At 48.6% G+C, this 70,872-nt stretch overlaps 2 protein-coding genes across 5 annotated transcripts; one reads left to right on the top strand and one right to left on the bottom strand.

The window, feature by feature from the left end:
• Positions 1–20,569: 20,569 nt before the first annotated feature.
• MAU2 (MAU2 sister chromatid cohesion factor) lies at positions 20,570–42,263 on the bottom strand (the record flags this gene model as incomplete). 4 transcript variants are annotated; one of them, XM_084250594.1, is made up of 19 exons in its annotated part: positions 20,570–20,644; positions 20,932–21,059; positions 21,673–21,763; positions 22,374–22,485; positions 22,613–22,690; positions 22,850–22,899; positions 23,982–24,068; positions 26,184–26,249; positions 26,562–26,639; positions 27,157–27,260; positions 28,557–28,647; positions 28,726–28,872; positions 29,862–30,017; positions 30,227–30,254; positions 32,064–32,158; positions 32,656–32,751; positions 33,361–33,426; positions 33,831–33,848; positions 41,954–42,263. In XM_084250594.1, 19 exons carry the CDS (start codon positions 42,224–42,226, stop codon positions 20,570–20,572), a joined length of 1,839 nt encoding a protein of 612 aa, XP_084106720.1. The 4 variants fall into 4 exon arrangements, with proteins under 4 accessions (XP_084106720.1, XP_084106719.1, XP_084106721.1 ...); XM_084250593.1 differs by having other exon boundaries at positions 32,064–32,181; positions 32,652–32,751; positions 41,954–42,226; XM_084250595.1 differs by lacking the exons at positions 30,227–30,254; positions 32,064–32,158; positions 32,656–32,751; ... (1 more) ...; positions 33,831–33,848; positions 41,954–42,263 and having other exon boundaries at positions 23,985–24,068; positions 29,862–30,008.
• A 266-nt stretch (positions 42,264–42,529) lies between these two features.
• Positions 42,530–67,890, top strand: SUGP1 (SURP and G-patch domain containing 1; the record flags this gene model as incomplete). Its single annotated transcript, XM_084248750.1, is given in 15 exon segments — positions 42,530–42,544; positions 42,546–42,615; positions 44,184–44,355; positions 48,471–48,571; positions 48,884–49,084; positions 51,082–51,205; positions 51,526–51,626; positions 52,480–52,603; positions 58,316–58,677; positions 64,858–64,964; positions 65,655–65,832; positions 66,191–66,297; positions 67,039–67,184; positions 67,499–67,628; positions 67,864–67,890. Coding segments are annotated over 15 exon segments (1,965 nt in total).
• Between the last annotated feature and the right edge of the window lie 2,982 nt (positions 67,891–70,872).

Raw genomic sequence — 70,872 nt, 5'->3', positions numbered from 1 at the left:
AGCTCTTCTTTAGAAAGAATTGTGGGAATTTGGGCCCCTCCCCTAGTTCTAATTTGGGCCCCTCCCCTAGTTCTAATGAGAAATTGGGGGACTCAGAGCCCCCTGCTTTTCCTGAGGAGAATTTGGGGAACATGCTCTGACCACTTGTCTGAGGGAAAGTGAGAGAGTGCTTGCCCCTGGCCTTCATTTTTGAAGATAACTTGTGAAATTCCTGTCTTGTATGACCCTTCCCCCACAACCAGAGGGGAAATTTGGGACTTCAAGCACCTCTTCTTTCTCCTGAAAGGAATAGCAGGATAGTGCCTTCTCCCCCCTTTTATTAAAATGGAGAAGAATTGTGCTCCCTGTGCATTTTCTGAGCATTGTCTGAGTGTTACAGGAAAGATTCCCCTTTCCCTAAGAACGGTGACCACTTGCCTCCTCACCCCTAGAAAATTGTGGATAGTTATATTTCCTTTTTGGAAAAACTACTCATTTAGCTGTCCTCTCCCCCTCTTTTTTTAAGGAGAGTTTTTTCATGCAGTTGTCCACTCTCCCAAGGGCCCAATGTATGGCCCTTCTAACTACCATCTTGTGGGCTTTTATTTATTTTTTTTTTTGGAATTTTTTTATTATTTATTTATTTATTTGTTTATTTGTTTGTTTATTTATTTATTTATACAAGCACTGGGTACAGTCTGAAGCGCAGGAAGGTGAAAGAATTCACCAGAGCCAGAGCGGGGGAAACGGAACAGGCAGACGAAGTACACTGCTGAAGGGAGCAGCGGGCGTGGCAGGGATGGAACCGGCGCTGCATAGGCTGCAGGCAGCTTCGCAGCAGCCCAGCGCTCAACCGCTGCGCCACCAGGGAAGGCCCCATCTTGTGGGCTTTTAGCTAGGTGGGACCCTTCCAAGAATCATTCCTGCTTCCCACTCACCCCCAGACAAACTAATCAGTCATCCACTCTTCAAATACTGTTTGCTTCTGGCATACCATGCCCTGTCAGATGTCAGGGGCCTTCACCTATGTCTACCCCCAGGTGGCCTAAACCCTGCTGATTACTCTCTCCCCAAGAAAACCCAGGTTTGCCCTTAGGGGGGAACCAAATGTCCATTGAAGTAAAGGGATGAAGAAGGCAACAAGGAGACCCACAACACTATGAGGATTCAGCATGGCAAACATCACTTCTACTTTGTGTGCAGAAGTGTGCAAGAGACTGAGATGTGAATTATAGGATGAGACTTGTGAGCCAAGGTGATCACAATGAAGGGAAATTGGCTGTAAAGCAAGGCAGAATGTTATACTAAAGAGATAAAATGTTGAAAGAATGTAGAGGAGGAAGTGATTAAATAAGATAATGGATGTGAACGTGTTTTGTAAACCATGAAGCAATGTAACCCTGTGGAAAGGATTATTGTCATTGTTACAAGTGAGCTGATAATTATTAGAAGAAAAGTAAAAAATAAATTCCCAAAGTCACAGTGATAAGAGGGTGGCAGGGAGCCTCTGTGGGGACTGACTGAAAAAGCTGAGACCCCAGTGACAAGACTAAGAGAGTCCTTGGTTAGGGAAGGAAGCTACTGGAAACATTAAGACAAAGTGTTCCCAGAGCACCTTGTTTGCACCTTTGTTGATGTAGCACTTTCAACCACATTCTGCTATTATCTGAGGCAGTCTGGGTGGACAATAAACAGGAATGTGCAAGATGTTGCGATAACTCAACATCACAAAATGAACAGAATAAAGAGAAATTGGTCTGTTAGGCAGGGCAGTATGTTATAGGAAAGAGATAACAAGACTTTGGACTTTGGTGTCTGACAGAGCTGGGGTAGAACCCACATCTGCCACTCCCTAGCTACACCAATTGCTTTCCTCAACCATATCAGAAATAAGAACACTGGTCTCTAAAGGTTACACTGAGGACTGTGAGCTCAACGTGTCTTGTACTAAGCTCCATACACGGTAGGACTTGAGCTTTTCAATTAGTCTAGTCACTAACCAGGGTGCTTTCTGAGAGCAGGAATCCAGCCTTAATCGTTTTTAAGTAATCCCTCAGTGCTTTAATAGTTGCTGAATTGAACTAGGATCAAAGAGCAGCTCATTGTCCTACCCCTTCATTTTATACATGAGAAACTGAGAGGCCCAGCGGGCAATTGTAACTTGTTCACATCCCACTGCTACTTTATGGCTAAATCATAAGCTTGCATTGTCTTAATCTCACTTTGGGCCTACCGGCCCCTGAGTCCTTGTGCAAAGTCGGCTCACATTAACTTACAAACTCCCTGAAACTTTCTCCCTCTTAAGCAAACTGTGGGAAGGTTCTGGATGTAGGTCTAATAGAGTCCCCAAATTCAGGAGCAAAGGGCAAGTGGGGCCCTGACTAGGGTCAAGACCTCCTAAACTAACATTGCCAAAGATTGTAAATGAAGTGAGGTTATTTCAGGGGTACCCTGTATCATTTCCAGACTGATCCTGGAAATATCAGAATCTGTAATTACATATCACCTTTTTATTTTAAGAATGCACAGGACTTGGGGCCTCCCTGGTGGTGCAAGGGGTTAAAACGCAACCTATGAAGCTGTGTGCAGCCTCTGCAGCATGAGTTCAATGCCCAGCTGTCCTGGGAGCCACCACATGGCTCAGGAGACCTCTCCTGACTCGCCCGCTGCTCCCCTCAGCAGTGTATTTCAGTCAATCTGCTTGTACTGTTCCCTGCTCTGTCTCTGGTGAATACTTTCACCCCCCACAGTTTTGGCCTATACCCCAGTTCTTGTATGCATAAATACATAAGTCCTTTAAAAAAAAAAAAAAGAATTCACAGGATTTTTTTTTCTTTTTTTAAGAAAAGATCTATGTATTTATGCATACAAGAGTGTGGGGGTGGTGGTGACAGGATTCACCAGAGACAGAGGGGGGAGCAGAATAGGCGGATCTACTGAAATACACTGCTGAGGAGAGCAGTGGCGAGAGAGGAGAGGTCTACTGCACCATGTGGGTAGCTCCTTGCCTGTGGATAGCTTCATAGAGCTGAGACTTAACCCCTTGCGCCACCAGGGAGGCCCTCTTTCTTTCTTTGTTAAGCACAAAATTTCTTTAATTCTCTGGAAAGAGGTATTGACTGAAAGCACAGATATTGGATTAAGTAACGCCCTTCAAGACTGGAATCCTAAAATCCTAAGAATAAACAAGAGTGCCATTTGACTGGAAAATTGTATCCTCAAAGACTCCAAGGCAAATGACCACTTATCAGAAGGAGTGAAATGCCCCACTCAAATGGTTATGTTGGGCCTTCCTTGTGATACGAGGGGTTAAGTTTCAGCAGTATCAAGCTCTCACCAACCACCGCAGCATGAGTTTGCTCCTCGGCTGGCCAGGGAGCAATCCACATGGCACAGCAGACCTCTCCTGTCTCGCCTGCTGATCCCCTCAGCAGTATATTTAAGTAGATCTGCCTGTTCTGCTTCCCACTCTGTCTCTGGTAAATCCTCTCACCGACCCCCCCCCCCACACACACACACACAGACCTCTGACCTACACCCCAGCTCTTGTATGCATCAATGAATAAAATAAATCTTTAAAAACAAAACAAAATAGATAGCTTGACACACATACACACGAAAAGAAGGGCACAAGACCCAAGGATGGGTTTTACTTTCCACAGTGGTAACAAAACGATTGCATCTCTCTGCATAAAGGCGTGTCCTTTCCTGGGTCTGGGAAATCATGTGGGCAAACTGGCTAAGTGACATTCACATCCAAATAGAGAAATGGGAACTGAGCCAGGTGACTCCCCAGGCAGTTGGGAAGGCAGGGCCTCCATGGTAGTTAGAAAATGAAGGTCTGGTGGGTGCAGCCTACCGAGACCTATAGAAGATTCTAATGAACTGGGAAGCAGTGCCCACTGGCAGCAAAGATTGACAGTAGTTAATACCAGTAGGAAGGGTTTTAAGAGCAAAAGTAAAACCCTCCAGTGTGATTCTATGACAGTGGGAGTTCAGGGGCACACAGCAAAGTGCCCCTCCATCATTGCCTCCTAAGAGGCATACTTGTTGGACGGCATACTCCATTCTGGTTTCCCAAGCACTTTGATGGTCACATATGTGACTTGTAAATCTACCGAAACCTGCATCTGCAACCTTTGGCAGGTTTGGAATTGACCTTGGTGCTCCCAGGGAAAGGGTGTTTTAAAAAATCTCCTGAGAGAAATAGACACCACCAAATCAAGAGGTTGGCCTAAGTCTCTACTTCTCCCAAGAGAAAATCAGGCAGCACCTGAATTCTCCAGGGGTGGGGAACAGTGTGACTTTATTGGTTTGGGTTGGCTAGAAAATCTGGAATCAAATCCAGATGGAGCCTAGGAACCCTTTTTTCAATCAGAATGTTTTAGATCTTGAGGTCAGAAACCTAGACTCTAGTAGCAAGTTTTACCTGGTTCTACTGACATAATTAAGTGATAACCCCTTTCTGAGGCAAAAAGTATCATCTGCACCTACCTGCCTACAGTCCAGAAGACTTCTAAATCAAAATAGTGACTTCCCCAAGCAGGAAGGAAAGGATTTCAGAACAGGAGGGAGTTCTTAGACACAAATGGCCACTTTGTGTGCAGAAGGGAGGAACCAGCCTCAGTGTGAGACAGTGAGAAAGAAACATGTTCTCTTGCTCATGCAGAATTCACCTTGAGTTCTGTAGGATCTGAAGGCTTTGGCATCCTAGAGATGCATATACATCTGAGCCTAAAACCCAGGTTTGGGCTTTCTTTCATCAGGTGTTTCAGACCCTTCTCAGGGCGGGCCTCTCCGCCTGAAAACTCGGCCCTGGGACCTGGCTCTGGACTTGTTAGGGGGAAAGGATGTCCGACTGACTGCTTCATTGCCTCCCAGTGACTTGTGTGTCCTGCCTGTGGTCCAAGTCCTCTGCTTTCATTCCCTCCCCATTCCTTCCTCCTGGTCAATCTGGCAGCTAATCCTGACACTAAAATATCTCTCTCAAATTATTGAGAACTCAAAGCTTCACTTCAAGGAATGCTTCTCCTACTTCTAGCATGTACACTCCCCCCTCCTTGAAATGTCTTCCTCTCTCTTTTTGTCTCTCATTCACTCTGTCCAGCTCCTACCAGAAAATTCTGTAAGACTGCTCATCACTTGCAACTTTTTGCTCTCTACATTTTTCAGAGACCAAACTCCTTCAAGGAGTGGGGCTCTATAAAAATTCCCAGATCAGTACTTCCAGTTCACCTGAGTTCCTGTCCAGAGTCTCCTTCCCCGCTAGGCAGTTTGAATCACATATAAAATACACATGGACATTTAAGTTTAAACAAATGCCTGGGGTTGTCCACCTTTTCTGAATGATTGCCCATTTTCCTCCTCCTGTCTCTACTTAAGGTAGATAATCCCCATGTCAGGGAATGTCAGAGCCAAGAGAAAGTTAAGAAATCAGCCAGTCATTTTTAACATTTCCCAAATGAGGAGTGCCTTAGAGAGAGAGCAAAGCTGGTTTATTTGTCCTGAGTCTCAGAGGCTAGAGATTCATTGTACCTTCCTGGTTGCTGAATTCAGTGGCAAACCCACAGGGTGAGGGTGAGTGTTTGTTCTCCCATCTAGGGAGGAATTCAGGAGTCTCCAAAGAGCCCCAGGCACTCAGGGGCCACACCCTGTGGGTCATACATGTGCCTTAGTGAGGGAAGTTTCCTTGTCACTGCTGTTGCTTCCCAGCCTCCATGTGCTGTGCTTTTGGCTTCCACCTAAAGGGGCCTTGTCCTTCCTCCTTATAAGAATTATTAAATTCATGGACGTTTGTCATAAATCTTCCTCAACTTCCATTTTTTAGAAAGCTTTTTTATATTGCTTTTGTAACCAGGAGAAGGGAGGAAAAGTTTTTTTTAAAGATCTCTCCCTCGGGTCTCCCTGGTGGTGCAAGAGATTAAGCACAGCACTATGAAGCAATCTGCTGCCTTTGCAGCACAAGTTCAATCCCCAGCCAGCCAGAGAGCTACCCACATGGCACAGCAGGCCTCTCCTGTCTCGCCTGCTGCTCCCCTCAGCAGTGTATTTCAGTCAGTCTGCTTGTTCTGTTTCCTACTCTGTCTCTGGTAAATCCTCTCAGCCCTCAAAACTTTGGCCTATACCCCCAACCCTTGTATACATAAATAAATAAATCTTTAAAAAAAATAAAGCTCTTTATCTCTATCACCAGTGGGACCTATCTGGTGGCCTAGGGATCAAGTCTTAGCACTATGCCCCCTGAGGCCTGAGTTCAATCCTGGCTAGGGAGGTAACCCACATATGGCACAGCAGACATCTCCTGTCTTGCCCACTGTTTCAGTAACTCTGCCTGTTCTGCTCCCACTCTGTCTCTATAGGCCGCTCCTCTGGCTTACACCCCAGTTCTTCTACGCAAAAAAGAAAAAAAATATCTTATTACCAAAGGGTAAAGCCTGAATCTCCATTTGGCATTCAAAGTCCCCACTGTGGCCATCCCTTTGCTCTATTATTTCTTTTTTTTTTTTTTTAAGATTTGTTTATCTGGGCCTCCCCTGGTGGCGCAACGGTTGAGCCCTAGGCTACGAAGCTGCCCGCAGCCTCTGCAGTGCCGGTTAGATTCCCAGCCGCCATCAAGGGTCCCACATGGTGCAGCAGACCTCTCCTGTCTCGGCCCGCTGCTCCCCTCAACAGTGTACTTCGTCAGTCTGCCTGTTCTTCTCCCCACTCTGGCTCTGGTGAATTCTCTCACCCTCCCGTGCTTCTGACTGTACCCAGTGTTTGTATAAATAAATAAATCTTTAAAAAAAAAAGATTTATTTATCTATGCATTCAAGAACTGGAGTACAGGACAGAGGATCACCAGAGACAGAGTGGGAAACAGAACAGGCAGATTGACTGAAATACACTGCTGAGGGGAGCAGCAGGAGAGTCAGGAGAAGTCTGCTGCGCCATGGGAATAGCATCCTGGTCGGGGATTAAACTCGTGCTGCAGTGGCTGCAAATATCTTCACAGGTTGTGTCTTAACCCCTAGAGCCACCAGGGAGCCCCCCCCCCCCGTTGCTCTATTATTTCATCCTGGGATGCTTTCTTCAGGAATGAGATCCTACTGTTCATCAACTCAGTTTCCCACACTCATCAGAATGCCTCAAGGTGTCCATGGATTCTGCGATGAATTTCCCAATTTAAAACAATTTTGTCCTGAATTGTGGCCAAAGCACAGAGTAGAAGGCAGGAAGACTTTCTTCCAGACACCCAGATATCTTCCTCCCTGAAAGTGGCCTGGAGGTGGACTGGATGGGAAGTCAGACAAGCCAAGAAACTGGCTTGGAAAGAGACAGGCACTCGGGCCTTCATTTTACCTTGAGTTGGCTCATTCTTTGGTCTATTAATTGGTTACACAAATATTTAGAGAGCCCCTAACTAACAAGGGCTGGCACCATTGAGTAGAGCTGGGGGCCAAAGCATCAAGGAGAGGCATCTATCTCTCACTTTGTCCCTCAAGAATTCTGACCCCTTACCACAGGCAGCCACTGTTACCTGTCTCTCACATGCCCCTCCAGAGTGGTTCTATTCTATGCACAGTCAAATGAGACCCCCTTTGATTTTGTGTGACACAGTGATGGAGTGAACTATTCTGTTCTTTCAAATTAAAAGCAAATGTCTAGTGGACAACACGTCTCACCACAGACGAAAGTCACAACCTCAATCAGTAACTCATGACTGTGCTTTAATGGGTTTGTTTCCAGCTTCTGGAATGTTCCTAAGAACTGAGTATGTTTAGCCCAAAACAGGCCAGCATAGAAGGTCCTGCATTGGTCCACTCCAAATCGGGAGGAAAAGACCCCAGAATCCATGGGATATTTCTACATGTCATGGTTGAGGAAAGGCTGAATCTAGAGATTAAGTTACCTTCCAACCAATGCAAGGTTTACTAAGAAATCTGGTTGGAAAACCTTCACTTGATCTCCTGGTAACACTCAGGGCCAGTGGGCCCCAGCATAGAGGGAGGTGGGGCTGTGGCAGAGTTTTAGTACAAGGCCTGGTTCCCTATTGGTGCTGTTACCAACACCTGGGGTCACCAATCTGGATGCCATGGTAAGCAAGTCAAGTGGGAGGCACATACCAACAAGAAAATGGACAAGTTGATTTCAAGTACTAATGATAATAATGGTGATGATGAAGAAGAAAAGTAACCAGAGGGCCTCCCTGGCAGCCTAGGGGTTAAGTCTCCCCACTATCACTATAACCTTAGTTTGATCCCTGGCCAGGAAGCTAACCCACATGACAAAGAAGGCCTCTCCTGTCTTACCCACTACTCCCCTTAGCAGTGTGTTTCAGTAAATCTGCCTGCTCTGCTCCCCACTCTGCCCCTGGTGAATCCTTTTACCCCCCTCATGTTTAGCCTATGCCCCTGTTCCTCTATGCAAAAATAAATTAAAAAAGAATTTTTTAAAAAAAGAGGGGCCTTTCTGGTGGCACAAGGGGTTAAGATGTAGCCTATGAAGCTATCCGCAGCCACAGAAGCATGAGTTTGATCCTCAGCCAGGGAGGAGACCCACATGGTGCAGCAGACCTCTCCTGCCTCACCCGCTGCTCCCTTCAGCAGTGTATTTCAGTCAATCTGCCTGTTGTGTTTCCCACTCTGTCTCTAGTGAATCCTCTCACCCCCCACACACCTCTGGCCTGTACCCCAGTTCTTGTACACATAAATAAATAAATCTTGAAAAAAAAAGAAAGAAAAGTAACCAGAGTATGACAGTGACTGGTAGGCTTCCATCAAAGGCAGGACAGACCTGATTGTTAGCAAGCACTCAGTCTGGGGCAAGTATTCTGGACAGAGGGGAGCAGCGGATATCAGTGTTCTGAGATGGCACTGAATAGGGCAGAGACTGGCTGGTGAGCTGGCGAGAAAGGACAAGATAGGAGAGGTCAGCTGATATGATAGGCCTGAAGGGAGGTAGGATTTTATTCTGGGGAAGAAGTCAAGTGCACAATACTGAGAAACTCTCTTTCCCACCAATAACATTCCTTGTTTGGACTCAGAGATCTTCCACCTCTCTGATTTCATTCCTGTGTTCTTTTACTCAAAGATGTTCTTCAGCTTGCAGGGCAGCCAGACATAACAAATTAAAACATAGAGTACCCAGTTAGATTTGAATTTCAGAACATGATGAACACTCCTATAAGTAAATCCAAGTGTTGGGGTATCTCCTATGTGTTAGCCTTGCTGGGATTCTGACAGGGTTTGAATAATCCACTTATAGGGTCCCTGGTCTGGTGCCTCTGCAGGTGTTGGTCATACATGAGGGCCAGTCTGGTGTGGATTGGGAGAGAGCAATAAACCAACTTCAAAAATCCAACTTGTGAGTCTCCCTTGTGGCACAGGGGTTAAAGACAGAGCTATTAAGCTGTCAAACTATCCTATCGCCAGCCACTGCAGCACAAGTTCGATTCCCAGCCAGCTAGGGAACAACCCACATGGCTCAGCAGACTTCTCTGTCTCACCCGCTGCTCCCCTCAGCAATGTATTTCAGTCAGTCTGCCTGTTCTGCTCCCCACTCTCTCTGGTGAATCCTCTCATTCCAGATCTTCTGGTCTACACCCCAGTTCTTGTGTGCATAAATAAATAAATCTTTGAAAAAAATCCAACTTGTAACCTGTACCACAGATTCCTTTGGGTTCCCCAATTCCTTTTTTTTTTTTTTTGCATAGAAGATCAGAAGTGTAGTCCAGCGGATTCGCCAGAGACAGAATGGGGAGCAGATGAATCTACTGATATACACTGCTTAGGGGAGCAGTGGGTGAGACAGGAGAGGTCTGCTGCACCATACGTGGGTTAGCTGGCCAGGGATTGAACTCAGGCTGTAGTGGTGACAGTGCCGAGACTTAACCCCTAGGCCACCAGGGAAGCCCAGGTTCTCCAGTTCTTGTTAGATACTCACATGCTGTTGATCAAAATACCTTTGGCATCTTCTGTGTCACAAACATACACCATGTTGTATGTTGATGTTTCTTTTTTTTTTAAGATATATTTATTCATACATACAAGAACCCGTGTACAGGCAGATGTGCGGGAGGGTGAGAGGATCCACCAGAGACAGAGCGGCAGATTGACTGAAATAACCTGCTGAGGGGAGCAGCAGGCGAGACAGGAGAAGTCTGCCGCGCCATGTGGGTATCTCCCGGCTGGCTGGGATTGAACCCGTCCTACAAAGGCTGCAGACAGCTTCACAGCACTGCGCTCAACCACCTGCACCACCAGGGAGGCACTGTATGTTTATGTTTCTTAAGAGTTGGACCAATGTTCTGGCCCTTTCCACAGGAACTAAGAAATTGTGGCCCTTTCCATGGAGTCAAGAAAAGGGCAGAGACCTTTTTGGCACTGGTCCTTATTGGCTGTGAGCACAGATCAAGTCTGAAGCCTGAAAGAATCAGGGTAACAGTGATGTGGCCTTGGACTGCTAGTCCTGTCATGTGGCTGAGTAAAAGCTGCTTGGGGTCTGCCTGTGTGCACAGCCTATATGGCCCTGCACTTGGTTCATGTGGGTGTTCCCATGACAAACAAGCCCGGGTATGGTCTGTGACCATTTCAGGACAGAACCAGGGAGGGGCAAATAACCCCTGAAAAATAATCTTTTAAATTGAAGTTTTGGGTCTGAGGAGAACTAAATGCTAAGAAAGAAACAAATTTCATGAAGGATTCGGGTGTGGTCCAACTGGGACTTCCTTCTGTGGCACAAGAGGAACTTTGTGGAGGCAGGAAGACCTACTCAGAGATGACCCCCTTTCCCGGGAAGGGGTGGTTTAGGAAGTAATGCTGGTGTAAGGGAAGGGTATTAAGGGTTCTGGGATTGGGAATTGGCTGTCAGGCATCTATCTGCCCAGGATGGTTGTGATAGAGGCCATGTTAAGCCTCTGACCCATCCAATGTCAGGAATACATCCAGTGATCAACTGCTGTTGGATTTCACATTATATGAGGGGACCCTATGTTTTTGTCAGTTACCATCTGACCCATGCTCCTGTCACACATTCAGCCCAAACCATGCCTACCTGTGAGATTGGTTCTAGGTCAAGGGACTGAGTATGACCTATACCCCTCCTCACCAGCCCCACATATATAAGATGGGGAATCTCAGCCACTGTCCCCATTCCTTGGATTCTCCTGGGGGACCTCACCATGCTCAGCATGGTGGCAGGGACATAGCTCTTCAGACATGTCTTGGTAGCCCTGTAGCAGAAGCTGGAAACGTCCAGCTTCACCTGGACCCTGTCCTACAGACAGCGCGATTTAGGCCTATTGTTAGGCACTTGGTAGAATGCCTACCACTCCTTGAGGACAAAAATCTTGTCCTATGTGGTTTCTGCAGTGCCCAGTAAATACGCAATAAATGTTTATTGAGTAAATGAGGCAATGGTGCAGCCTTGACACCTGAAGATCTCTGGGGATTGGCGACTGTGACCCCGAATGTTATAGGACAGAAACCGAGATGGCAACCATCCACATCCTAGCTGATGGAGACAGTCTGGCCACTGGGGTCTGGCAACGCCCAGCCCAAGCTCCATAGGCCCTACCTGGTGGGGATACTGAGTTGCCCACGCCCCCTGGTGGTTGATAGAGCATGCTGGGCCTGGGCAGCAACTGGTGATACAGAAAGAGAGTAGGAAATATACTTCCGGGTTAGGAGAGTACTTCTGAGCAGTTTGTGTTTAACCCTTTAGGGAAGGGCTTGTGTTCAGAAGATTGTTGTAGCGGGGCGTGGTCAGGGTCACACAGACACTCTCTCTGGACAGATGAAGCCTGAACTCAATGGGTGCACATGCACTAAGTCCACAGAGTTGGGATTAGAAACGACTGTCAGAACAAAACAAACACACTGACAACATGACCCATCTTGAGAGAGCCATGTTGCAGAGAGCTTTCCAGCACCCACCACAGGGATGGGGCAAAGGAGTACTGCTTTATCTCCCACAAACTCTTCATTTAATGTAAGAATGCTGCAATTTAGGGCCTCCCTGGTGGTGCAAGAGATTAAGCACAACACTGTGAAGCTATCCACAGCCTCTGCAGCATGAGTTGGATCCCCAGCCAGGGAGCTACCCACATGGCGCAACAGATCTCTCCTGTCTCGCCTGCTGCTCCCCTCAGCAGTATATTTCAGTAGACCTGCCTGTTTAGTTCTCTACTCTGTTTCTGGTGAACCCTCTCACCCCCAGCACCTCTGGCCTGTACCCCAGTTCTTGTATGCATAAATAAAAAAATCTAAATAAATAAATGCTGTGATTTAAACATGACATTTGTTGCAGCAGTGACAGTATGTCTGAAGTATTGTAGTTTTCATAAAGCATTGCAATGGTCCCTATAACCACGTTTTGGTCCTTTTTGGTCCTTGATATTAAAAATATCAAGTCTTAGGGCCTCCCAGGTGGTGCAAGGGTTATGTCTCAGTACTTTGAAGCCATTGGCAGCCACTGCAATAAGAGTTTGATCCCCGGCCAGGGAGCTAACCCACATGGCCCAGCAGACCTCTTCTGTCCCACCCACTGCTCCCCTCAGCAGTGTACTTCAATGGATCTGCCTGTCCTGTTCCCCACTCTCTCTCTGGTGAATCCTCTCACTCTGCCCTCCCCCCACACCTCTGGCCTACATCCTAGCTCTTGTATACTAAAATAAATCTTTTTTTTAAAAATCAAAAAGTTTTAAAGAAATGAAAATTTCCAGGCCTCCCTGGTGGCACAAGGGGTTAAGATGCAACCTATGAAGCTATCCACAGCCTCTGCAGCGTGAGTTTTATCCTCGGCCAGCCAGGGAGCTACCCACATGGCACAGCAGACCTCTCCTGACTCGCCAGCTGCTCCCCTCAGCAGTGTATATCAGTCAATCTGCCTGCTCTGCTCCCCACTGTCTCTGGTGAATCCTCTCACCCCCCACACTTCTGGCTTGTACCCCAGTTCTTGTATGCATAAATAAATCTTTTTTAAAAAATGAAAAATTCCCTTTCTTTCCTAGCCAATTGCTTTCCACCTTGCCATGTGAGTGTGAATTTGGGATGAAACGGACTGACTTTCAAGCAATCCCTCTTTCCTCAAATCCCTAGGGGAGAGCAGTCCTTCTGACAGTGGAGGATAGGGAGTGGTCTTCAGGCTCCAGCTGCCTCACTTACCAGATCTTCATCCCTCATCTCCAGTGGGCTGGATGCTCCACCTACCTCAGATCCTAGCCATACCACCTTCCTGGTTCAGCTGGCAGCTCTGAATGGACTGGGGGTATGGGGAGAGAAGCCATTTGATTCACATTGAGGAAGGAAGCAATGTCAAGTGCTGGACAGACTAGAACAAAGAGGAAGAACTGTCTACCTCCTTGAATAGCTTTCTCTGTGGGGAAATGTAAACGCAGGGCTCTCACCAAGGGCAAGGGGGAGAGCCAATACTCACAGGGAACATTTTAAATTCTCAGGTCCCCAGGGCCCATCTCTGGGGGGCAGGGAGGCCCAGACTATCCTGCAGGATGGCAGAGCCCTGTTAGTATTTCTGGGGGACATCTGGCACAGTGACTGGGATGCAGATACTTGCAGTTCAGGCAAATGGCCATGGTGGCATCTGCTGCACCTGCCTGGAATTGGGGGCTGTGGACTGGTTTTCTCAGCCCCCCCTCCATGGCCCATACGTGCCAGGCCTGGCCAGGCTGTCTCAGGTGATACTGGACTGATGAGCAGAGTAGTCCCAAGGTAAGTGTCTGGGAGACAGGTGGGAGAGGGCACAGAATGTCTGGGAGGGGGAAAAATGGCTAGGAAAGGGCAGAGTAGCAGGTAGGATTTGAGGATTAGGTGTGTCATGGACATTAATGACCCTGACCATCTCTGTGAGGCCCACTTCCGTCCTTTCTCCCACCCTGTGGTCAACCCCTGGCAAGTCCCTCAACCAGGAATACAGGATTGCATGTGGAGGAACAAAGACTGGCATTCAGCAGGTCCCCTGGTCCCAGGCTAAGGATTATGTCCTGCAATCCTGAGAGCTTTGCACTGTGTCTATTTGTACCAACCAGTCCTGCAGAAATGAAGCTTCTTCCAAATGGCTCACAAAATTCTGACCAAAGCAGCCATTCCTCCTTCATCATCTGGCATTCTATGGAAACTTCTCTGTGAACTCCATGATTTATTTCCCGTCTCCTCAACCAGGTGCTGTACTCCCTCCATGCCCTCCAGTCCAAACCACCCTGCCCACTGCACCACTACATATGGATCTCCTCCTTCTTCCATTTTCTGCAGCTCCTGCCTAAGGATCTCCCTGCCTGTCTTCCCAGGTGACTCCTGCCAGTGTCCCTCTCACAAGTCTCCCCTTGTGCATCTTCTCCCCTTGGTGACAGCATTGGGGGCTAAATATGCTGGCTCTCTTCAACGGGCTCATGATGTTTTTGAGACCTATACTAGGGGATGAGGGGTGGCCACTGGGAAAGTTTCAACTGGAACATTACTTCAGGTGCTGGGATCTGAAAACTGCACAGGACCACCAGGCCAGATGGCTATTGGGGAGTCCCTCACCAGTCCCTAACTCTAGAGGGGAGTCCCTCACTTCCTGGGGAAAGGTCTTAAGGTCCCAGGGAATCTGCAGGGGGCCCAGTGACTGCTTATGCCTTGGGCACTTACTGTGAAGCAGGGACCTTCTCACACATGTGCAGCTGGTCACATGTGACACTTATTCCCACCTGGGGCAATGCACCTGCTGGCAAGGGGCATGTCCCCAGCAGTGCTCTGGATGAGAAGCCAGCATGTGATTCCCAACGAAGGCTGTGAGGCTATAAATATAGGAGGGAGCAACTTCCAACCGTAAAGCTTGAATGGGTAAGGCTGATTGGCAGGAAAGGAGTGGAGGGAGCCAGACATAGTGGGGATGATGGGTCACCATACTGGGTGACTTTCTAGGCAGGGCTGTTGAATCACTCACATCTAATGATCAGTGGTTCCACAGTCCAAAGGCATCTTCACAATGCTCCCAGGGGATTGAGCAGTTGAGGTCACCTGGGAGCTACTTCAGGGTAGCCCAGCATAAGCTGAGATTGAGATTTTAACGTGTTCAAATATGCACTGCAGGGCCTCCCTGGTGGCGCAAGGGGTTAAGTCTCAGTACTATGAAGCTATTAGCAGCCACTGCAGCAGTGTTCAATCCCCAGCCAGGGAGCTGACCCACATGGTACAGCAGACCTCTCCAGTCTCACTGGAGAGACTAAACTACTCAGCAGTGTAGTTCAGTCAGTCTGTCTATTCTGCTCCCCACTCTGTTCTCTGGTGAATCTTCTCACCCCCACCCCCCGCATCTCTGGCCTCACTCAGCACCCCAGTTCTTGTATGCATAAATAAAATTAATCTTTTTTAATTTAAATTTTATTTTTATATTCCCCATACAATTGCAACCCCCTTATTTTGACCCCAATCCCTCCTTTCCCTGCCCCCCCCCAGAGTGTCTCTGGTTCATAGTTGTTTGTTGATTTTGATTTCTTCTTTTTTTTTTTTTTTAAACTTTTTTTTTTTTTTTATAGAGGCATGTTTATTTATTTATTTATTATATTTGTTTGTTTGTTTTGTTTATACATGCGCTGGGTATGGGTACAGTCAGAAGCGCGGGAGGGTGAGAGAATTCACCAGAGCCAGAGTGGGGAGCAGAGCAGGCAGAGGGACTGAGGTACACTGCTGAGGGGAGCAGCGGGTGGCAGGAGAGGTCTGCGCACCATGTGGGATCCTCCTCCGGTGGCCGGGGAGCAGCCGGGGATCGAACCGGCGCCGCAGAGGCCGCAGGCAGCTTCGCAACCCAGCGCTCAACCGCTGCGCCACCGGGGAGGCCCTGATTTCTTCTTATAGTTATTCTTTTTCCTGGTCCCTTATTTAAGTTTTCTAGATTCCTGCTATGAGTGAGACCATCCGGTATTTTTCTTTTTCTTTCTGGCTTATTTCACTGAGCATGATCCCTTCCAGCGCCATCCATGTTGCTGCAAATTGCATGTGTTTATCTTTTTTGAATGCTGAGTAATATTCCCTGGTGTATATGTACCACATCTTCTTGATCCAGTCATCTATTTTTGGGCATTTGGGTTGTTTCCAAAGTTTAGCTATTGTAAACAGCACTGCTATAAACATAGGGGTGCAGGTGCTCTTTGGAATTGATGTTTCTGTGTCCTTTGGGTAAATACCTAGGAGTGGAATTGCTGGATCATATGGAAGCTCTATGTTTAGTAGGTCCAGAAATCTCCACACAGCTCTCCATAGTGGTTGGACCAGTGTGCACTCCCACCAACAGTGCAGGAGAGTTCCTTTTTCTCCACAACCTCGCCAACATTTGTTGTTGCTAGTTTTTTAATATGTGCCATTCTCACTGGTGTGAGATGGTATCTCATGGTAGTTCTGATTTGCATTTCCCTGATTACAAGTGATGTTGAACATTTTTTCATATGCCTGTTGGCCATTTGCATTTCCTCTTCAGAGAAGTTTCTTTTTAGCTCTTCTGCCCATTTTTTGACTGGATTATTTTCTTTGTTTTTGTTGAGTCTCATCAGCTCTTTGTAGATTTTTGTGATCAGTCCTTTATTGCTTTGTTTTTTTTTTTTTAAATAGAGGCATGTTTTTATTTATTTGTTTGTTTGTTTGGTTTATACATGCACTGGTTTATACATGCACTGGGTACAGTCAGAAGTGCAGGAGGGTGAGAGAATTCACCAGAGCCAGAGCGGGGAGCAGAGCAGGCAGAAGGACCGAAGTACACTGCTGAGGGGAGCAGCGGGCGGCAGGAGAGGTCTGCACGCCATGTGGGACCCTCCTCCGAAGGCCGGGGAGCAGCCAGGGATCGAACCGGCGCTGCAGAGGCTGCGGTCAGCTTCGCAACCCAGCGCTCAACCACTGCGCCACCAGGGAGGCCCTGTGATCAGTCCTTTATCATTAGTGTTGTGTGCAAAAATGTTCTCCCAGTCGGTGGGGTTTCTCTTTGTTTTTGTTATTGTCTCTTTTGCTGTGCAGAAGCTCTTTAATTTGATGTAGTCCCAGCTGTTTATCTTTGCCTTCACTATCACTGCTTTGGGTGATGTGTCTGTAAAGATGTCTTTGATGTGCATATCATGTAGTGTTTTGCCTATATGTCCTTCTATGTATTAATAAAATTAATCTTTTTAAAAAACACAAATATGCACAAATATGCACTGCAAGTTCATAGCAGCAGTACTCCCAAAGACCACAAGGGGGAAGCAATCCAAACCATCAATTAAAGGGTCAATCCATAGGAGGTAATAGGTGTTCTGGAAAATGACAGACCACATAGACGATGGGTGGCCCATTAAGCTGTACCATCTAGCTGAATTATACTGACAGCCACACTATGAAGAAATTGCCTAAGGATGTATTTCTCAGAATGGGTCATAAAAAGGAGTGAAGCTGACATGCTACAAAAGTGTATGAACCTGAAAACATCATGCTGAAAGAAGCCAGACAGAAAGGGACTACTGTATGATTCCACTTATATGAAATGCCAGGACAGGCAAATCCACAGATGAAAGTAGACTGGTGAATGTCAGAGGCTGGGGGTGGGGGATGAGGAATGACTACTCATGGGATATTTCCTTTGGGATGTGGAATATTCTTGAGCAAGATAAAGGTGATAGTTGCGCGACATTATAAATATATAAGTGCCACTTAGTTGTACATGTAAGATGATTAATTTTATGTCACCTTCACAACAGGCCAAAAACCCTGCTAAACCAAACCCTAGGCACACAAAAGCTGTATGTTTCCTAAGAACAAAGGGGACAAGGTATGTGAGCAAGTCCATGGCATGTGTCAGGGAGAACAGGCAGGGATGCAAACCTGGGGTGCTGTGTATTGGGGCCCCCACCCTCCAAGTGGGACTGGGCTGGAGAAGCACAGTGAGCAGAAGGACGAAGACTGGTATTCAGCAGGTCCCCTGGTCCCAGGCAAGGGGTGCCACATGCTTGCTGCACTTGGCTGGGAGGGTAAGAGTCATTTCTGAAGTGGCGGATGAGAGGTGCAGACAATATGACAAAGATGCAGCGATGGCTCCTGTAAGTTTTATTTCAGATATATATATATATATATAGGAAATTCACAAACGGGAAGCTATTTTATATGGTTATATCTGTAACACAATATTTTATATTTACAAAATTTTTCTCCTGATTAAAAGCACCAGCTGAAGTTATAGGATGCTAAAACCATATTACAAACCCATAAAAATACATTATGCCAAACATACTTATTAAAAACCCTCAACAAAATAGAGACAATGCAACTGACAAATACCACATCACACCAGGCAGCCCTTGCCAGCTTTCCTTGCCTGTGTTCCCAGTAAGTGGGAAGGGAGTGCTCACCCCAGGGAGAAGACCTAGCCTTGCCTGCCTAATGGGCCACTGCAGGGACCAGTCCGGGGGCAGGCATGTGTCTTCGAGGAACCTTGTGCCTCCTGGTCCAGCCCCCACAATGGACAGACCTGGGGAGGGGAGTGTCTGGCCAGTTCTCAGTAATTTACTTTCAAAGAGGAATCTTCCTGCTACTCCTTTGTCCCCACACTGAAAGGTTTGGAGTTTCTTACTTTTTAATGCTTAGCTATATGGCCCTGTGTGTAATATCTCCTTGGGAGGGCTTGCTTGCTGCCTCTTAAATTCTTATGATTGAGAAACTGGGAGCCAGAGTCTGAACTCACAGGAAGAACTTATCAAAAGCTTCATGGATTGGAAGATGCTGCTGTAAAAGGGCTCAAAGCTTGCGCACATGCACAATCACACAGGGTTCGGTGTTCATAAAGCTAGAGTGGATATTAAATGTTGAGTACTGGATTTCTAACTGTAAACTCATCCTTAACTTTACACATAAAGAAGAGGTGGTCACTAAAAGCACTTGAACATCAGAACAGACGTTAAATTTTGAAGTTCTTATTTCAACTGCTCTACATACAAGAATGCCCTAGAAGCAAATAAAGGCTTAAATAAATATGCAGAGACAAAACATGATGCATGGCGTGATTTAAGAAACTCAGGTCTGGAGAGGCCAAGAGTGCTCCACGCCAGCAGGTGTGGCTCATGGGGAGACCAGGCTCCATCCCTTGGTGGAGGGAAGACAGGATGGGATGGCTTATGGTCAGGTATCACACTCTCCTCTGCAGGACTTAGGGGCCCAGGGGTTGGAGGTGTGAGCTGGGGTACAGCCCAGGGCAGGGTCAGGCTATCTTGGGTGACCCAGGATGATAATCAGTGGGTCTTCACAGGATATCCCCTGATGGCCCATCCCTCCGACTGCGGCTTACTTGCTCACCTATTGCTGGCCCCCAAGTGGGTAGCAGGGCTCTTGTGCCAGAAAGTTGGCTGACAGCCCTGCTGTGGCTAAGGCACACTCAGACCTCAAGGTCTGAGCAGCTAACAGACCTGAGCAATCCCACTCAATGCTCCTTCCATCACAGACACAATGCCTTCACAGTGCAAGGTAACAAGATGCAGACCAATGAATCAATCCACCACCCTGTGGTAGGACACACTGGAGGGGAAGACTGCCTCAATGGCTCTGCCAGGCATCTCCCAGACCAACAGAGGCCCAGGACTGGGCATGATGGGCTGGGATCAGCAGAGCCTTCTGGGGTTTACTTGGGAGAAGGCTCAATGCTGCCCCCAGAAGCCCATGGCAGTAAGTTCCCTCCTGCCTCCAGAGAGCTGAGCGGGGACAGGGTGTAGATGGCCTAGCAGCTGCCAGGAAGCAATCCCCTATCTTCCAGCACCCTGAGTTGGGCTGAGGAGGGCTTCTTACCCCTCCACTGCTTTCTGCCCCAGAGTGGGGACACTGAAACAGGGGTTGGTAGCTGGTGCCAACATAGGAGTCTTAGCTCCTGCTCTGTTCAGCTCTGTGTTGTGTGCCCACATGAGCACATGCACGCCCACTTCTACAAGTACATGTATCTTCACGGCCAGATGGTGCAGTCATTTCATAGGTTTGAAAGCTGACTTCCTGGATCCCCCAAGACCCTTGACCAGAGGCCCAACTGTCAGAAGGGTAGAGAATGGAGAGAAAGGCAAGCTGGGAAGCATGGTGAGACGTTTTGTTCCCAACATGTGTCATTTCTTCCTTCCAGTTTTGGGCATCTGGCCTCTGGAAGCTGCCACAACCGAGGAAAGGCTCCAGATGGAAGTGACGTGGCAATGACCCAGTGGTACAGCTCCCTACACTGCATCCTCTGCCTCTGGGGCAGGAACGATCAGGACCCAGTACCCTATTCCCCACCCAGACAAGAACCCCCTGCAGGCATGACTCAGATGTGTCCGAAGGACTGGCAGATCAAGTCCACTTAAAAGATGGCACTGGAAAGTTTGCTCCAACATCCCACCTAAAGTCTCATTTACCAGGTCCTAGCAAGGCAGGAACAGCTGGTTGGCCACTCTGGGGAGAATGGGAATTGATCCACATCCTCTCCAGGGACTTGGAAGCTCTGGACAATCAGGAAAGAAGCCTGAGATGCCCACGCCAGCACGTGTCCAAGGAAAGCTCAGTGCTGTTTGGGTGGAAGTCAGGAATACAATGGGCCCCTTGGATGCCTCCCAAAATCTGGGCAGTCCTCTCCAGGGGCCTCACAGGAGGCTGGCCAGGCTGGTATTGGGTCCATTCTGGGCTTGGAACTGCACTGGGGGAGGGCCATCAGTCCACTGTAGAGAGAAGACACAGGTGAGGTCCTTCCTGGGGTGAGTAACAGTCACATGTTTGTGCCTGAAATGCCACCCTCCTTGGCTGGCCACCCAGTCAGGATCCACCCCCTCCACACAGGGTTCATTAAGCCCTGGGAAGCAGCCTGCAACTGCTTTGTCTGAGGGGCGTCTGAGGCTGAGTTAGGTTTATAGGAGAGGAGAGGGAAGGTGACAGCCAGTGTGCTCTTCCCTTCCTAGGGAGGGTGCCCCAGGGCTAGGGGAGCTTTGCTCTGTCCCAACTGCCCTACCGTGATGAGGTTGTGCTCAGGGAGGCTGCAGGCTTCAATGTGGTCCTGGAGCAGCTGCTGGGAGAAGTTCTGGTGCATCTGGGCAGCCTCATGGGCATCCATGGTGTTCCCGCAGGCCTTGTTCAGGTCTGAGTAGGACATGAACATAGGGGTTGCCTGGCCCGCCCCTGCCTCACACCTTTCCCTGTGGTTGTGGGCAGAGTCCTAAGGTCAAACCTTGGCACCACCTGGCATATCACTGGTACCCTCCTGAGTCATGTGTCCTCAGAGGCAGATGAGCAGCAAGGAACACAGAACACAGATGGCTGTGGAGCAGTGGATACCTCTGGCCTTCCCGCACATGCTGAACCTCTAGGAGGTGGTTGGAGCAGGGCCCCAGTGCCCATTTCTGAGGCAAGAGGACCAGAGGGGCCCACCCAGTCTCCTCCCAGGGCCATGGTCAAGTCTTTGCACCCTCCATTTCACATTCTGTAAATGGGGAATACCAGTTATAACATAGACACCTGCTGGACACCTGTCTGCACCCAGGGTATCAGGGTTTATAGCTCAAGTCTACCACGCACTGAGAACAGCCTCTTGAGTTCAAGAATGAAATGGACCCTGCATCCTGCTGGCACTGTGAAGGAGCCCAGGGTCACTGCCCCTAGGCAGCCTCCTGAAGAGACTGAGAACATGTTGAACTGGGACCTTGGCTTCCAGAGGCCCAGCAGCCCCAATTACTGGGAAAGCACATGCACTCACCTCTCAGCAGGGCAGATGACCACAGCTGCACTGACATGTCGGGGATCTTGCTGGCCAGTTGCATGGCAGGAACCACCATGTTGTTACTCTCCTGTGACCAAGAAGAGTTGGGGGAAGGGGTGCTGGTATAGGCTCAAAATGTGCTCTCCAGTTGCTGGCAAACTTCTGATCCTTCTTCAGAGCTCATCTCCAACGGTCCTCTCTGAAGAAACTCCTCAACCAACTCAGGAAAAACCCACCCCTTAGTTATGCACCTGTTCCCTCACTGGGGCAGGGCTGGTCACGGGCAACTCTGTGCTTTTGCCTCTGTCTCTCTAACTAGAGAAAAAAAGCGCTGGTGGTAGTCAGCTCTGGACTCTCATCCAGAGCCCAATAGAAATGCATATTCAGGGGCCCTGGGGCCTGGGAGGAGGCAGCAGTTTGCCCCAGTGGGAGCAATGAGGGCTGAACAGGCAAAGGAAAGAGGCAGGGAGGATATTCTCTACTCGCCTGCTCTTGTGGGGCTGAGGGGCTATATTAACCCTTCAGTGTTCAATGCTCCCCCACCCCATACCTAGGCTGTTCAAGTGAGGGACTCTCTTCCTTGCTGAGTATCATGGAGCTGTATGTGGGAAGCATGCGACTGGAATAAGCTCATCAAGGGGCACGGGTGGTGCCCCCTGCACCACATGGGCCTCCTGCCTGTTGGCCCAGGCCCTTACCCTATGGTTCCCCAACACGTAGAAGATGTGGCCCAAGAGCACAAGGGAGCAGGCAGTCAGCCGGTTCAGGTCTTCCGCATTGGACATCTTCAGAGTCTCTCGCAGAAATCGCCTAGGCAAGGAGAAGATGCTGAATGCCATCAGGACATCTTCAGGGAGGGAAAACAAAGCACCAGCCTAATGGCCCTATAAGCAAAGCCCACTTGGGGAGGACAGAGGGCCAGACACTGGGTACTTACTTGGCCTCGTTGTAACGTCCCTGAAAGAAGGAGAAAAGCCCACGCACGTAAAAGGCTGCTGCTCGGAGACAGTGGGAGCTGCGAGAAAGAGCAGAGATCTGTGAGAGGTTTATGAAAGCAGATTTACAAAAGGTGAGGGCAAGGGGTCACCAAGTATCAGGGCATAAGAGTGCTCACATTACCTTCAAAGCAGAGACAGAAGAGAATTGTCAGGTGGGACTGGGTGCAGATGCCTACCTGACAGGAAAGCTGTGGTCTGGGTTGATCCTCTCCAGCAGGCTGTAGAGCTGTGGGGAAATGCCAGTCAGCATCTTTCTGCCTCTTTGACCACGAGTGTGGCCACAACTGACAGCTGGTACCCTCACCCAATCCCATATCTAAGCAACTTTTCTTGCCCCCCCAGGGAAACTTGGTCTTCAGTGGAAGGGTCTGGTGGGGGCCCTCCCAGTGTAGGTGAGGGAGTATAGGGGTATTGGGCAGTGTTCTGTCCTTGCCTTTCTATAATCAGAAGGTCTGGAGTGAGAAGGCAAGGCAGGAGGGTTGGCCCAGGGGTTTATCTAGAGCTGCGGGTACTTCAGGAAGCCCCGACAGGAAGTGTGACTAACACTTTAGCATCATCACTCTGGCTGCCATGTGGAGCTGGTATTAAGGGATGAGGGTATGAGTGGGCTGAGGTATCTCCTGATGTCTCCACAGCCCCTCCAGCAGGCAGACATGGGATGCAGGGGCAAACACAAAGGGGAGCTGAGCTCTTTTGTGACCCACCAAACCTGGCCCTGCCCATTACTTCCTGAGTACCAAAACAACTGGATGGGCTTTCTGCTTTCTGCTCCTGGCTGCCAAGCATCTGACCCACTCACAGTATGGGAAACAGCTAACTTCTTTGTAGACAAGAGATGACGGTGGCCTGGACCACAGCAAAGGCCATGGGGGCAGAGAAAAGTGGTTGAATCTGAAGGCAGGAATGCAGGAGCAGAGCCCAGACTGGCGGTTGTGGCTCCCAGGGAAACCTGGTATGAGGGCACCGCCCCAACCTCAGAAGATGGGATCAGGACAACTGAGGAGCTGAGCCCAGCCCTTCTCTCTGTGACCTGCTCCTCAGAACTGGGTCATGAGGCCTCACTGACCCGGAACACACACTCGTGGTAGAAGAGTTTATTTTTCTGTGGGATTCAATATAGCCTGGTTCATTTTCAACAGGGAGAAGTGTTATCTGGCTATAGAACATTTCTCTCCAGACTCAGTCTCCCAGCCCAGGCCCTGTTGGAGGCAGATATTCTGGGCCTGCTGAGGTCTGGTACCCCGGACAACTCCCACCCTAAATAAAAAGTTGAGAGAAAGGATACCAAACATGAAGCATGTCACCTACTACCTCTTGGTGTCTATTTCCTTCCCGTATATACACACTCGCCAGGTTGGTCACAATGAAGGCCCACAGCTCCTGATGGTTGGTGAGCTGGAATAAGAGACATGGGGTAAAGGGTCAGATCAGGAACAGCCACATCACACTACATTATATAGGACCATTCAAGCTCCAAACATTCCACAGCTGCTACTTTGGAATCTATTCTTTTTGTTTTAGATGCATTCCTTTCTTTGCCTCCTAAAACCCAAGGACAGGTTTTTTTTTTTTTTTTTTTAAGATTTATTTATTTATGTATACAAGAACTGGGGTGTAGGCCAGAGGTGTGGGGGATGAGGATTCACCAGAGACAGAGCGGAGGGCAGAACAGGCGGATCTACTGAATACACTGCTGAGGGGAGCAATGGGTGAGTCAGAAGAGGTCTGCAGCACCATGTGGGTTAGCTACTTGACTGGGATTGAACTCATGTTGCAGGGGTTGGCAATAGCTTGATAGCGTCGTGTCTTTAATCCCTGCACCACCAGCGAGGCCCAGGACAGTTCTTCTTGTTACAAAAGACACCCACATTGTGAAAACTTTAGTAGACAGAAGCACCACAATGCCCGATCCTGCCCTTAGAACACATGGCAGTTTAATCTATTTTCTGCTTGTCTCTCAGAACTGAGACCTGCATGGCCCCTCCCTCACACAGCAGTTGGTGACCGTGGGGCTCTGGTCTGCATGTTCTCAGTATCCCACCCAAAGGGTGGCTGGAGGCAGCAGGAAACTAGAGATGCCACCAATGGTTGGTGATGGACAGACAGTTGTCCCCAGCTCTTGGAAAGTAGGAAAAACCAAGAGGGACTAAGCTGAGTGGCCCGGACCTTGGTCAAGGGAACTTAGAAGTGCAGAACCTGCCTGGAGGGTCTAGCACCTGCTTAGGAGGCCCAAGGGTCTTCAACTGCAAGTCTGTCCTGGGACTACTAAAAAGAGTTGGTGGTTAGGAGCTGGGTCTGCATCTTAGCTGCACCACTTCCCATGTGGCCTGGTGAAGTGCTACTCCATCTCAGCAGGGGGCAAGATACTACATGGCACACATCCTTAGGAATTTTTGGAATTTTGATGTCAAACCAAATCAGTAGTAGCCTGTGAGAAGTGAGACAGGATTGAAAGGGGTTTGGAGACCTTAGGGGCCACACAGTTAACAGCAGGCAAAGTAGGGTGAGTGTGGGGGTTCCAGCACCACTGCAGTGGGTTGTGAGAATCAACTGGGCCAGGAGGAACACACGTGGGAAGGGCCTAGAAGGGAGTGGGAGTAGGTGCCTTACCACTTAGCACACTAGCATGTTGCCAATAGGCCAGGGCTCCTATGCATCTCTTGAGGCCAGGGGCAGGGGCGTAGTACTCACACTATGGAGAGCAATGATGCCACCTTGGCTCAACCCAGGGAGTAAAGAGGTCTGAAGACTCTCTCGAGGGTGAGACAGGAGTACCTCATTTAACAAGGCACAAATCACCCCAAGCAATCTTGTATGACTCCTAGTCTTCCCAGGACCACTGAAAGGAAGGCGGCCAGCCTTCTCTCCCATGAGGATGATGAAGACAAGGTCGGGATGTTGGTCTGGTCCCAGCGTGAGGCATGCAAAGCTGGATCTGCTCTGGAATTGGAGGTCACCTGGGTTGGGTTACGCTGTGACAAAGAGGCACAAGCCTTATCCCAAGGTAATCCTGAGGCGAAGGCACCCCATAGCACTCTTTCCTGACCTGGCAGGACAAGTGTCCTCTAACTTCAGAGCACCAGTCGGGGTGGTGCAGGGTTAAGGTAGTCACATGCCGGGATCAAGTGCCAGCTCTGTCACCCATCATGGGACAGTTCTGGAGAAGCTGTGAATTCCACAAAGTGACTAGGTATCTTCAGCTGTGACAAGAGTCAAGACCAGCCTAGTGGTTTGTGGAGAGAGCTGGAAATCAGGAGTGAAACTGGATGAACAAGCATCCAGCCCATGTAGTGTTCGCATGGCTGTCCCTGGGTTGGCTCCCTGCCCTTAGCTATCCTGTCACGCTGGGCTGCCAGCACTGGCCTTGTCCCCATATGAGTAGCATAAGACCTACCATGGAAAGCGCTGGATAAAGGGTGAGTCACAGTCATGATCAGCATCATGCAAACTTCTTACTGACTTCTCACTGAGACCACCACCCACCCCTCAGAGTGCAGGCTGGTACTTTACCCGCAGGGCTGTGGTGAACTGGGCTTCTGCGTTGTCCATGCAGTTGACCGAGACACAATATAGGCCCTGGAGGAAGAAGGTGCTGAGGGTTTAGGGCCATACAGCTCACCCGCGCATTGGGGGCTTGGCTTGGCCACATGGCTGCACCTGGATGAACCTGAGAAGCAATTACTAAGCCAGGTACATCTGAGCTTTATCCTAATCAAGAAGCAAAAAGACAATACACAAATACTGCCACCTCCTGGGTCCTCTGTCTACTTATACTCAAGATGCTTGTCAGAACAAAGCTCACTGGGAATGTTCCAGATTTGCCTGGTGTGGCAGTCCCAGGGCTACTCCCGGGCTTGGAATGGCCCAGGCAGGTGGTCCCACACTCACCAGCAGTGTGTGCAGCTGTGCAGCATGGTTGGAGAAGAGCCGGGGAGACTGCTGGCATAGTTGGCAGACCTGGGAGATCTGCCAGAGAGAGCATATCAAGTTGATCTGTGACCAAGTGGTGTTGACAGTACTAGGTAGAGACCCTATGTTTGAGGGATGTGCCCATGTCCTGCCCTCCCCATCTTGGGCACAAAGTCCTAGTAGATGTGCTATTGTCCCTGATAACAGTGCTCTTTGTTTGCCACCATCCTCCTCCTTTCTTACCAACATGGGTCTTGTCATATAGCACCTTTGCCTGCTCAAGATGGCAGGCATTGGAAGTGACAGACCCTGGGGCAGGAGAGGAGGCTAGATTCCCAGACACCACATACTTTGGGCATATGAACTTCCAAGGGAAGGTCTGTTTGGTTTTTGTACAGATTATCTGAGCACTTATGAATACTCTATTACAGCATGGTGACTTAATGACAGATGATGACCTGAGGGCCACCTGCCCTGTGAAGAGTCATATCTGTCTGTGGCCTCTGTGATCCAGTGACCTGCTCCTCAGGTCCCTCTCCCCAACTCCTACCATGTGCACCCTCTGTGGCATTACCTCCTGTAGTGCAGTGGCTTTGTGACCTGTGACAAGCCTGCACATGATGATGTGTTCCAGCAGGATCACTTGGAAGGATGACAGGATGGGGCTGCAGTCCAGCACTGGGGACAAGAGGTAGGGTGAGCATTTGGGTGAGGCACTAGAAGCCGCTGCCCCACCCACTTTCCTTGAGCACCTGGCTCCCACCTGCCTCTACCACACCATCCACTCAGCTACTTGCTCTTTGGCAACAACTCAGCATCCAGTCCATTCAGTCCTATCAGTTCCTACTGCACCCTCCAGTGAGATCATGTCTATACTCATCACCTCTCAGTGCCCACTGTGCCCTCCCTGTCCAAATGGGAAAGCTGGATCACAGCCAGGTTTTGGCAACCAGAACATTGTATCAGAGAGATCTGTCTGCCATCCTTACCCCATCCAACCTAGTCAGACAACACAGATTCTAAAAAAGCAGAAGCTGCCAAGAGTGAGATCACGCGACAAGTCTCAGCAGCAGTGGGGACCTCAGTTGCTGGCCACCCTGAGTGGCTGTCTTCATGCTAGAACCAGACAGCAAGCACAGCAACCCTTTCCCAAGTTGCCAGGGAAAAGATCCATGATCTCAAAAAGATTTGGTTGCGTGATTTCATTTCTGTCCCCCACCTCTCCCAGGCAGTGTGACAGCACAGATGACAAAGTCAGGGAGATGTCCCTGGTAGCATAGGACCGATCAGGTGCACATCTAGGGAGAACCCATAACCCCTAGACAAGTTGTGTTAGTCAGCAAGAACTAAGTTGCATGGGCCTCCCCGGTGGCGCAGCGGTTGAGTGCTGGGTTGCGAAGCTGCCTGCAGCCTCTGCAGTGCCGGTTCAATCCCCGGCTCCTCCCCGGCCACCAGAGGAGGGTCCCACATGGCGCACAGACCTCTCCTGCAGCCCGCTGCTCCCCTCAGCAATGTACTTCCATACTTCTGCCTGCTCTGCTCCCTGCTCTGGCTCTGGTGAATTCTCTCACCCTCCCGCACTTCTGACTGTACCCAGTGCTTGTATGTATGTATGTATGTACGTACGTATAAATAAATAAATCTTGGGAAAAAAAAAACAAAAACTAAGTTGCAATCCTGGCATTTCCCCAATACGCTGTGTCATGCCACTCAAAAGGCACATCACCTGATTTAGCTGATTACTACCGTCCTGCAGGCCTACATGGTCTCCTACTTCTCAAGATTATCTGTGCAACAGGGTGACAGGACTGAGCGGGCACAAGATCCCTGGTCAGGGGTCAAAGGCCTGTTCTGGCCTGCTCTGACCCTGGGTCACTACCAATGCCAATAGGGATAACAAGTCCACAGGGCAAGGGCTCCTGCTGGAGACTTAGTTCCAGCAGGCCACATGGCCACACCACCAAGCCTACTAACTCTTCAGTTTCTCCAGCTGCATGAGGGCCTTGTCTGTGTACTTCTGCGCCTTCTCCAGGTAGCCAGCCTGCATGGAGTGCATCACAGTCACCTGAGACAAGAACAAACAGTGTCACTGGGATCTTCCCTTGTCCCACCTCTTGTCCCACTGGCCCTGCCCAATACTCACCAGGTAGACAAGCACACACATGTGCTCCTTGGGCAGCCAGTGGAAGAGGTCCGCAGGGTTGCTGGGCAGGATCTCATCATCATGCAATGTGGAGATGGTCTGGATGCACTGCTGCAGCTGCTTCAGGCACGGCTTCACACTCTTTACCTACAGGGACAAAGGCACTGAAAAACTGACCATGTGCACCTGAGCCCTGCCCATCCCACAGGTGCTAGGGGCCACCTCCCCAACAACCTCTCTGCCCTTGCCTCCAGGAACTCCTGCTGTGCCTACCAGCCACATGGGTCACACCTATGGAGGGAGACTTTGCCACCACCCAGTGCTGGGTTGCACCAAAGCCTGAGAGAAGCCTGTCCAAAACACTGCCCAAGTGTGTTTCCTCCTCCTTGCAGTGACCCCAAAGGAAGGACAGGGTTGGGCAGGGGGTGGTTATCTGTAGGTATGGAAAAATGGCCTCCCTCCCCAGCCCAGAAGTCCTGCAGGCACTGTGGTTCATAGACAGGCTTCTGCACAAGGAAGCCCTGTCCAAAGATTCCACAGAACTCCAATAGGCAAAGGAGAGTGTGGTAGAGGAAGCCCCTGTTCGGTGCTTTTTGGAGTCTTTGCTGCTGCCAGGTTTTACCTGTGGCCTCCCAGAACCACTGCTTGTGGTCAGTCACTATGGTGGGATGAAGCAAGGTAGATGGAGCAGCCACCCTTCAGAGACTGAGCTGTCCATCCATACACAGGCACAGCTGCCCATCAGCCACACAGGTTATAGAGTCAAGTCGTGTACATAGCTGACCCCCATCAGTCCCTACTCAATCCCCAAGGCTACTGTCATATTGTTTGAGCACCTGCAGAGTGCCAGAATGTCCATGGTTCACTCTCAGACTCCCCAAACTGGCCTTTGACCATTGTACACTGAGTGGACAGTATGAAGCTATGACTCCCAGTCTGGGCAGACCCTCATTCTCAGCACCCTCTGCTCCCAAGGGCATAGAACATAGAAATAATTGAGGTACGTGGGGAAGCTGAGCCCCAAGTAACAGGCACACTGTGTAACAGTAGCAGGAGGCCACCACAGATTCGTCTCCGCCTGAGGCTCACCTGCAACCAATCCACACCCAGTGCCTCCTGTGGGAGATGCTACACACCTGCCCAGCATCCAGGTAGTGGGTCACCTGGAGCACCAGGAAGAAAACTCGCAGAGACTCCTTCTGGATGGGGTTCCCTTGCCAGTTCTCCACTATCTGCCCACAAAGGGTGAGCAGTGGGTGGACTTCCTGCAACTTGCGTTCCATCAGCAGTAACTGGGGAGTGAGAAGACAGGTGAAGAAGCTCCTCAAGGTACCCAGGGCTTCCAGTGCCTGCCCCCCACCCCCATCCCATGAACCCCAGCACCGTGAAAAGATGATGCCAGGTGGGATGGGAAACTGTACAGGTAGCTGCTGCTTCTGCATGAATCCCATACCCTGGACTCTGAACCTTGCCAGGGATGTGGTCCTGGCCTGTGACTTACCATCCCTTTGCTGAGCAGGAACAATGCTCTGGAAAACAAAGAGGGGGAGTTAGTGTGCAAGGCCAGTGCCTTCTGGGAAGGCTATGCAGCCTCAATGTTCACAGAGACCTAATGTAACACCTCGGAAGAAGACTGAGTAAATGACAGTGGAACATAGTGGGTATGTTCAATTCACAAAAACAGCTCTACTTTCTTATTCCATCTTTTATTAGTTTTTTTTTCCTTCTTCTTTTTTTTTTTTTGGCATGGTTTAAATGCTCACATGGCTTGAGAGCCCAGATGGTGCAAATGGTGCTCATCATGGAAGGGCAGGTACAAAAAGAGCACCAAATTTCACTCTCAACACAAGCCAGGAGCTCTGTAACAGTGGCTCCTAGATGGGAGGAGGTACAAGGCGGGACTAAGTGGGCAGCCTCCGGCACCTGACTCTGCCTCTACTTCCTTGCCTGTGGCCTTCAAGCCCTCTGGTTCCTGAGGGTTAAGGGTATGAATGTGGGAAACCCAGGTACCTCAGTGGTCCCTCTACCCATCTCCACCCTCTGCTGGAGGTGAGGCCAAGAGATTTCTATTGTCTTTCTGCACTTTCTAAATGAGCATGTACTGCCAACATCAGCAAGAGATATGACAAAAAGGGTATATTAAAAACTTTAGAAAACAGCCAAAATAGTGGGGAACAGCTGTGTTGGCCCTCAGTCTATTCAACATCAAAGTGCTGTCTGCCAGGCTGCATGGAGTCCCCAGTGCTGTAGCTGACACTCCTTAAAGTGAGTGCTGTTCTACCTATTATACAGGCAAGGCAGCTGAGGTGGGGAGGTCATGGCACCCTAGTCTAGCCCACCATTCCTCAAGGTTATCACATGGCATGGACATTCCAGGTCTGCCCTAAGGGATGCTTGCAAACCTGGAGTTCAGAAGGGAGTCAGGAGCCATTTTGTGCCAAAAACTTATCAGATAAGCCTCCAGTGATAGAACTTTCCAGAATCCCAATGCACACAACAGAACAAGAACACTACTACTTGGGGCCTCCCCGGTGGCGCAGCGGTTGAGCGCTGGGTTGCGAAGCTGCCCGCAGCCTCTGCAGCGCTGGTTCCATCCCCGGCTGCTCCCCGGCCACCGGAGGAGGATCCCACATGGCACGCAGACCTCTCCTGCCGCCCGCTGCTCCCCTCAGCAGTGTACTTCGGTCCTTCTGCCTGCTCTGCATCCTGCTCTGGCTCTGGTGAATTCTCTCACCCTCCCGCGCTTCTGACTGTACCCAGTGCATGTATAAACAAACAAACAAACAAATAAATAAATAAAACATGCCTCTATTTAAAAAAAAAAAAAAAAGAACACTACTACTTGGAGACTTGGAGACTGTTTACTATATAGGGATCTCCTCCTTGAGAAAAGAAAAACTGGAGGCCCTCACAAAGGGTGAAAGTCCAATGGCCTCTGATCCCTGACCCAAGGGCACCTTCCTCCAATGACCTAAGCAGGTTCATGAGTCCCTGCTTTACACAAACTGCTTCCTGTTTGCATCTAAAAGAGGCTGGGTCCCCTGAGCAGGGGACACAGAGGTTATCTACAGGATCTGCCAAGCGGGTAGGCACTCTGCAGGCACTGCCAGGCACTATATGCCGCCATTGGCTGTACAGCAAGTAACAGAACCACCTGGACAAACATGCATGTTTCCGTGAGGTGACCCTCCAACTCTGACTTCATGAACTGATGGGGCAAGAGTTGTCTAGTATTTGAATTTGTATGTCCTTATGCTGAACTGCCATTTCTACCTGATACAAGAACAAGATAGACAGCTCTTTCCAGGTAAGAGAGAGAGGCAGGAAATGGTGCCTACCGGGTGTACTCGGATCCCACCACTCGGGCATACTCAGCCCCCACGCCCAGGAGGTCACAAGCTGATACCAGGTCCTTTTCAAGAGTGTGCAGTTGCTGAAAAGAAGAGAGCGATGACCCTGAATGCTCAAGGTACCTGCCTTACTGCTCTGCTAGTGGGTTAAAATGCATATTCCACACATCATCATGATGGTCTTAGCGTCAGTTTTGGGCTAAATTAACCAAGTTACTTCATCATTATTAACTGCTTTGATTACAGATGCACTAGGACATAGCACAGCTACTTCACCTTAACCCCAGCACTGGCCTCCACTGTCAAGAAATGCCCCCAGGCTTAAATGAACTTAGGCCAAAGCAATACCAGGAGGGAGGGGGCTGGGGACTGAGCTGGCCCTGGGGAGATGGGAACTTCCCACCACTCGCTTTCTGTGTGTTGGGAAGCTTGCGGCAGACAGAGGCTGGAGGGGCTATATGAGCAGGTAAAAGAAACTCCCTAGTGCCCACCAATTAATTCAGTCAGTATGTCCAGGAGTCTGCTGCTCCAGATCTCTCCTTGCCAGGTATTCCCATATCTAGCCAGCCCCCATACTCACAGCCAGCTGAAAGAGCAGGCGGCAGTGCCAGTATGGGGTCTGCTGGGAGATCTGGATTGCTTTCCGAAGCAGTGGCTTTGCTGCGTCAACAGAATTCTGAAAGGAAACAGGCAGGTTTAGGGAGGAAAAAACAAGTTGGTAGCAGCTGTGGTGCCAGAAGGCCACTCCTGTTCTCTTTCATAAGGTTTGTAGGCTGCCAATTTACTTTATTGGGGGAAAAATTTTTTATTGAACTTACTAAGAAGTTTTTGCATCACTCTTAAAATTACTCCTTTTTCAACTAAACAAAGTAGCTTTGGTTCAAAATCCAGAACAGTAGAATTGGATAATAATCCCCACCATTCCTGTTCTACAATCAGGGTGGGAAGGGGCATGAGAACACACTCCTGCTGCCTAGGCCTCATGCCTGGCCACTGTTCACAACGGGAAATCAGGACTCAGATTAAGAAGGTTAGCTGCTTGCACTTGTTGGGAACAGATCATCCTTAGCCTAGAACAAGGCTGTTCAATGTTGGGTGGGAAAGATTCTGCTGTTCTCATTAGCAAGTGTTTACCCTGATGCTTGTGCTGGCGTACGAGGTAGAAAAATAATGGCAAGTATTAAAAGGCCAGAGAAGAACTCATCCCTTCGAGACCCCAATTTGTTACTGTCCCTTCACTACATGGAAAGGGAAATGGCTTTCAGAAACCTTCCTATATTCTCACCTCTTGACAGTATAATTCAGACAGAAGACTTGCCGCTTCAAACTTAACATCTTCAAATTGTGGGATCTAGTGCATCCAGTTAAGGAAGTACAGAGATTGCAAAGTGGTCTGTTTAAAAGGGTCACACTCAGGGTTCCTGCACTGCAGGGGCTTGCTGGCTCTGAAATCCAAATTCACATATTCCCTAGCAACCCCGAAAAACCCCTTTTGCTAACAATGCTGGCATGGAGCTCGATGCGGGGCATAAAGAGGAGACCCATGGAGAAGCTGCTAGTCTGAGAGGGGCAGCATGGGGTAGGGTAAGAGGAGGCTGCTAGTCTGAGGGAAATGACACCCAGGGGGAGGCTGCTGATCTATGGGACAGAGGCTAAACTGAGGGGTGGTTATAAGTGGGACTTTTAGTCTATACCACACTCTTTTTATTCAAGGAGCATTTCCTAAAGGAATCCATAGCAGTAAGACAAGGATACTTGCTGTGATATCAACCACTGAAAGAGAAAGAGAAAAGGATTAATTTCAGGCAAACCTTGGTGCTGTTCAATGGCTCTACTCTGGGTCTTATACAAGTTTTCCAGTCACTGACGGGTGCAGGTATTCAGTCCAGCAGGAAGGTAATTGAGAGGGTGGCTCACTTTCCCTCCATTTCAGGAGAAACATATATGAGTTCCCCTAATGACTGGGCCTCTTTGGCCCCAGAATACTTCCCACCATAGAGGGCAGCTGCTTCAGAAGAGGGAGGAACATGGGCAACTTGGGCCCCAGGTGCCACTCACTGTAGTAGAATAAGTCAGGAAACCATGGCACAAGGAAGCAATATACTAGAGTGGGTCTGTGGTTATAAATCCTTCCTGGAGAAGTGACATTAAGGAGATCCTTGGAAATAAGCCTCAAGGCGAGGGAGGGGCAGTCCAGGAGGGACAGTAGGGGTAGTGCCTGGCCCAGGGGACAGATGTGATTCAGAGGACCACAGGCAGTCAGGTCCTGGCTAGTTCACCATATGGACCAAGGTCTGTGCAACCAGACAGGATTAAGCACATACCTGGCACTGTTCCTGCTGGCCTACCCATTCCACAAATACTCATAGGGCCTTGGAAGGAAGATAGCTGAAAGGCACATCAGAAATCAAACAGAGATTCTGAGAGAGAATGAAGGGGTGGGGCTGGGCCTCAAAGGGTTAGTGTAGGAAATGATGGGGGGGGGAGGGCAGGCAAAAGAGGAATGGGAAGTGCTTCTGGCAGAAAAGAGCCTATAGAAAAGGTTCAAGAGGGTCAGGAGGTGAGGCTAGACAGCCTGATGAGTCTGTGGCACCAAGCAGCAGTAAATGTGGGTCAGAATGTCCCAAGTCACGCTGCGGCCTGACCCAGGGAAAGGTAGAAAACAAAAGCACCCAATCAGATTCTGTTTTAAGAGCAGGGGGCTGCATGCCAGGGAGAGAAGGGAGGCCTGGAAAGTCATGGACCAATTGGAAAAAGAATTGAAGTTGCCAGCAAGACACAGGTGCATCAGAAGGGGGAGCTGTAGGAGCAAGAAGAAGACAGACAGAAGGAGAGAGGGGGGACAGCTTGGAGAGAGACGGAGAAAAAAGTAATTGAGAAAGATGGAGGAAGAAAAATGATGGATGGATGGATGGACGAACAACTGACAGACATAATTAGACATAATTAGGAAGGCAGACAAGGAAAAATAGAGCAAGGGAGAGAAAGTAGGAGTGTGAGGAAGAGAGATGACAAGAAAGAGCTCTTATGCCTCTGGCTTCTATTTCTCTCATACATACATGCACACATATATGAAAATGTATAAAACCCAAGAAAATCATACTCTTCAGTCAGCCCAACTGTCCCCTCCTAATAGCCGCCTACAGCAGGGACAGGAGACACTCAAGGTCCCCTGAGGGACAGGGTCAGTACCTGCAGCTAAGAGTATGGCACCAAAAGTTGCTCAGTTGGAAGCCAACTGTGGGGACAGCGGGGGATTGAGGGAGCAGCACATAGCCCAGCTCCAGTCACATGTATAATGTCATAGAGCTGGGAACTGCAGAAGTCAGACATGCTCTCTACAAAAGCTGCTGTTCCCCACCAGGAAGGCCAGTCCAGCGAGAGAAGCTCCTGAGGGCCACTGGAAACTGTAGCTGGAAAGCAAGGCTAAGGACATGCTAAGGTTTTGCTCAACCTCAAGATTCCTTGCTCCTGATTTCACCTCTGGCAGGGACTGACTTCAGGCAGGAGATGCATGCTTAGGGGGAGCCCTTCAGCAAGAACGCAGGTAGAAAGAGAGAATGCAACAATATGGGTGGACCTAGAGAATAGTCATGCTTAGTGAAGTAAGTCAGACCGATTATGACTTCCCTCATATAGAAAATAAAGAAATGAATGAACAAAACCCCAAAACCAAACTCTTAGGAGAACAGAATGGTGGATAAATTGGGTAACAATGGTGGGGTCAATTGTAAGGTGGTGGGTGGAAAGACTTGGTGGTGAACACAGTACATGGAGAAGCCCATTTATAAACCTGTACTTCTGAAATCTACATGTTATAAACTAACGTCACTCCAATTTAAAGAGAGTGCAAGGCCACCACCAGTACTCCCTTTCATCCATGCTCCAGGTGAACAACCCGGCCTTGTCCGCATCCAAGAACTGGCATATAGGCCAGAGGCATGTGGGTGGGGGGTGAGATGATTCACCAGAGACAGAGTGGGGAGCAGAACAGGCAGATTTACTGAACTAACACAGCTAAGGGGAGCAGCAGGTAAGACAGGAGAGGTCTGCTGTGCCATTGTGGGTCAGCTTCCTGGCTGGGAATCAAATTCAGGCTATAGTGGTGATAGCACTTAGACTTAACCCCTAAGCAATCAGGGAGACACCCCCCCTACCCCCAGAGTAGAGATTTTATTTATGTTTTTAAATACAGCAAATTGCTTTTTTTTTTTTAAAGATTTATTTATTCATGCATACAAGAACTGGGGTGCAGGCCAGGGGTGTGGGGGCGGGGGGGTGAGAGAATTCACCAGAAAAAGAATGCGGAGCAGAACAGGCAGACTGACTGAAATACACTGCTGAGGGGAGCAGCAGGCGAGACAGGAAAGGTCTGCTGTGCCATGCGGGTTAGCTCCCTGGCCAGGGATCAAACTCATGCCGCAGATAGCTTCATTGTGCTGAGACTTAACCCCTTGTGCCACCAGAAAGGCCTCTTGGGGACAAGGTTTAAAGGCTGGGTAAATCCACCCCCTCTGTGTCACTGCCCCCTCAACAGAAGTGAGCTAGGTAATGAAACAAGGGGTAAAACCTTTACACTGTGTGAAGCATGTGGCTCAAGGATATCTCCCCACTGCACAAGGCACTCTGAATCCATATTTGAGGACAGCCCAAGAAGTGCCTGCCATGTCCACTTCCCCAGTCTCGGCCTGTGCGGACTCACCAATGTCTCCTCACAGCAGTATCTTTTCTTTTCTTTTCTTTTTTTTTTAAAGATTTATTTATTTATGCATACAAGAGCTGGGGTACAGGACAGAGATGTGGGGGTGGTGAGAGGATTGACCAGAGACAGAGTGGGGAACAGAACAGGCAGAGAGACTGAAATACATCGCTGAGGGGAGCAGCGGGCGAGACAGGAGAGATCCGCCGCACCATGTGGGTCACCTCCCTGGCTGGGGATCGAACTCACGTTGCAGTGGCTGCGAATTGCTTCATAGTGTGGTGCTTAATACCTTGCACCACCAGGGAGGCCTTTTTTTTTTTTTTTAAAGATTTATTTATACATACAAAATCTGGGGTACAGGCCAGATGTGCGGGAAGGTGAGAAGATTCACTAGAGACAGAGTGGGGAACAGAACAGGCAGACTGACTGAAAAACACTGCTGAGGGGAGCAGGAGGCCAGACAGGAGAGGTCTGCTGCACCATGTGGCTAGTTCCCTGGCCAGCTGGGAATCGAACTTGGCCAGGGATTGAACTCGTGCTACAGAGTCTGCGGATTGCTTCACAGTGCTGTGCTTATTAACAACCCTGTGCTTGGGCCTCCCCGGTGGCGCAGCGGTTGAGCGCTGGGTTGCGAAGCTGCCCACAGCCTCTTCAGTGCCGGTTCGATCCCCGGCTGCTCCCCGGCCACTGGAGGAGGGTCCCACATGGCGCGCAGACCTCTCCTGCCGCCCGCTGCACCCCTCAGCAGTGTACTTCAGTCCTGCTTCCTGCTCTGGCTCTGGTGAATTTTCTCACCCTCCTGCGCTTCTGGCTGTACCCAGTGCATGTATAAACAAACAAACAAGCAAATAAATAAATAAATAAATAAATAAAAATAAAAAATAAAAAAAAACCAACCCTGTGCTTAACAACCAGGGAGTCTCCCGGCAATATCTTCTTATCCTTTCTCCTTCTGGGACTTTGTGTAACTAACATCTAGTCCATGACACTTGGGTTGCTCTCCACTGATAACAGATTATTTGTGATAGTGGCCAGTCATCTGCCAGCTCCCTCCAATTCTGACATGAGAGCTGGAGAAAGAACATCACTTTTCCCAGGTCCTTATGACCACTGGACAAGTGGGTTGTTTGCCCAAAGGCTCAAGACTGGAACCTTTTGGAAACGCCTTATCCCCCAGCATCAGGGCTGCCCTGGAGGTTAGAGGTCACAAGGTGTGGACTCACATGGGAGTGCACAACACACAGAGTCCTAGAAGAGCTGGTTCCTTAGCATTCATCAGATAAAGTCTCATAGTGTGCCTCCTCATGGTACTGCATCCCCAGTGCCTGGAATGGACTGATGCAAAGGTGTAGAAATGGAAATAAAAATAAAAAGAGGAGAAAGCACAGATCACGCTATCACAAAAGTGCTTAACTCTGAGTTCTGCAAATACAACTAGGTACCACATTCTGCCAAGTGATGGGGCTGGAATTCAGCAGGATAAGATGAAGGACCTGTTCTAGTTGTGACAGACGGCATAGAACCAACCCTTTTGGGCTTAAGAGAAAGGGATGGTTTAATTACACACCAGGAAGGTGAACTACTGTCAGACTTGGAAGCAGAATTAACAAGTGTCTAACTTGTACAGCTTGAGCTGCTTTCTAAAGAAAGCAAGAAAACACCCACTACTAAAAAGCAGGCCCCAGGGCCTCCCAGGATTGGGAGCTGCGCTGTGGGGCTGTCCAAGGCCTCTGCAGCGCGGGTTCGATTCCTGGCCAGCCAGGGGGAGGCCTGCATGGCATGGCAGACCTCTCTTGCCTCACCCACTGATCCCCTCAGCAGTGTCTCCGGTCCGTCTGCCTATTCTGCTCCCTGCTCTCATAGGAGTTCTCTCGCCCTCCTATGCCTCTGATCTGTACCCCAGTTCTTGAATAAATAAATGTTAAAAAAAAAAAAAAAGCAGCCCGCAGACAGAAAAGCAAATGTGGCGTTAATTACTGGGAAAATAATAAGCAATCCATTCCAGCGAAGTAGCATTTATCCTTCTGTGACTTTCACATCAGGAAAATGTAAAGATGTACTTTCCAAGTCAAGGGATAAATAGGAGTGTGATCAAAAGCAAGAAAGTAAGGGGGAAGTAGATAAACATTTAAGTTCAGAGAAACCCATTCTCTTAATTCCAGAGAATATGCAAATGGTTGGCATAGAACTGGCTGCTTGAAAGACAGCATGAAAGCAAGACAATAGAAGATTGAACATTAACACAGGAATAAGTGTGCATTAAGAGGAAAGGTAATAAGGTGAAAATTAAATAACACAAATTGACAGATCTGCAGAAACAGCTTCATAAATTCTCTAGCCAAGAGATTTCTGAGTAAAACAACATTCCCTATAATTCTAGACTATTCACTCAAGGAGTCTCAGAGCAGCCACAGATTCTGATGACATATATCCACATCACCGCCAAAACCATCATCAAGGAAAGGTTCTCAGACAGAAGTGTCCCATCATGCATGTAAGAGCTACAGGATCTCTGAGCAGACCCAGGGAAGACATGCAGGGGCATCTGAGATTAACAGCTTCAATCTCAATAAAATTGTTGAGGACAGGGAGAAACAACCTCCCCACCATCCTCTCATGGGAATGCTTAACAAGATTCTGTCCACTAATGAAGTAGATAGGTAACTACTTTATACATTCCTTCTAGAAAGCTTATAAATGCAGTTGAGGAGGAAGCTAAAAACTAGCACAGAAGACAGAAAGGTAAGAAACTTTACCTTATGTACACACACACGTGTACAAATACATATAAATACATGCATACATAACTACCAAGGAGGTTAGGAGTTCTCAGAGGGAAATAAATATAATAGGTGAGTGAAGTACAAAGTTCAAAGGCCAATAAAAATTTTAAAGCATTTATAAGTTTGGGAAGGAAAGAACAGCAGAGGGAATGATCAGGGACAAAACTGTCAGGAAATACTTGAGTCACTCACCTTTTAAAAAAAAAAAAGGTGTTTTATGTTTGTTTGTTTGTTTGTTTTAAGTTTGGGTAAGTTCCTGAAAAGCAATTGGAATATCTTTGGCCATTTGCTCTTCAAGACTAGAAACTAGCCAACCACATTTAAAAGAACAGATCATGACTCTATATCTGGAAAAGGAAAGAATAGAAGTTGACAGTTGCCTGACTTGGGGGAAAAAAACAACAAATAAAGAATAAAATTAAAGAAAGCACACTTGCGATGCAACACAAAAAGAAGTCACAAACCAAGTGCAGAAGGCAGCACAGAGAGAGGCTCTTCAGTTGAAATATGAACAAAATCCTAGCATGCAACAGCTAGAAAGGAATTCCCAGTCTTATGTCAGCATGAGCTTTGTGGCTCTGAGGAAGACCCCACAGGTTTTGGGAGTCTATAAAAATAGGGGAAGGCACTTTAAAGGATAAGGGTTTAAATTATGGATCCAAAAGCCAAGTGGGTAAAAGGGAGCAACTTGAGATCTGACTGCTTCCTCTTGACAGGACTGAGTGGCAAATTCTGAGAATGATACACAGCAACTATGAACCATTGCTAGAAACAGGCTAACTGCTTCCCTCACCCCTCAGAGTGGGGAGGACAAGGGAAGGGAGGTGGCAGGATTTGTTTTTAATGCAGAGAAGGAAATTCTTTTGGCACATTCACAAACGGTCTGGCAGCCAAGTCACCAGATCACCCATGCAAGGAAAGCTGGGGCTTCTTCATTTGATCTCAGCCTTATCACTGCCCATGACAAACCCTGAACTGACTGGTCTCAACAGCATGGACACTCACTGAGACCCACCTGACATCCAACGTAGTCTACCAGGATTACTCCCTACCCAGTCAAGTCTGCTTAAATGTTGCTCTAACAAATAGACTTATCCTTCCCTCTACCAAAAATAGCTCCACACCAGCAGCATCCCTTTTTTCTGGCACTTATTTTTTGTGGTTCTTCTATCACTGTTTAGTCTTTGACTACATATTCATTATTTGTCTCCCTTACTGCTGATTCCCAGCGCTTAGAAGAGGGCTTGGCACCCAGTGTGAGCTAAACAAACAACTGCTGAAAGGAAGAGGAAAACGTCACAAAAACAGTAACAATGTATTTTTTTGGCATAGAACCTGGCACTCTTAAATGTAGGTTTGAGCCTTGATTTATTAACCTGCTGGTGGCTTTATACACATCACTGCTCTGGGTTCATGCTGCTTCAGTCCTGAAACACGGAAGAGATTAAGGATTGATTAAGGATTGAAGTCCCTTTCTAACTCTGTACAATCTGCAAAACAAAGATCTGAAATCCTCCCGTTATTAGCCATGGGAGGGCTTGGATTTACCTCACATTTGGTAAAAATTTAAAATCTGATTATATTCAAGAGATCACTTCTTTAAGCAGAATAAAGACGTATAAGTGGCAAAAGAAGGCATGGTGGGTCTGAAAGGAGTGTGGTGGTGCTGTGAGAAAAAACTCCACAGGCAGAAAGGGTAGAGGCACCATCACCATCCCACAGTCTTCAAAGCATCAAGATCCCACGTTTAAGATGGGGGGTGGTCTGCCCTCTGAAGAGGATGAATTAGTGATGGTGGGAGAAAAAGCAGTCACCAGATGATAGGGAGAAAAGAAGGAGCTTCAATAACCGCCTTATACAGAGCAATTGGTACTGGAATTCAGACCCCACCCCTGATCCCACACTCTGAGTCTACTTTGAATACCTCAAATGAGCAACTTTGGCTCTGGGTCTCTTAGCACCCTGCAAGACCCTCCAAACACAGATCAGACTTCCGGGTCTAGGAAGGGGAAAGTCTTCCCAGGTTTTTTGAGACCAAACTTCAGATCCCCCAGTAATATTTGGACTGTTAACCTTCCCTTCCCCAATCCTGAGTCACTTCAGGAGAAGTCTGAGGGTCGAGGAGTTGGACTACAGGCCCATGTACGGGTGTGCCGAGTCTCGGTGCCAACGCGTGAGATACTCAAGAAAACTTTAAGAATTGGGAACACTGTTGCTCCTCACAAGAAAACTCAGCAAACCTTGAGTGAGGTCCTGGGTCCCTGCAGCCACCAAGGACGTTAAATACGGTGTGGGGCGAGGCCCTGGGGTCCCCAAAGGCGGGCGGTGCCCCGGCCGGGCCCTCGGCCCGCACCACCCAGCGCCTCCCCGCTCACTGCCCGGCCCGCGCTCACCGCCTTTTCCAGGTGGCTGCGCGCCTGCTCGCTATTCTTGGTGTGGTGGTAGAGCACCGAACCAAGCTGCAGGTGCGTACGGGCCTCGATGCGCTGCGGCGGCTTGAAGGGGAACACGGCCTGCAGGCAGTGCACGCACAGGCGAATCTTGGGCGGGCTGGAGGTGCGGAAGTGCTCGGCAAAGCCCAGGAGCGCCAGATACCAAGACTCGGCCGCTTCGGCCTGCGCCGCCTGTGCAGCTGCCTGAGCCGCCGCCACCGCCTGCGCCGCCATCTTGGCCTCCACAACAACAAGCCGCCCGCAGGGAGGCGGAAGCGGTGCGAGGGGCGGGGCCGGCTAGCCTCGCGGCTGTCGCGAGATTTACCGTGTACAGCGTCCCTGAACTTGTAGTTTGTGTTTAGCGTTACCGTGGCCCCTGGAAGGCATAAGAAACGGCGACGCCTTCTGGTCCTCCGGACTGAGACCGGGCACAGAAGATAGCCCTAGATGTGTATTCCCGTTGTGGGAGAAGACCCTTGGCGTTCTCGCAGCTGCCGGACGTGGCAGGCAAACGCGGACTACATCTCCCGGCAGGCCATGCGCACTATAACAAGCCTCTTCGGGCGGCGCCAAAGCATTGTGGGTGTGGAGGAGTCTCAAGATGGACACCCGGGATGTTGCAGGTACCAGCCCCCGCCTCCCCTCGGCGGCCGCCGGGGCCTGGTCTGCGCGCCACAGCCTCGCCTCTCTCTGGCCCACCTACCCCACCAATCCCGCCACAACCCACGGGCCGCCCGGAGTGACCTCCCTCGAGCGCTGTCCGCCAAGCCCCCCAGACCCAGTTGTCTGTTTTCACTCCTGGCGCGCTGAGGGCTCCTAGCTTTCCGTGCAGGCCTCCGCCAGGTCTGCCTCTGCTCGTTTTCCAAGTAGTCGCCTTCGGAGCTGCTCCGAATCCTGCGCCCCGAAGACCGACAACCTTGGGCTGTCCCGAGAGCACCTTTCCTCCCCACGTTGGTAGCAGCCGCTGTATGGCCTGTGTCCCGTTTTCTGGAAAGGCTGCTTTTCCGAACTACTCTAGGATTCCATTTACACATTTTAGTTGTCAGCAGCCCCAGTGTTATCGCAAGCCTTGCCCTTCTCTCTTTCACAGACGGAGTATCCCCAGACTGGGAGGCGTTCACCCATGCAGCAGATACTTGCTATGTATCAGGCTTTGTGCTGGGCATTGGGGGTGCGGTGATGACCCCAAAGAGGGCCCTGCCTTCTTGAAGGTTGTTTCCTACTGGGGTAGCACACAATGCAACTGAGAGCAAGTTGCATTGATGTGAGAGGGGACATTTAAGATGAGAAAATGCCAGCAATGGGATGATCTGGAGGAAAGATCTTCCCATGAAGAGGTGGGACAGCAAAGTGCCAAGGCCTCAGGGAGGGATGGGCTTGTCGTTTTGGAGAATGACTAGGATGAAGTTCAAGTGGGGAGGGGATTTTTTTCTAGCATTGCCTTGAAATTTGACTTTTAGAATTGGGATTTTATTCTGAGTCCCAGGGGAACCTCTGAGGTGTCTTCATCACTACAGCTTCCACTGTTGTGTGTGACACCATTGTCCTTTGCTTGGCGCCAGCAAGCTTCCTTGTTTTTTTTTGTTTTGTTTTGTTTTGTGTTTTTGCTGCCTACCACTCTTCAGTCGACAAGTGGAATGATCTGAAAAATAAAGATACCAATTGGGTTTTGTCAGTTTAATACTCCCCTGTTAACTTCCAAAATCTTTAAAGTAAAACCCAGACTCTGTTGCCCTCATCCCCATCCCTGGAGTGGTCTACTCTTGCCATACTGGACCCTTGCTGGTCCTTGGATGCTCCAAACTTCTTCCTGTCTTGGGCTTTTGACCAAATTGCTTTTTCGGAGACCAGCTTTTTAACTTTTCAGTTCTGGCTTTGGTTTTCCCTCTTCTAGAGGTTATTTTTTACCTACTGCAGTAGCATAAGTGCTCCTGGTAATTCTTTCTCACCCTTTTTATACAGTTTCCTTCAAAGATTTCTTGTTACAGTTTTGCAGTTACTTTTTGTTACAAGTTTATTGTCTCTCCAACAATAAGTGAGCCTCTTCTACACCTCATACAGGGCCTGTTACAGCTCAGTAAATGTTGAATGAATGAATGAACAAATGACTGTCAGTTGCTCTCAGGCCCTTAGCAGCAGGTGGGCATATTTGTGCAGCACAGGTGACTTCTAATGTGCTTCTTCTACCCAGGAAAAGCTAACCGATGGTTTGGGGTTGCTCCTCCCAAGTCTGGAAAAATGAACATGAACATCCTTCACCAAGAAGAGCTTATTGCTCAGAAGAAACGGGAAATTGAAGCCAAAATGGAGCAGAAAGCCAAGCAGAATCAAGTGGTCAGCCCTCAATCCCCATATCTTGGCGAGTAAGTGCTTCCTGAGGTCTTAAAGGATTACTTGCAGAGGGTTTTGCTTATGAGAGCAGTGTGCCTGCACCTGATGATGCAAGGAGTGACATTCTGCATGAAACTCATTGTGGCGGGAGAGGAGCAAGGGTTATGTGGGCCCAGAGGATAGCCTGACAGCTTCCTCGCTCAGCAATTACTTAATGCCAGTCAGGTATGGCCCCTGGACTGGAAGTACAGTGCACAGCAAAAACCCAGACTCATTTTTCCCCATAAGGGATTTATCGTTATTACCAAAGAGGGTGCCAGTCCTACTCCCAAGAGTTGCTGGTGCTTAATATGAGGCATTGTGTTCCTAGATGCAGTGGCCACTGTAGTTGCACTTCTGAGACTTAGAGCAGAGGCTCTGTGTTTTGAAGACCCAAGCAGAGCCAGCCTGTTGAAGCAAGGAAAGGCCTGCCAAGCAGAGGGCTCCTGAATCAGGCAGCCTGAACTGATCACAGGGCCAAAGGGCCTATTCCAGAGCTAGGCAGTAGGAAGCTCATCAAGTTTCCTTCTCCCTGTTGTCAGAAATTCTGAGGGATTAGAGCAACATGAGCCAAGAATTTCAGACTAGAGCCTGAATCATAGAACATTAGTATTCCACAAAGTTGTGTCTCAGCTCTCCTCTTTTCTAAATGTCTGTGTCTTCTGGACAGAAGATACTAGGTCTCCAAGGGCTGTGGAATGTGGGTTGGACATGAGTGATCTACTAGTTGGGGGCTCTTGCCCCTGTGTTGTGCAAGCATTTGGCACCAGCATGGTAGAGTCACTTCCCAGGTGGTCTTGTGAGGTTGTTGGAGTCCAACATCAGGAATAAACTACTGAAGGGGAACATCAGGTGGAGGAGTGTATGGCACAGGTAACTTTGGGAATAACTCTTGTCTCTGCTGTCAAAGCGTAGAACTCCAAATTTTAGAATTTCCTGATGAGGAATAATAGGAAGCATTTAATAATAATAATAATAGGAAGCATTTAATAGGAATAATAATAGGAAGCATTTAAATCACCTTGAGATAAACATTTTGGTATATTCCCACCCTGTGTCTTTGTTTCACCAAGTTTTTATCAATTTTGTTAGCTGCTTCTCCCCTATTTAGAGCCTTCATAGTTTTATTCATTTTTATTGAGCTGTAATTCATATGCCATAAACTCACCTTTCAAACTACAGAAGTTAGTGTTTTTTTTTTTTTAAAGGTTTATTTATTTATGTATACAAGAACTGGGGTGTAGGCCAGAGGTGTGGCGGAGGGAGAGATTTCACCAGAGAGAATGGGGAGCAGAACAGGCAGATCTACTGAAATACACTGCTGAGGGGAGCAGCGGGCAAGACAGGAGAGGTCTGCTGCACCATGTGGTTAGCTCCCTGGATCGAACTCATGCTGCAGTGGCTGGTGATAGCTAGATAGCGCTGTATCTTTAACTCTTGTGCCACCAGGGAGGCCCACAAGTTAGTGGTTTTTACTACATAGCACCATGTTAACATATTTACTACATAGCGTCATGTTAGCTGCTTCTAATTCCAGAACATGTCATCACCTCCAGAAGAAACCTATCCCCTTCTTTCAGCCCACCATTAATTTCTTTCTGTCTCTGGATTGCCTGCTCTAAATATTTCATATGATAAGTAGCTATTGAAGGTTCTTCTACTCTCTGTCATGTGTCAAACTTCATTTCTTTTTATGGTTGAATAATACTCCATATATATGGATGGACCACATTTTATCTGTTTATCAAGAGCCAGCATCTCTATAACATGTTCTGCTCTTTGTTAGGGGTGGTTTTCAAGTGGAATTCATTTGCTGACTACCGCCCAACGTGCTTTTTTTTCTTTTTTTCTTTTAAGGTTTATTTATTTATTTATATAAGCACTGGGTACAGTCAGAAGCGTGGGAGGGTGAGAGAATTCAGAGCCAGAGCTGGCAACAGAACAGGCAGATTGATGAAATACACTGCTGAGGGGAGCAGCGGGCGCGGCAGGAGAGGTCTGCGCGCCATGTGGGACCCTCGCCGGTGGCGCTGGTGGCCGGCAATCGAACCGGTGCTGCAGAGGCTGTGGGCAGCTTCGCAGCTGAGCACTTAACCGCTGCACCACCAGGGGAGGCCCCCAAGGTGCTTTCTTGTCTGTCATTGTCCCTACCTTCTGTCTCCCAAGGGAGCTACATGGTGTAAGGATGGAGCCAGAATTTTCAGAAAGCCCTGCTTGTTTAATGTCAAGCAGGTTATCCATATAACCTTTTCTTTCACATGAAAAACTTTAAAAATTTAAAGATAGTCAATCTATGTAGTAGGAAGTCTGGGAAGTAGAAAACAAAACAAAGGAAAATCCTAAATCAGATATAACCCTGAAATGCAGCGGCAGTGCTGGTTGCATGTTGGGTTTTCCTAACAATTTTTAATTCAAATGTATTTTGTCATAAGTAGGACATTGTTTATATTCTGCCTTTCATTTTTCATTTAGTAATTTACTTGATTGCTTTATCTATAAAATTTTAACTCTTTGGAATGGCACCATCTGCCTTACAGACATCCCATAATTCATTTAACCACTGCCCTTTGCCCATTGTTTAGGTCATTTCCATTTTTGGTTCACTAGCACAGATTTTTAGAAAGATGAAACTTTTTTTATATATATATATTTTAAAGATTTATTTATTTATATAAGAACCGCGGTACAGGCCAGATGTGTGGGAGGGTGAGAGGATTCACCAGAGACAGAATAGGGAACAGAACAGGCAGACTGACTGAAATACACTGCTGAGGGGAGCAGTGGGCGAGACAGGAGAGGTCTGCCACGCCATGTGGGCTGCTCTGCGGCCAGCGGGGATCGAACAGGTACTGCAGAGGCTGCGGACAGCTTCACAGCACTGAGCTTAACTGCCTGTGCCACCAGGGAGGCCCAGAAAGATGACACTTTTAAAGGCAAAAGCCTACATATAGACTTCCTCAGTTCTTTCCAATTACTGGGTGTGTCTGTGTGGAGGGATGCCGTGTAGCCTTGTAAAGTGAATGATGAGGGATTGCTGAGATTGGATAGGATAATAGGCTATAAGAGAAAATGGGGGTCTCCCCGGTGGCGCAGCGGTTGAGCGCTGGGTTTCGAAGCTGCCCGCAGCCTCTGCAGCACCTGTTCGATCCCTGGCTGCTCCCTGGCCACCGGAGGAGGGTCCCACATGGCGCGCAGACCTCTCCTGCCGCCCGCTGCTCCCCTCAGCAGTGAACTTCAGTCCTTCTGCCTGCGTGTATAAATAAATAAATAAATAAATCTTTAAAAAAAAGAGAGAGAGAGAAAATGGAAGAAGTAGGTTATATTCTGGTCACAGCCTTAGTTCTATTTCTAATTTAGGGGATAAATTAGAGGAATAAAAGAGAGTGTTTGAAGAGTAGCTATTGTGATATAAGGAACGTTTTTTGGGTTTCCCCTTTTCTCTCTATATTTGTATTTTGACATTTTTATTTGTTCTCTAGTCAGTTTTTGGTACTTTTATGATGGTGAAAATGAATTAAATATTTTTTGTGCTGATGTATTAAAAGTAGATGTTCAGAACATCTACTTAAAAATTATTAAGTAAATCATACTCTGCAGAAAGAAAAAAGAAAGTGAAAATATAAAATACTCCCACCAAGATGTTACTTTGGGTGTTTCCCTATGTCTATGTGATTCACAGAAGCACTGACCAGCCCGGGCCAATGACACACAAGTATAGACACACACCCTTCCTTGGGGAACTTGAGTACCTGGGCAGACACATGGGAACCAGAAACAGCTCATGTAATTAGTTAACAGGTATGACAGGTGCCATGCAGGGTACACAGATAACAAGCATGATGGGTATTGTTCAGGGAGCAGGTGGCCTAAGTTTTCTCACTGGGTACATTGGTTACTCCTGGCAGGTTGCATTGCCGTTGGAGATAATGTCATGTTGTTTTGACTACTTAGATTGTTCTTGCTTGCCCATCATGTGCTCTGCAGGGCTGGGCATCTCTGGGGCCAGTTTTGCATCCCAGTAAACAGGAATGGGCTCAAGACTGGCACTCGGCCTTGTTCTCAGTGGCTTCCTCTCTCGGCTCACCTCTGTCCTCTGCCCTGGGTCTAGAATGGTGAATTCCCACAACTCCTCTGCTTCCAACAAGTTCGCCAACGACGGCAGCTTCCTGCAGCAGTTTCTGAAGCTGCAGAAGGCGCAAAACAACACAGGTGAGCTGTCATCCATGTCTTCTACTGCCTGGGCCTACCCCACTGATTCTTCTCCCCAGGGTCCCCAAGGGTAAAGGCATTGGGTGCCAAAACTGCTGCATGCAGAGACCTGGGCCAGTGACAACCACAAGGCCTTCCTCTGAGCCTCACGTTTTCATCTGTTAAATGGGGGTGGCTTCCTCTCTGATTAATTCTGCCCAGCACTGAGCTGGAATCCAAGGATCCAGACCCCAGGGCTCATAGCATATGGGTTAGCTGGGAAGACAGGTATGCTCTCTAGAGACCTTGAGCATCATACCCTTCCTTCCCAAGATCCCCCCCCCAGTGTACCTACTGCTCCCCCTCGTGTGCTACCCCGGACTGGGAAGAGGCCCCCCCTCATCAGCAGCCCACCAGGGCAGGTGAAGAACTACGTGCATGCCAAACAACTGCCTGTCGCCAGCCGCCCAAGTGTCTTCCAGTCTCCTGATGAAGATGAAGAGGAGGACTACGAGCAGTGGTTGGAAATCAAAGGTAAGAAAGGGGAGGGCTGCTGCCTCCCTTCTCTACTGCTCCAGCCCTGTGGGACTGTCCCACTCAGTAGGGAAAGCTCAGCCAGGGTTGTAGGGAGTTTAGTATAGTGGTCAGGGACCACCAGTCCTCCAAGCTGAGGGAAGGGCTGAAGTTGTATCCCCTAGGGTATGGGGGCCAAAGTAGGGGGTGGGGGAAGGAAGCAGTATGTGGGAACAGCAGACTGCCAATTTCTTTCTGGGCGCCCACTCCAAAACAGGGCTGATTAGTGCATGGGAGTTGTGGCGCCCTCAGGCAAGCCTTCACTATGTCTCATAGTCTTCCCTTTTGTCTCATACAAAGGGAGGAGTTTCCAGTGGTTCTTTGGCCTGGACCCACACTTTGCCAACCCTGAGACCCAGAGTGCTGTTCCTTTCTGTGGATTACTTATCCCCCAGTTTGGGCTAGAGGTAGGAGCACAAAGGGTGGAGGGTATGCTCTCCTGCCCCAGGGAAAGGCAGTCGCTGGTCTTAGGTGAGCCATCCAAGCTGCCTGGTATAGGAGGGCACAGTGTGGTATTGGTAGCCTTCTGACACTTGAACTGTGTGGAGGCCAAGTCCATCTCAGCCCAGGTGGCTGGTATAGTCATATCACCATGATGGTGAGGACTGACTGAAGTGGTTCTGTAGTCATGCTGTGACAGCATGTAAAACCCTTGGTTGGATTTTGGTTGCTGGTTCAGGCCGTGGTCAGAGGGACTCAGTGTCCAGCATCAGTCAGAGGGAGCCAGGGACAGTGGTGTTTTCTCAGAGAGGGCCCTGCTGGGAGCCATGGCTTTACTTGGGGCGGTGGGTTGTTTTAGGACCTGTTAACAGCTTGCTGTTGAAATGACCTCAGAAAAACACCATTCCTGTAAACAGTGACCAGGTCAAGGTCATTGCCAGGCATACAGGAAGAGTGTGAGGCTGGGGAAAAGGCAGACACAGAATGTCCCTGGTACCTCTCCAGGAACACTTGAAGCCACAGTCCCCTTAAGCCACAGCCACCTCCACCCCCACTCTGAGCTTCCTGTCAGTCCAGGTAACAAAGGGAACAAAATTGGCACTTGTTGGTGTCTGGTGCTATTGTTGAGAGTCTCAAACAAATCCAGTCACTGACTGCAAGGAATTTCTCTTAGGAGTTATCCTAAGAGGGTCATGAGTGCTATAGTGGCTGAATGATGATCTAGAGATAGAGCAGTGATAAATAAAAAAAAATGAGGTCCATGTGTCTCAAAGGGTTGGCTAATACAAATACAAAAATGTATTTTTGTACCTTTGCACGTTGAAAAGGCCTTGAGGTAATGATTAAGCTTGTTGCAGTAAGCCTTCCTAGCGCCCCGAAGGTGGTCTGGAAACACTTTGTCACTCATGGAAACCAAGACTTCTTGGACAATTTGCTGGCTCTAGGTCTGGGCAGGAAATCTGTGAGATGATCCTGGAGCGCCCTGTCCCAGCAGCTAGCGAGGAGGCCGGCGAGACTCCTGAGGTCCTGCCCAAAGACCTTGGGAGCCAGCTGGAAGAGGCTCCACCAGCCACAGAGGGGATGATTGAGCTTCTGTGATGACGTTAATGCAATGGACAGAAACCCACCTGATGTGTTTAAATCAATTTGTAATGATGTTTTAAAAGAATTTGTCATCTTTGACGGATGAAAGGGAATCAGTTTATTACACTGAACACTGGTAAATAAAGAAAAGAATTAAGCATTCAAAAAAAGGGGAACGTCACCCTGTCAGCCTGGGGACCGACTTGGCCTTCGAGAGCTCACACTTCTCTCCTGCCAGTGTGCCTGCCAGTGTGCCTTCAAAGACTGACTCCCCTCATCGGGGTGCTTTGTACTTGGACCTGGGACACCTGACAACCTCCCGCATCTCACCCTCTTCTCCCCCCACCCCTCTGTCATTGTGGTCCATAGAGAGAGTGTGCCTGTTGACTGTGGGGTGTGTGAGTTGAACCCCAGTACTGACAGCCTCCTTAAAGTTTCACCCCCAGAGGGAGCCGAGACTCGGAAAGTGATAGAGAAATTGGCCCGCTTTGTGGCAGAAGGAGGCCCCGAATTAGAAAAGCTAGCTATGGAGAACTACAAGGATAATCCAGCACTTTCGTAAGTACTTCTGGGAGGGGAAAGCCACTGCTACTGAATGTTTGTACCACACGACAGTATGCGCGGATATTCATATAAAACCCTCAGGTGACTTAGGCTCTGGGACTGGGTGCTTGCTTGTATGAGCCAGACGTTGTTCCAAGGGCTCCTTAATTCATACCAGAGGTACCAGGGACTCCCCAGAGATATGGAGATTTACTCCTGGGCCCTGTCCAGGCATCTGCTCGCCAGCTTGTTTTTATACAACATGTCGTCTTGAGTCTGCTTTGGTCTGCCCTTTTCCTCTGCTCATCTTTCTCTTTGTTTACAAAATTCTCCAGGTTTTTGCATGATAAGAATAGCAGGGAATTCCTCTACTACAGAAAGAAGGTAGCCGAGATAAAAAAGGAGGCACAGAAGTTGCAGGCAGCCTCTCAGAAAGGTAGGTGGGTGGAGGGGGCTCTGGGGAGACAGAGCCTACCCCTCATGGAATCAGGGTTCTTGGTGGCCACCTTGGCATGGGATGGTGCCAACAGCCTGGATCTGTGTCCTCCTAAGCTGTGGGGTCATGCTGGTACCAGTACTACCCACTCTGCCAGTGCTTTGAGGACTGGAAAATCTTGAGAGCCAAAGCCAAGACTGCACACAATGGGGAGAAGGAACCTATTGGTTCATGTTCATTTTAATAAGTGTTAATGAATTCCTGTTGCATGTGGGCAATGAAGATAGCTAGATGCCGAAGTGGTCTCTGACACTGGGTGGGGGAGAGGGTAGCCAGAGACAGAAAGGATCAGCTGAGATCCTGGTGGGATGAGTGTTGGGGGAAATGCTGATTGGGCTCCGACTATAACCAAGTGAAAAATTCTAGCCAGTCAGCAGGGGAGGGATGTATAGACTGAACTAGGGCCATAGAGGGCACTTCATTGTATTGCCTATGGCCCTTTGCCCCAACCTTCTCTCAGGAGAGGGGGGGTCAAGTCAGCCCCTAGTATAAAGATTGGGTGGGTGGCTCCCATCTCTCTAGCACAACCCAGACATGGCCTTTTCCTGTATCCCAGTATACCCGAGGCCCTTGCAACCTACAGGGTGGGAAGGGATGGGTGGGTGAGGGGTTGGAGATATGTTGTGATGTTGACTCCAGTGTTTTCTCTCAGTGCAGTAATCTGATTCCCATTTGCCTGTTTTTCTTTGCATTGTTCCTAAAATAAACCCCTCTTGTTGCCTGTGGGGTTCTTAGCAGAAATTAGGCTGTTGGGTGTGGTGAGTTGAGCTCAGTACTGACAGCCTGCTTAAAGTTTCACCCCCAGAGGATGAAGAGGTCAAGAACCTTGCAGAAAAGTTGGCCAGGTTCATAGCAGATGGGGGTCCGGAGGTGGAAACCATTGCCCTCCAGAACAATCGTGAGAACCAGGCATTCAGGTAAGGAGGGGGAGCCTCCAGGAGATGATCATTACCCTCGTCATGGCCCCACAAATAAGGAAATGTGATAGAGTCTCATGGAGAGAAATTGGTGGGGCCAGGACTTGTGTCCATGAGTTTCTGACCCTAGAGCCTAGTCTGACCACTACACAAGTATTTCCAAGTGCATGTCAGAACCCCAAATTATCTGCATGTCAGGCCAGTGTGCAGGGGCTTTTGGGGGCCTTAGGTTTTCCATGCATCTTGTAGTGAAAGTCTCCTGCTTTCTCTCTACAAGCCCCCTTTGTAGCAGGACGGCACATCCAGACTTTGAGCTAGCAGGCTCTGGGCAGAAATCTACAGGACTGCTGTTAGCTGTGTGCATCCTTAGGGTCTTGGCTTTGTAATGAGGAGTGTGGTTGGGAATTCCTTGTCTGTGAGCAGGTTTCATATGGGGTGGTGAGTAGTAGGTACCAATGGAATGGGTCATGTTCCCACTTTTTCATTCACTGGGTGGTGAATTCAACACCTGCACTTGACTAGAGGAGGCAGGTCAGTGCCAACAGAGCCTTGTAAGGAGTGAAGCAGCAGAAGAGTGGAGGGTAAGCATGGGACTATGGTGTGGATGGATTTTGGAGCCCAACAGGGCCAGAGGGGTCTGCACAGGGAGTGTCAGGGTTGGCTCTGTTGCAGTCCTGGGGATGGGGGTGGGAGTGGTCAGACCATATGATGGGAATGGAGAGGGGAGAATCATCAGGAAGGCTCATTGAATCATGGGCCTGTGGGAGGGAGAGAAGGCCAAGATGCAGACAATTCTGATAAACAGGGAAATGTCCCTGCAGCTGAAAGCCCTTAGGACTAAGGGGTGGTGGGTCTGGAGTTCAGGGGACTGGGGTCTTTTCACTGCACAGTGATGTCACCTCCACTGTGCAACACCCAAATCAGCATTTACTTTATAGTCTACTGTAAGTCATTGCACCTTTTATTCCCATGTGCTGACGTAAGTTTATTTAAACAGGATGCTTAGGTTAGTGTCTCATTGTAAGTAAAATAGACTGCAAAAATCTACCACAGGCACAGCAGGCAAGGTTATAGAATTCTGTCCAAGATCCAGGTGGCGCTCCTTAGTCAGGAGTCCAGAGCTCAGCTGCTCTGGCCAAGAAGGGTCAGATTGGAGAAATACTGTCAGCCCTCCCATTGTGTTGGCCTGACTTGGGGGGGCGGGGAGAGGGGTGTTGTGAGGGCTAGGGTAGGATAGCTGATGGTGGATAGTGTGGTCGGGAAGCTCGCCTCTGATTATTACCACAGCCAGAGCCAAGAGCACTCAGGAGTACTATGGGGAATGATTGGGTGTCCTGCATGGGGAGGGTATTCAGGGTCCGACCAGGTGGACTGTTCAGTCATTGTGGGGGCAATTGTGCAACAGTTCCTGTCACCCCCAAATCTAGCTGCCACCTTGTTTTCTGGACTCTGAGCCCTTCCCTGCCCTCTTGATTCCTCTCATGAGCCAGCACACTTGCAGTTCTGTGTTTTAGGGAACTACCCCTAACAACTATAAAGCCAGAAAAGCCCATCCTTTTTGACCAGCCATCACACTTCTTAGATGCTGTCCCTAGAAATAACAGTTTAATATAACATTGTCAATGTATTCATGAAACAGAACAAAATGAACATCCAGCCTCAGTGGGCTAAACTGTTAACTACATGTCCCCAGTGGGATTTCAGCCAGCAGAAGGCACGCGGGCGAAGGTGGTGGCAGCCCACACAGCACCCACTGTGAGCTACATGCAACTCTGACACATCACCCGTGAGAGCCACTTGTTCTTTGCAATAGCCAGTGTGCTGGGCTCTTCCAGGTGAGGAAACTGAGGCAAGGTAGCCAGTCAGTAAAGGTGCCATCGCCACCATGCTCACTGTATTCTAATGGGAAAGCCTTATGTTTTTAGGTGAAGTAAAAGATTTTTAAAAATTGTTTAGGATGTGGCAGAATCCCTGCATCTGTGGAGGGTAAGGGCTACCTTACCCTCTAAGGCCCAAGGTTGTCTTTTCCCTCACAGCTGACAGAACTACTGTCCTTGCTTAATTTTTTTTAAGATGTTATTTTTTAAGAACAGTTTTAGGTTTGCACCAAAATTAAATAGAAGATACAGAGATTTCCCATATATTTCCTGGCTCCATACAATGCTTGGCCTCCCCCGTTGTCAACCTCCCGACCATAGTGGTACATTTACTAGGGTCAGTGACCTTGTATTCACATAGTTGATGGTCTATACTTGATGGTTCATTCTTGATGTCATTGGGTTTGGATAAATATATAAGGATATATACCCATTATTATGGTATCATACAGAGTATTTTCACTGCCCTAAAAGTTCTGTTCTCAGTCTAGTCATCCCTTTCTACCACCCCCATCCATAATCTTTTTACTGTCTCCATTGTTTTGCCTTTTCCAGAATGTCATATGATTGGAGTCATACAGTGCAGTAGTACCCCCCTTATCTGTGGGGGGAATACAATCCACAATCCTAAGATCTCCAGTGGATGCCTGAAACTTTGGATAGTACCAAACCCTCTGTATACACTTTTTTCCTAGGCATGCATAGCTATGATAAAGTTTAATTTATGAAATGAGGGATTAATAACACATGATAAAATAGAACGGTTATAACAATGTACTTCAATAAAACCATGATATTAGTCTCTCAGAATGTTTTATTGTACAGAATTATTCAGACCAAGGTTGACCTCAGGTAACTGAAACCACTGTACACAGCCTTTTCAGAGTGGTGTCTTCCGCTTAGTAATATACACATTAGGCTTCTCCATATCTGTTCATGGCTTTATAGCTCTTTTCTTTTTACATGAATAATCCGATGAATAGACCACAGTTTATCCATTCACCTACTGAGGGACATGTTTGCTGGCAAGTTTTTGCAATTGTGAATAAAACTGCTGTAAACATCTGTGCAGGTTTTTGTGTATACATAGGTTTTCAACTCCTTTGGGTAAATACCAAGAAGTGCACTTGTTGAATTGTGTGCTAAGAGCATGGTTACTTTTGTAAGAAACCTCCAAACTGTTTGGTAAAGTGACTGTGTCATTGTGCATTCCTTCCAGCAGTGGATGAGATTTCCTATTGCTCCACATCCTCCATGTAAATGCTGGTGTTGCCAGCATCCTGAATTTTTGTCATTCTAATAGGTGTGCTGTGGAATCTCATCTTCTATTTTCCCTCTCGTGTGATGTGGAGCATCTTTTTATGCTTTTTTTCCATCTGTATTTCTACACTGGTGAGGTCTACTTTGGTTAGGGTTCTCATTGTCCTGTTTTTTAATCAACTTGTTTATTAGTGAGTTGTGACCTTTTTTCTTCTTTGAGAGCAGCCCCTAATCCTAAGTAAAGCTTATCATAAACAAGCTTTTTTTGCAAGTGTTTCTTCTAGTTTATGATTTATTTTTTCATTTTCTTGACAGTGTCTTTTGCAGAGTACAGATTTTATTTTTTATTTTTGCATAGAAGAACTGGGGTGTAGGCCAAAGGTGTCGGGGGGTGGGGGCGGTGGTGATGAGATGATTCACCAGAGACAGAGTGGGGAGCAGAACAGGCAGATTTACTGAACTAACACAGCTAAGGGGAGCAGCAGGTAAGACAGGAGAGGTCTGCTGTGCCATTGTGGGTCAGCTTCCTGGCTGGGAATCAAATTCAGGCTATAGTGGTGATAGCACTTAGACTTAACCCCTAAGCAATCAGGGAGACACCCCCCCTACCCCCAGAGTAGAGATTTTATTTATGTTTTTAAATACAGCAAATTGCTTTTTTTTTTTTAAAGATTTATTTATTCATGCATACAAGAACTGGGGTGCAGGCCAGGGGTGTGGGGGCGGGGGGGGTGAGAGAATTCACCAGAAAAAGAATGCGGAGCAGAACAGGCAGACTGACTGAAATACACTGCTGAGGGGAGCAGCAGGCGAGACAGGAAAGGTCTGCTGTGCCATGTGGGCAGCTCCCTGGCCTGCCAGGGATCAAACTCATGCTGCAGAGGCTGTGGATAGCCTCACAGTGCTGTGCTTAACCCCTTGTGCCACCAGGAGGCCCGAGATTTTAAATGAAGTCTAGATTGTCAGTTTCTATCATGGATCCTGTCTTTGGTGGTATATCTAAAAGTTCATCACCATACACAAAATCATCTAGGTTTTCTTCAGTGCTATCATCTAGGAGTTTTATAGTTTTGTGCTTTACATTTAGGTCTATGACCCATTTTAGTAAAGAGTTTGAGGTCAGTGTTTACATTCAGTTTGTTGCCTGTGGATGCCCACTTGTTCCAGCAACATTTATTGAAAAGACTACTTTTTTATTTTTGCTTTATCATAAATGATCAGTCACTATATTTATGTGCATCTTTTTCTGAGCCCTCTATTCTCTTCGTTTGATCTGTGTGTTCATCACCATCTAGATGACTGTAGCTTTGTGGTAATCTAGAAGTCAGTTATTGTCAATCCAACTGTGCTCTTCACTCTTGTGTTGGCTATTCTGAATCATTTGCCTCTCCATGTAAACTTTAGTTTATAAACATCCACAAAATACTTTGCTGGGATTTTCATTGGGATTGCATTAAGTCTGTAGATTTAACAATATTGAGTCTTCCTTACCAGGAACATGGAACAGCACTCCAATTTATTTCTTTGATTTCGTTGATTAGTTTTGTAGTTTTTGTCATATAGATCTCATACTTTTTTTTCAGGTTTTTACCTACGTGTTTCCTTTTTTTGGGTGCTAATGTAAATGCTACTGTGTTTTCAATTTCAGTTTCAAATTCTACTTGTTAAGTGCTGATGTAGAGGGAAGTGATTGATTTTTGACTACTTACCTTGGATCCTCCAACCATACTATAATCACTTTCTAGTTCCAAGAGGTTTTTTTGCCTATTTGAATCACGTCATCTGCAAGCAAACAATTTTATTTCTTCCTTTCCACTCACTCTGTACGCCTACTCTTTTCTCATCTTACTGCATTGGTCTCCGAAGGTGAGACTGTCAACTCAGGACATTCATAGTCCGAGACACTGGGTAGGTATAGATTGAGCCATGGCTTCTGCCATTTCTGAACCTATGTTGCCTGCTTTGCACCTTGAGCTGGAGATGAGGGGACCCTTGGATTCCAGAGAGGCAGAGGCTTCTCCCGTTGGGTTCACATCTAGCTCCTCATCTGTTCCAATGTTCATTGTAACTGTTTGGGCTCCATCTGCTAGTGATGCCTCTTGAGGATGTAATGGAGAGAAGCGACAATGCCCTGAGCTATCTGGTTTAGAACACATCCTTCTGTGCTTGTTGGCACCAGGCAACTTCTTGGTGTGAAGTCATCTAGGGGAGCATGGTCCCTAGGGAAGCATGGAAGAAGCCCCACAAAGTCTGTAGGTCTGAGGTAGCCCACTCCTTTTCCTTTAAGAAGGTGATCAATGGCCTCTCACAGGTGCCTGGTCAAGTCAAGGTAGTGACTTGGAGTGGTCTGTGGTTAGTGGGAATGGCATTGTGATAGGTGCCTGTCGTATCACTCTTTGCACTTTGGCAGGACCTGGCAGGACCGGAGGTCGTGGTGGGGACCACAACCCTGACATGACCCTATAGTGACTCTGGCTCACCTAAGCATGCCTATACAAGACTGAGCTGCTCCTGTCCAGAATCAGGGACAGGGACATGGGCCCAGCTGATGCTATGCCCCCACTCTCCTTTGCAGCTTTCTGTATGAACCCAATAGCCAAGGGTACAAATACTATCGCCAGAAGCTAGAAGAGTTCCGGAAAGCCAAAGCCAGCTCCACAGACACCCCCACGGCAACCGATCTTGGTCTGAAGCGCAGATCCCCTCCTGAAACCCTCTTGGGGTCCATGCCCCCCACTGCTGCCTGCCCCGTCTCATCTGTACCTTCACCCCTACCCACTGTCACCCCGGTTTCTGCCACGCCTGTGAAACCTGCCACCACAGCCACCGTGAAGAGGAAGCGGAAGAGCCGGTGGGGGCCTGAAGAGGACAAAGTGGAGCTCCCACCTGCCGAGCTGGTGCAAAGGGATGTGGACACCTCTCCCTCACCTCTGTCAGGTGGGCCAACTCCCCTCCTGCTCCCCAGCCTATCAAGAGGGGTCTGCCTTCTTTCACTGAGCAAGTTTTCAGTGTTTATCTGCTTCATAGTCGTGTCAGAATTTCATTCTTTTCTATGGATGAGTGATGTTCTAATCTGTGGATGTGCCATGCTTTTTTCATCCGTTAGTTGATGGACATTTGGGTTGTCCCCACCTCTTGGTCATTGTGTCTAGTGGTCTAAACATTGACCTAAAAATACTACTTGAATCCTTGATTGCAGTTTGTTTGTGTCTATACTTAGAATTGGAGTCACTGGATCATCAAGCTCTATGTTTTACTCTTTGAGAAACCATAGGACAGTTAACCATTTTACACACCCCTAATCCATCATGAGGGTTCCAGTTTCTCCATATTCTCACCATATTATAGCTATCCTAGTGCATGCACTGTGGAATCATTTGTAGTTTTTTAACTCAACTTTCCTTAATCAATAAAGGTGATGCACAGCTTTTAATATGCTTACCGGTCATTTGTATAGCTTGTTTGGAGAAATGTCTGTTTAGTCCATTTCTTAAATTGGGTTATTTTTCTTTTTGTTGTTGAGCTGTAGGAGTGCTTTCCATATTTTGGATATTAACAGCCTGTTTAGATGCATGATTTGCAGGGTTTTTTTTTTTTTCAATGCATATAAGACCTGGGTGAGAAGATTCACGAGAGACAGAGTCGGGAGCAGAACAGGCAGACTGACTGAAATACACTGCTGAGGGGAGCAACAGGCGAGACAGGAGAGGTCTGCTGCGCCATGTGGGTTAGCTCCCTGGCTGGGGATCAAACTCGTGCTGCAGAGGCTGCGGATTGCTTCATAGTGCGTTGCTTAAGCCCTTGCGCCACCAGGGAGGGCCTCTTTTAATTCTCTTGATGGTGTCCTTCGATGTACATTTTGGGTTTTAATGAAGTTAAGTTTGTTTTTCTTGTCTATGCTTTTGGCATCATGTTTAAGAAATCACAGCCAAATCCAAGGTAATAATGATTTGGCCACATATTTTATAGTTCTAGACTGTTGATCCATGTTGATTTTTCTATATGGTGTAAGACAAGGTTTCAGCTTAACTCTTGCATGTAGATCCTGTTACCATTTGTCGGAGAGACTCTTTTTTTTGAAGATTTTATTTATGCATCCAATAGCTGGGGTGCAGGCCAGAAGTGTTGGGGGGTGAGAGGATTCACCAGAGACAGAGTGGGGAGCAGAACAGGCAGATCAACTGAAATACACTGCTGAGGGGAGCAGTGGGCAAAAAAGGAAAGGTCTGCTGCGTCATGTGGGTTATCTCCCTGGCTGGGGATCGAACTCGTGCTGTGATGGCTGTGGATAGCCTCATAGTGCTGAGACTTAACCCCTTGTGCCACCAGGGAGGCCCCTGGAGAGACTTTCCTTTCCCCATTCAATATTCTTGACACACTTTCCTTTCCCCATTGAATATTCTTGACACACCAGTTGAGGGCCTCCCATGTGGTGTAAGGGGTTAAATATCAGCACCGTGAAGCTATCAGCAGCCATTGTGGCATGAGTTCTATCCCCACCCAGGGAGCTAACCTACATGGTGCAGCAGACCTCTCCTGTCTTGCCCGTTGCTCCCCTCAGCAGTGTATTTCAGTCAGTGTATTTATTTTCCTTTTTTTTTTTAAAAAAAAAAAGATTTATTTATTTAGGACCTCCCTTGGTGGCGCAGCGGTTGAGCACTGGGCTGCGAAGCTGCCCGCAGCCTCTGCAGCACCGGTTCAATCCCCGGCCCTCGCTGGCGAGGGTCCCACATGGCGCGCAGACCTCTCCTGCCACCCGCTGCTCCCTTCAGCAGTGTATTTCGTAGGTCTGCCTGTTCTGTTCCCCACTCTGTCTCTGGTGAATTTTCTCGCCCTCCCGCGCTTCTGACTGTACCCAGTGCTTGTATAAATAAATAAATAATCTTAAAAAAAAAAGATTTATTTAATTATACATACAAGAACTGGGGTATAGGCCAGAGTTGTGGGGAGTGAGAGGATTCACCAGAGGCACAGTGGGGAACAGAACAGGCAGATCGACTGAAATACACTGCTGAGGGGAGCAGCGGGCAAGACAGGCGAGGTCTTTGGCACCATGTGGGTAGCTCCCTGGCTGGGGATCGAACTCGTGCTTCAGTGGATGCAAAGAGCTTCATAGGTTGCATCTTAACCCTTGCGCCACCAGGGAGGCCCACAGTCAGTGTATTTCACCTGTTTTGCTCCTCACTCTGTCCCTGGTGAATCCTCTCACCCCCAACCCCCACACCTCTGGCCTGTGGCCCAGCTTTTGTATGCATAAATAAATAAAATAAATCTTTAAAATAAAAACAACAGTTGAACAGATATGGGAAGGTATGTTTCTGGACTCCTTGTTTTGTTTACATTGGTTTGTATGCCAACACCACACTATTTTGATGATAGTAGCTTTGCAGTAAGTCTTGAAATCAGGAGTGTGATTCCTCCAACTTTGTTCTTTATTTTCTTTTTTCAAAATTGCTTTAGGCTATCAGGGGTCTCTTGAATTTTCATGTGAATTTTTGGATTGGCTTCTCTGTTTGTTTGCAGAAAACACTATTGGCCTTTTGATAATCATTACATTGACTCTCTAGATTGATTTGGGATAGTATTGACATGTTTACAATATTTAAATCTTCCAGTCCTTTCCATTTATTTGTTGTCTTTAATTTTCTTAGACACATTTTATAGTTTAATTGCATGTCCTTGGTTAAATTTATTTGTCGGTGATTTGTTATTTTTGATGCTATTGTAGATGAAGTTTTTTCCAGGTTATTAGTTGCTCATGTACAATAATACAACTGATTCTTGTGTGTTGATTATGTGTCTTTCAACTTTGTTGAATTTATGTGCACTGACAGTCTGTGTAAATTTCATAGACTTTTTACAAGTATGATCATGTCATTTGCAAATAGATAGTTTTGCTTTTTCCATTTCAATTTGAGTGCTTCTCATTTCTTTTTCTTGCCAAATTGCTTTGACTGGGATGTCTAATACTGTGTCTTTGAAAGTGGGGAAAGTGGGCATTCTTGCCTTGTTCCTGATCATGGTGACAACTTTCAGTCTTTCATCATTGAGTGTGATGTTAACTGTTTTTTTGTAATTTAAAATTTTATGCTGTGTATTGTTTACATAGTTTTTATTATGCTGAAGAAGTTTCTGTCTATTCCTAGTTTGTCATGAAAGAGTGTTTGATTATGTCAAATCAATTGATCATGTGGTTCCCACCCCCCTTTATTCTGTTAATATGATATTTTACCACGTTTTGTTAATGTTTGTTGATTGATTTCTTACGTGAACCACCCTTGCATTTCTGCTATAAATCTGATCTGGTCATGGCATATAATCCTATTAACATGCTGCTGTATTTCATTGCTAGTAGCTTGTGGATTTCTGCATCTATATTCATAAAGAATATTCTTCTGTCTTTTTTTTTTAAGATTTATTTATTCATACAAGAACTGGGGTGTAGGCCTGACGTGTGGGGCTGAGATAATTCACCAGAGACAGAGTGGGGAGCATAACAGGCAGGTCCACTGAAACACACTGGTAAGGGGAGCAGCAGGCAAGACAGCAGAGGTCTCCTCCTGCGCCATGTGGGTTAGCTCCCGGCCAGGAATTGATCTCAGGGCACAGCGGTATTCACACTGAGGCTTAACCTCTGCCACCAGGGAGGCCCCGTCTCTTCAGTTTTTAAAAAGTTTGAGAATCAGTTTTAATTACTTTAAGTATTTTATGGAATATCCCAGTGATGTCTGCCTCGACCTGGGCTTCTCCTTATTGGCAGTTTTCTTTTTATTTATTTATTTATTTTTAAAGATTTATTTGTTATGCATACAAGAACTGGGATACAGGCCAGAGGTGCAGAGGGGTGAGAGGATTCACCAGAGACAGAGTGGAGAACAGAACAGACAGACAGACTGAAATACACTGCTGAAGGGAGCAGCGGCAAGACAGGAGAGGTCTGCTGCGCCATGTGGGTCAGCTCCCTGGCCAGCCGGGGATTGAACTCGTGCTGCAGAGGCTGCGGATAGCTTCATAGTGCTGTGCTTAATCCCTTGTGCCACCAAGGAGGTCCCCCTTGTTGGCAGGTTTCTGATTATTATTGGACTCTCCTTTACTCAGGTTTTCTATATTGTCTAGAGTTAGATTTAGTAGTTTGTGCATTCCAAGGAATTTTTCCACTGTGTGAGTTATCCAGTTTGTTGGCAGACAGTTGTTCATAGTGTTCTTTTATGGTCCTTTATATTTCTGTAAGGTTATTAATATGTTCTCTTTCTTTTCTGATTTTAGTATGTGTGTTTTTCTTCTCTTTTTCTTAGTCAATCTAGCTTTGGCACTTTTGTTGTTCAGTTTTTGGTTTCATGGAATTTCTCTGTTGTATTTCTATTCCGTGTTTCACTTTTTTCTGTTCTAATCTTTGTTTCATTCCATCTGCTAGCTCTGGAATTAGTTTGCTCTGTCCTAGAACCTTAAGGCAAGATCTTTTTTAATGGGAGCACTTAACAACCGTAACCTTCCCTCTAAGCACTTTTTCTTGTACATCCTGTCAGTTCGGGTATGTTATGTGAAATACACAGTGATAAACCAGAATGATTGTCATGGTCAATTTGGCATAATTACTCCTACCCTCCCTCCTTGACAGCAGTTTTGGGATGACCTGATTTCTCATTTTCTACCAAAAACTCGCAAGTATTAGGTATTTATTGTCATTACACTCGCAAATGGTAATTGGTAACTGAGACATGCTGTCTCATGCCATCTGTCTGACTTGCCCCCATTCAGTATGCACCTTTGGAAGCAAGTGTTCCCACCTTCCCCACCCCACACTTGAATAGAGCTGGACCCATAGGCTCACAGTAAGATGTGGCTGGGCATTTGGCCTTCATCTGTATTTGCCTTACTGAGACAGGATTGAATAGGAAGGCAGTTCAGCCTGTCACAGAGTTGGCCTAATGACCCTCCTGTCCAGACTGAGGGGTCTCCTGATCAGTGCCTCTGGGTTCTAAGATGAAAACTGACTGAAGATTCTGGTCCTCCTTGGGGCTCTTGATGGCACCTTCCTACCTAAGTCTTGGCAGTTAACTTCGGTTGTGCTCCGTGCTGAACATGGTGCTAGATGTAAAGGAGGGGGCTTGGATCTGGTTGTAGTATGATATTTGCACATCCATTGAGACTATATCTCTTGGATTTGGCTCCCATAACCTAGTGGTATAGAAGCCACTCTCCTCACTCCCCAGTGGACAAACATGGGTTCTGAAGCCTCAAACTGGGGTAGAGTTCTGCCCATCCATGTCATCCCAAGGGGAGCATGGGCAGCCCCTCCCTGCCTGCTCACTGAGAAAGCAGCCCGAGGAAAAGGACTGTGGGTGGGCTGCTCAGACATTGGCTTCCTTGCCCTCTCCACAGGACTCCCCTACATCCTCCTGTGCCTCCACATAACCTTTGAGAAGAGGCTGGGTGCAATTATGGGGTCAAGGAGCAGCTGTGGGTGGTTCTTGGGGCAAAGACCCAGCCCCTGGGAGGGCCCAACTCATTCCACCCTGCCAGAGGGACCTCTGCAGCCCACTCTTCCTAGCTTCTTCAAATAGATTAGTGTTGCTGGCTCCAGCCAAGCTCAAAACTGATGTCAAATTAAATGTCAGCTGCTTTGAGGCTGTTTGGCTGCCTCCCCAGAAGAAGCTGACTAACCACACGGATAAGTCTTATGCCAGACTCTGAGCCCAGGTGTGTCTACACTGGTGTCTTTTCACTGCAAGGCTGACTTCCTGGAGTCTGTATGTGGGAATGGACACACACACCTCTCATACACGTACACACACACATGCTCATTTCCATTCATTTATCTCAGGCTTTGCAGAGTCCTGCTGTGTCACCATTAGCCATGTAACTTTGGGGGTGAGCCCAGATCTCTGAGTTATGTCACCATCTACACACAGTGGGAGCAAAGCATGCCTGGAGGGTCCCACAGGGAGTGACATCAGAAGTGTCCCCTGTGGTCAAGTGACATGGTAAACTAACTCACCTGGTAGGAGGTCCTGCCATGCTTGATGGCAGATTCCATCAGTTCATGGACTTCACAGTGCATATAGGAGCAGGACGTTGCATGTGTCTGTCATTGATTCTCCTGTGTCTTATTTCCAGTTCAGGACCTCAAGGGGCTTGGATATGAGAAGGGAAAACCAGTAGGTCTGGTGGGTGTCACAGAACTCTCAGACGCTCAGAAGAAGCAGCTGAAGGAGCAGCAGGAGGTGAGATGTGTGGGCCAGAGCAGGCAGGCTCCATAGGGCTGGTGGTATGTTGTCCCCAACACTGCCCCAAGGTACAGTGGCCCCAGTATAGTCTGGGCCTCCTGTGCAGGCGGGTTCTTTCTGAGGGCCCTCGCCAGCCTGCAGTCAGGCCCACAGTCTAGGCCTTCTTGTGCTGCTGGGCAGCCCCCCCGCCAGCACTCATGGCTGGTTCCATTTAGGTAGTCTCTCTTGAAATTCTCCGTTCATTTCTCCCAGCATCCAGTATAGGACAAGCCTTACTAAGGTAAAGTGCTCTGAGCAATGTGACAGCTACTCATATGGTATTGGACAGTGCTGGGGTAATGCCAGCCAGGCAAAAATTCTACAATGGGGGACAAAACCTCTGCTGCTTCCCCTTGGGAACAGGAGGCAATAGACTGTCTGTCCTGGGCATCCCCAGCCACCTCCAGACCATAGCCTCATTATGTCATCATTGACCCTACCAAGGGTCAGGAGCACCTATTGCTGCCCAGTCCACAGTGCCAATACCATAATGTACTGGGTTCTAAGCAGGCCCGAGGCTCTAGGCAAGTAGAGAGGGGTCCTGCATGCTTTACCTGGGATTCCAGGTTCTACGGCACATCCTGCCATCCTGGGTATTTGTTGAGTACTCTCTGAGTCCTGTCCTGATCACTAGCTGTGCCTCCACAGATGCAGCAGATGTATGACATGATCATGCAGCACAAGCGCGCAATGCAAGACATGCAGCTGCTATGGGAGAAGGCACTGCAACAACACCAACATGGTTATGACAGTGATGAGGAGGTGGACAGTGAACTGGGCACCTGGGAACACCAACTGCGGCGCATGGAGATGGACAAGACTCGGGGTGGGCCCAGACGTGGTTGTGAGGAGGGGACTCGTGCGGGGGTGGGGGTGGGAATGGGGATGTCAGAGCATTGGGAACATAGGACAACCCTCCCACCTGCCCAGAAGGCATCATACTGGTCTTGAGACACCTGCCTGCTTCAGACCCCGGCCCACCTCCCTTGCCTGCGGGGCCTTGGGTGAGAATCTCTGTGCCTCTTTTTCTTCCATGGTGAAAGGGGCAGTTCTCAGCACAGCACTCAACAGTGCCACCTGAAGGAGCAGGTGCCCAAGTCAAGGCCTTAGCCAGCTGCACACTGAACCTCTATGCGTTAGGGTGCCGCTTTCCACCCCTTATTCTTTTCTCCCTCTCTGGGCAGAGTGGGCTGAGCAGCTGACCAAGATGGGCCGGGGAAAACACTTCATTGGAGACTTCCTGCCACCAGACGAGTTGGAAAAGTTCATGGAGACTTTCAAGGCCCTGAAGGTGAGCTGGGAGGGTTTGGGGCCTCAGCTCCAAGCCCCCGTCTTGGGCCATCCAGCTCTCCCGCAGCCTACTCACCTTGCAGTGCCTGCTGGCCTGAGCACACTCAGGGGGAGCTGGCTCTCCTGCTACAAGAGGCATCTGTTTATGACAGACGCTGTCTGTGTAGGGAATTAGCAAATAAAAGCTCAGCTGCCACTTTAGAAACATTTCCTGGGGCTTTAGAGAAATTCTTCTTCCAGTGGAGCCAATTAAGTGCCTTTATAGGCTGTGTTTCTCAGGCAGAAGCCCAGCAGACAGGCTTTCCAGGGGAGAGTTAACTGTTCCTCCTGTGCCATGAGATTCTTTGAGGAGAAATGGCCAACCTGCTGCATCCCATGGGGCCTTTTGGGGGTTTTGTAATATTTCGTTGTCCTTATAACCACATCACAAGATGGCCTTCTCACTGACCATATTTCCTTTTTAGTACTCTGTAAGATGGCACCCTTGAAACAGGGAGTTTGGCTTTGTTGATTCATCTTTCCCATGGTGCTTGCAGCCTTTGTGACCCTGTCTCTTTGTCTTGGCCAGAAGGGAGTTCACTAAGTTTGGCTCTCAGGACCCTGACGAGGAGGAGCTTGATCCATTCTGAGGCATCTGACTTGGGAAGGGAATAGACGGGCAGGTGGTCCTAGCAGCCAGTGTCTTCAGTGGGGGGTTTCCAGCTGCTGCTCTCATGGATAACAGTGCCTTCTCGCCCTGCAGGAGGGCCGAGAGCCTGACTACTCAGAGTACAAGGAGTTCAAGCTGACAGTGGAGAACATCGGCTACCAGATGCTGATGAAGATGGGCTGGAAGGAGGGTGAAGGGCTGGGCTCAGAAGGCCAGGGCATCAAGAACCCGGTGAACAAGTGAGTGTGGCCAAAGAGGGTGAGGGAGAGAGGAGTCCCAGAACTCCATAAACAAGTGAGTGCAGTTTCTGTTGGATGCAGAGTAAAGTCCCACTGGGAGACACAGGCCCATTGACCCTCCTCCCACAGTGTTATGTATATTCTCTGAGGATGTCCCTGCCTCATCCTCACCTCTATCTGCATTGTGGTGCTGCTGTTGAGCCCAGCCAGGTGGGATGAGGCTCCCTTCCTCAAACTTAGGCCCTGCACCACCTCTCCAGCCTGCTGGCACCAACCTGGACCCCCTGCTCACACTTCCCATTGTCCCTCTGCAGGGGAACCACCACAGTGGATGGCGCCGGCTTCGGCATTGACCGGCCAGCTGAGCTCTCCAAGGAAGATGATGAGTATGAGGCCTTCCGCAAGAGGATGATGCTGGCCTACCGCTTCCGGCCCAACCCCCTGGTGCGTGTGTCCCATCCTCACGTGGCTGCCCCACAGCCCATGTGCTCCTCTCTTAAGTGTCCCTCCATCCCCACTCTAGCTAGGTAAGACCACACCAATGACTCCCACCTGCCACTCCCCAAACCTGCCCTCCCCTTTCAGGGGTATGAACTCAGCTGCCTTAGAAGATTCTGAATGGGAGGAGCTGTCTGTTTTCATCATTAATCCTCCCCTTTTGTCTTTGCATTACCCCCAGAACAACCCCAGACGGCCTTACTACTGAGTGTTGTGGAGAGACACCAACATATTTCAAGAACCCGGCGTTCCTGGACTGTGGAATGTTCCAGCCTGCATTTCTGCCTGCCCTTCCGTTGTTGCCAGTGTTGTGCCGTATATTAAAAGTCCCAGTGCTTGCCCACTTTGGCAGCCTGGTATTGCCATCACCAGAAACCCCTTCTGTTCTTTACCTGGGGCAGGCGGGGTGGGGACAGGATGTTATGGTGAAGCTATGCAGGGTAGCACCTGGCCCTCTGTCTCCCATCAGCCTGGGTTGGAGTTGTGGGGAGGTCCTTTGGGGCTCCCTCTGGAAGGGGGGAAGTGAAGGGTTCTTAGTATGTAAACCTCCAGGATGGGGCCTCCCCGGTGGCGCAGCGGTTGAGCGCTGGGTTGCGAAGCTGCTCCGCGGCCTCTGCGGCGCCGGTTCGTTCCCCGGCTGCTCCCCGGCTGCTCCCCCGGCCACCGGAGGAGGGTCCCACATGGCGCGCAGACCTCTCCTGCCGCCCGCTGCTCCCCTCAGCAGTGTACTTTGGTCCTTCTGCCTGCTCTGCTCCCCGCTCTGGCTCTGGTGAATTCTCTCACCCTCCCGCGCTTCTGACTGTACCCAGTGCATGTATAAACAAAACAAACAAGCAAACCAGCAAACAAATAAATAAAGCATGCCTCTATTAAAAAAAAAAAAAAAAAAAAAAAAAAACCTCCAGGATGACTGAAGGACCAACCCTGACCTAGCAAGTATCTCCATGCAGGGGGGAAGTAAGGGAGGGGTCCTGGTCATGGCCTGATCCTCCTTTAGACCTTCGGGGCAGGTGGTCTCAAGGCACAACTGTGCCCCTCATCTCACCAGTAAGTGACTCTGGCTGTGGATGGCTTAGGCAAATGTATGTCCTCATGTCTCTGAAGCTGGTGCTCATATTTGTGTAAAGACAGTTTGATAAACAGTAGAGAGGAACTGGCACTGGAGAAGTTGATCTGGGTAGTATTGGATGAGGAGGCTCCCACAGAGCCCAGGTAGGGGTAAACCACCTGCCCTATCTCCCCTCCATGGACACTGCCAGAGGCAGGACAAGTGGGTGACAGGCCAGGTCCCAAGGCATGGTAGTTCTGTTTGGGCACACACTGGTTCCAGTGATGCCAACCCTGGGCCTTGCTGTCAAGCACCCAACCACTGAATTCTTGGTGAAGCTCACCAGACTACTCTGGGCTTCTGTCCCACGTGGGTGGGAGAGGAAGAGGAGAGCTCCAAATGTTTTGTAAAGGTGCCTTCTGGATACAGTGAAAAGCTAAGCCCCTACATAGCTGGCTGAGTCATCCTTGGCCTTGCAGGAAGGCTGGGGCAGGGGTGCCTGGGCGGGCTGTTTGGAGGAGAGGGCATTTGGAATGTACTTCCAAGAAGTGAGAACATATGAGAGGGTCCATCTTGGAAACTGGCAGAATGGGTGTCAGCACCACTAGACTTGGGAAAGGTCAAGAATTGAAGCTAGGGCCTCCCCTGTGGTGCAGCGGTTGAGCGCTGGGTTGCGAAGCTGCCCGCAGCCTCTGCAGTGCGTTTCGATCCCCGGCTGCTCCCCGGCCATGGGAGGAGGGTCCCACATGGCGCGCAGACCTCTCTGCCGCCTGCTGCTCCCCTCGGCAGTGTACTTCAGTCCTTCTGCCTGCTCTGCTCCCCGCTCTGGCTCTGGTGAATTCTCTCACCCTCCCGTGCTTCTGACTGTACCCAGTGCATGTATAAATAAATAAATAAATCTTAAAAAAAAATATAGAAGAAGCTAGAGGGCTTCCCAGGTGGCATAGGAGTTAAGTCTCAACACAGTAAAGCTCTCGGCAGCCTCTGCAATCCTGGCCAGGGGGCTGACCTACATGGCACAGCAGACCGCTCCTGTCTTGCCTGCTGCTCCCCCTCAGCAGTGTATTTCAGTAGCTCTGCCTGTTCTGCTCTCTGCTCTGTCTCTGGTGAATCCTCTCATACACACATCCACCCCCACACCTCTGGCCTATACCCCAGTTCTTGTATGCATATATAAAATCTTTAAAAAAAAAAAAAATGAGGCTAGAGCCTTAAATCAGCCCAAAGGACCTGAACTTAACTTCATGGGTCCTACACATCTGGTTGTCAGGTCAGCCACCAGCTTGTTACCTGGACTCAAGTGAACCCAGTTGGCACAATTCCAAGTAGCTGCATGAAGAAGTTCTGGAATCCTCCAATTCCCACAGACTGGGTACACTTGGGGTGGGAATCGGGCACTGTTCACTCTGCTTCCAGCAGCAACAAGTACATGGATAAGAACTGAGGTTAGGGGTGATGGCAGCAAAAACAAGAGGCTGCCTCCTGATCCTCATACTGCAGTTGGGTCCTAGTCCAGATCTCTCTTTGTGTCTCCCCCCAACCCCCACTCATCCCAGCTTTCTCCAGCCTATTCAGGATCTTCCATGGCTCTCCCAGTCCCAGCCACCTGCTTTCTGTTGCCGAAGCTCTTAGAAACTACTTCCACCGCCACCCCCTTCTAGTCTCCTCTTTGCTACGGGCCCATTCCCTCCTTACAGCCCCACCCTGTCAGTAGTGTCAGGGTTGTAAAGAGGGAGCACAGGCTGGACACCAGGTAGGCACGGGCACAGCAGTCAATCTAGTGGTTAGAAGGACCCCAAACCCAGGGCCTGGCCACCTCCCAGCCTTGTCAGAGCCTCACATCTGGGCACGACTACCTGTGCCACTGGCAACCTAGAAAACAAATGCAAGGGCACCAAAGGGAGCACTGAGTCCAAGTCAATGAGACATACCCAAGCACTGCCCAATCCATCAGGAGGGAGGCTTGGGGAAGTGCAGAGTTAGTCTCTCTCCAGGGATGAGGTTGGGGCTACTTTAGGATGAAGAAAGCATGTCACTGGCAGAAGGAAGCCCCTTGTAAGTTCCCGGTCCAGGCTCAGCAACTCCAGGACGCAGTCGTGGCCTCCACAAGCGTCCAGAGGTGTCGTGTTCTAGCCTTCTACG

This window comes from Talpa europaea (genome assembly GCF_964194135.1).
Source record: "Talpa europaea genome assembly, chromosome: 12".
Lineage (NCBI taxonomy): Eukaryota > Metazoa > Chordata > Mammalia > Eulipotyphla > Talpidae > Talpa > Talpa europaea.
Note: the sequence above shows the minus strand (reverse complement) of the source record. Positions and strands in the feature narration are given on the sequence as shown.